At 31.2% G+C, this 72,089-nt stretch overlaps 5 protein-coding genes and 1 long non-coding RNA gene across 9 annotated transcripts in view; 4 read left to right on the top strand and 2 right to left on the bottom strand.

Annotated features, from left to right (window-relative positions):
- The first annotated feature begins 2,283 nt into the window (after positions 1 to 2,283).
- LOC114411725 (palmitoyl-acyl carrier protein thioesterase, chloroplastic-like) lies at positions 2,284 to 6,460 on the top strand. Of its 2 annotated transcripts, XM_028375394.1 has the most exons (8): positions 2,284 to 2,450; positions 2,560 to 2,633; positions 3,470 to 3,979; positions 4,149 to 4,282; positions 4,808 to 4,921; positions 5,318 to 5,489; positions 5,596 to 5,664; positions 5,746 to 6,460. In XM_028375394.1, exons 3-8 carry the CDS (start codon positions 3,488 to 3,490, stop codon positions 6,013 to 6,015), a joined length of 1,251 nt encoding a protein of 416 aa, XP_028231195.1. In that variant the 5' UTR covers positions 2,284 to 2,450; positions 2,560 to 2,633; positions 3,470 to 3,487; the 3' UTR covers positions 6,016 to 6,460. The 2 variants fall into 2 exon arrangements, with proteins under 2 accessions (XP_028231195.1, XP_028231196.1); XM_028375395.1 differs by lacking the exon at positions 2,560 to 2,633.
- Positions 6,461 to 20,569: 14,109 nt separating this feature from the next.
- LOC114411724 (serine/threonine protein phosphatase 2A 57 kDa regulatory subunit B' kappa isoform-like) lies at positions 20,570 to 24,284 on the top strand. Of its 2 annotated transcripts, XM_028375392.1 has the most exons (3): positions 20,570 to 21,108; positions 22,140 to 23,323; positions 23,504 to 24,062. In XM_028375392.1, exons 2-3 carry the CDS (start codon positions 22,163 to 22,165, stop codon positions 23,888 to 23,890), a joined length of 1,548 nt encoding a protein of 515 aa, XP_028231193.1. In that variant the 5' UTR covers positions 20,570 to 21,108; positions 22,140 to 22,162; the 3' UTR covers positions 23,891 to 24,062. The 2 variants fall into 2 exon arrangements, with proteins under 2 accessions (XP_028231193.1, XP_028231194.1); XM_028375393.1 differs by lacking the exon at positions 20,570 to 21,108 and having other exon boundaries at positions 22,163 to 23,323; positions 23,504 to 24,284.
- A 2,717-nt stretch (positions 24,285 to 27,001) lies between these two features.
- On the top strand, positions 27,002 to 27,803 carry LOC114411430. Its single transcript, XR_003666434.1, has 2 exons — positions 27,002 to 27,186; positions 27,427 to 27,803. It is a non-coding gene; the product is annotated as an uncharacterized LOC114411430 (long non-coding RNA).
- Positions 27,804 to 41,633: 13,830 nt separating this feature from the next.
- On the top strand, positions 41,634 to 52,952 carry LOC114411723 (ABC transporter G family member 32-like). 2 transcript variants are annotated; one of them, XM_028375391.1, is made up of 24 exons: positions 41,634 to 42,060; positions 42,288 to 42,408; positions 42,532 to 42,620; positions 43,946 to 44,030; positions 44,781 to 44,940; positions 45,022 to 45,098; positions 45,228 to 45,281; positions 46,252 to 46,342; positions 46,433 to 46,734; positions 46,819 to 47,100; positions 47,388 to 47,704; positions 47,796 to 47,956; positions 48,043 to 48,146; positions 48,292 to 48,451; positions 48,580 to 48,699; positions 48,795 to 48,886; positions 48,970 to 49,302; positions 49,418 to 49,708; positions 50,048 to 50,131; positions 50,231 to 50,364; positions 50,439 to 50,666; positions 51,284 to 51,455; positions 51,548 to 51,802; positions 52,375 to 52,952. In XM_028375391.1, exons 1-24 carry the CDS (start codon positions 41,786 to 41,788, stop codon positions 52,642 to 52,644), a joined length of 4,257 nt encoding a protein of 1,418 aa, XP_028231192.1. In that variant the 5' UTR covers positions 41,634 to 41,785; the 3' UTR covers positions 52,645 to 52,952. The 2 variants fall into 2 exon arrangements, 1 of the variants encoding a protein (XP_028231192.1); XR_003666517.1 differs by lacking the exon at positions 52,375 to 52,952 and having other exon boundaries at positions 51,273 to 51,455; positions 51,548 to 51,720.
- Positions 52,953 to 54,716: 1,764 nt separating this feature from the next.
- LOC114411722 (transcriptional corepressor LEUNIG-like) lies at positions 54,717 to 64,168 on the bottom strand. Its single transcript, XM_028375389.1, has 18 exons — positions 64,038 to 64,168; positions 63,169 to 63,266; positions 62,950 to 63,059; positions 62,183 to 62,485; positions 62,003 to 62,094; positions 61,802 to 61,889; positions 61,633 to 61,708; positions 60,251 to 60,300; positions 59,299 to 59,598; positions 59,012 to 59,167; positions 58,683 to 58,922; positions 58,311 to 58,410; positions 58,052 to 58,161; positions 57,680 to 57,829; positions 56,594 to 56,746; positions 56,382 to 56,498; positions 55,297 to 55,500; positions 54,717 to 55,182 (listed from the first exon to the last, which is right to left on the bottom strand). Exons 1-18 carry the CDS (start codon positions 64,067 to 64,069, stop codon positions 55,033 to 55,035), a joined length of 2,529 nt encoding a protein of 842 aa, XP_028231190.1. The 5' UTR covers positions 64,070 to 64,168; the 3' UTR covers positions 54,717 to 55,032.
- Positions 64,169 to 70,860: 6,692 nt separating this feature from the next.
- Positions 70,861 to 72,089, bottom strand: part of LOC114411721 (sodium/pyruvate cotransporter BASS2, chloroplastic-like) — a 7,043-nt gene continuing 5,814 nt past the window's right edge. The window contains exons 12-13 of the mRNA XM_028375388.1: positions 71,527 to 71,616; positions 70,861 to 71,424 (exon numbers count right to left, since the gene is read on the bottom strand). Of these exons, the coding sequence (XP_028231189.1) occupies positions 71,347 to 71,424; positions 71,527 to 71,616 (168 nt within the window). The 3' untranslated portion in view covers positions 70,861 to 71,346. The remainder of the gene's footprint in view (positions 71,425 to 71,526; positions 71,617 to 72,089) is intronic.

The raw sequence follows: 72,089 nt of genomic DNA, 5'->3' as shown, positions 1-72,089 counted from the left end.
AGCCTTTTCTGGTTGTATTAATTAACAACCTATATATTTACTATTTAACTACATTTTAAGGATACATATGCAGCAAATATACTTTTTTTATTTAAGGTTAAAAATATGAAGCACAACAGTGACAACACATTCACGAGACAAAACAGCAGTTAAAATGTATAATCACTTGTGTGAGTTGCATGAAGTTGATTAACTTGTAAATATAGTTTTATATTAGTTTAGTTGTTGCAAATTAAATAATAATGATAATAATAATGATAAATACCATTGTATATGAATAGGACATAAATCTCTGTTATGCATTAACATAAGGCGAAAAAGAAAATTCCAACTAATCAACTGTATCGCTTATAGATCATATTAATTTCTGTGTGTTTGGATGTAAAATTCATTTGAGGAGTGATAGTAATATATTTTTTATTGGTTAAAATATATTAAAAATTGCATAATTAGGTGAGAGAGTCATTAAATAAGATTTGATATCCACTTAATTTTGTAAATTTTAATAAATTTTAATCAAAGAAAGAGTAACTATAATATTTCTTAATTAATTTTGATTAAAATTCATTTTAAAGTCATATAATTCAAGTTTAGATTTTTTATTATAAAAACAAAAATTAGTAGTAGCACTTAATTAATGTAATTTTTTTTATCAAACACAAAATAGTTAAAATTATTTTAAGTCATAATTAATTACTCAACGTGAACTAAAAAATTATTAAATATATATAGCGTTAACCAACGGATAAAATCTGATAACCAAACCTAAGTCGCTACTCATGTGAGGGAAAAATTTAATAAGATGTATCAATTTGTTGACGGTGTGAAACATGCATGTATTATGGAAAAAAAAAATATAATCATAAAAAATTACCTTATTTATGATATTATTATTTTCTTTAATTGCTCGACAATAGATACATAATTTTTTTACATATTTTTTTTCTCAAAATTATTTAACAAAAAGTGAATAAAAAATGTAATGCATAAAAGATGTTGAAAGTAGTTTAAAAATATGTCCATTTAACATGCTAATGTCCGTAAGATGATATATAGAGCATAATATTAGTAGTGACAATTATAAAATACTCCGAAAATGCATAAAACTATTCGAACACATAAACCTAATGAGTGTAACAAATCCAGGATACATCGATTTGAGATGCTATTTTCGCTAGAACGTTTAATAATAATAATAATAAATATATAACACGTTTAGAAACTAATGCAGTATTAATTAACAACTAATTCTATAACAGACACGAAGAAAATGGTGCAAATTTCAAACACAATTAAATTATATGTTCAACTTAAAAATTTAAATACAAATAATATTTAAAATGGTTTAAATTTAATTTGAAATAATATATGTGAAAAATTAGATTAAACTATATTTATTGTATAAGAGATATTTAAGTCGGAAAAAAATAGAGGAATGCTAAATTAATTAGGTAAATAAATTACAAATATTTAGATAAAATACGAAATTCAGTATATTAATTACGCGAAAAGCTAAAAAAGTTAAATAAAAATATAATAAAAGGTTAAATTATATTTTTTTCTCCTATGAAAATATTCGAAATTCATTCATGTGAAATTTTTAGTATATTTTTTATTTACATAAAATTAAAATTTATTATTTTTTACCTAGATATAATCTTGAGTAAATTTAAACTTATGGTGATGATTTTATATCTATGAAAAATGTGATTTTTTTTATATTGGTGGTTACAACCAATATAAAAAATAATACAAATAAGTTCAAATATTTAAATCTTACTGGGGTTAAAAATTGACACGTTTCAATTTTATAAACATGAAAAATATTCTTGAAAATTTTAAAAAACAAATTTTGAATATTTTTATATTTATGATAATTAAAAATATATTTTAATCTAATAAAAATGCATTAAAAAAGAATAGTAGCTAATATATAAAATTAAAATTCTAAAGTAGAAAAAAAAGATTAAACCTTATTTTTATCGAGTAAACTTGATAGAGATAAATAATGATACGTGGTGGTGGGGTGATTACAAAATGTCTTAATCTTTTATTGTGAAAGAAATATTCTATTGTGAATAAAAAAAAAAACCCAATGTCTTTATCTTTTACTTGGAAAATGAAAAAAAAAAAAAAAACTCTGTAAAATCCCGTGGGTACTGGCATTACTAGGAGAGTATGGCCGAAATAAGGGGGGCAATACGGTAAAAGAGGGAAGAGACTAGCTGGGATCTTTGAAAGGGCGGCGGGAGGGCCAGCTGGACAGTATAAAAAGAAGTGGCTGGAATGCTAATGCCTTATCCCTAACTCATAACACAATTACACTGTCTCTCTCTTTTCCAAAATTAGGGAAACAACAAGGACGCAAAATGACACAATAGCCCTTCTTCCCTGTTTCCAGCTTTTCTCCTTCTCTCTCTCCATCTTCTTCTTCTTCTTCACTCAGTCAGGTACGCAAACAAATCTGCTATTCATTCATTCATTCCTCTTTCTCTCTGATCGCAAACTGCACCTCTACGCTCCACTCTTCTCATTTTCTCTTCCTTTCTCGCTTCTCAGATCCAACTCCTCAGATAACACAAGACCAAACCCGCTTTTTCTGCATTTCTAGACTAGACGTTCTACCGGAGAAGGTTCTCGATTCTTTTCTCTTTTAACTTTATTTTTAAAATAATAATAATGAGAGCTGGATGCGTCTGTTCGTTGTGAATTTCGAGGCAATGGGGTTCTCATTTTCGTTACAGTTACAGATTGCATTGTCTGCTTTCCTCTTCTCCCTTGTTTCTTTGCCTTGTCTGATTTTTCGTTTTTATTTCTTACTTTTAATTTTTGGGGATGGATGTTTTTTCTGCATTTTTTCGGTTTGCGATGTTTTCAGGATTCCGATTCCGAGTCAGATCTGCGCCGGCTTATACGACGAATTTGTTCTTATTCGCAACTTTTCGCTTGATTGGCTTGTTTTACCTCTGGAATCTCACACGTGATCAAATAAGCCTGCTATTTTAGTTGAAGTAGAATTTGTTCTTTATCGGAAAGAATTCTATGGATCTGTTCTGAAATTGGAGCTACTGTTTCGAGTTGCTATTTTTTTTAGTAGTATTAAGAACAAGTTTGCCTTTTATTTTACATTTTTTTCCTTTGCTTTTGCCAAAAGTTTTTATGATCACTCTCTTCTGTTTGTGATATAACTGATGTGCTGTGCTGTTATTATTTGTTATTTGGGGTGAAGTATAATTTTTTGGGTGAACTTGGAGCATTTTTAGTCCGATTGATTTCTCGATATCATTTAAGGCTAAGGTTGACCTCTACCACGCGTTTGCGTTTGATGTTTTTTCCATTTTTTTTTTATCTCATATCTTTTACAGTGTTTGCCTATTTGCATTTCTCTTCTTTATCCCCTTTCTGTGGAAGGTGGGAGGGAAAATGTATTTTTTTTTTCTCTTCTAACTTGCGTATATTTTGCATGCAGCGACCTTAGAAATTCATTATGGTGGCAACAGCTGCTACTTCATCATTTTTCCCTGTTACTTCACCCTCGCCGGACTCTGGTGGAGCAGGCAGCAAACTTGGTGGTGGGCCTGCAAACCTTGGAGGACTAAAATCCAAATCTGCGTCTTCTGGTGGCTTGAAGGCAAAGGCGCAAGCCCCTTCGAAAATTAATGGAACCACAGTTGTTACATCTAAAGAAAGCTTCAAGCATGATGATGATCTACCTTCGCCTCCCCCCAGAACTTTTATCAACCAGTTGCCTGATTGGAGCATGCTTCTTGCTGCTATCACAACAATTTTCTTGGCCGCTGAAAAGCAGTGGATGATGCTTGATTGGAAGCCACGGCGACCTGACATGCTTATTGACCCCTTTGGGATAGGAAAAATTGTTCAGGATGGTCTTGTGTTCCGTGAAAACTTTTCTATTAGATCATATGAGATTGGTGCTGATCGTACCGCATCTATAGAAACAGTAATGAACCATTTGCAAGTAAGTCCGTCCTCATACAAGTGAATCTTTATGATCTTCAGAGATGAGTATGCTTTGACTAAGATAGGGCTGTTTATTTAGTCACTGTAATTCAATTTCATATATAGATAATATCATTCTGTTGTTACTTTTCATACTATATTTATATCAACTATTTGCTTAACAACAGGAAACTGCACTTAATCATGTTAAAAGTGCTGGGCTTCTTGGTGATGGCTTTGGTTCCACGCCAGAAATGTGCAAAAAGAACTTGATATGGGTGGTTACTCGGATGCAGGTTGTGGTGGAACGCTATCCTACATGGTTAGTCATCTAGATTCAACCATTACATGTGATTTGCAATGTATCCATGTTAAGCTGCTATTTCTCTGTCTATTTTAGTAATCTTTATGAGGAATGATCACTCCTAAATATATTCATGGTAATTATTGAGACTTAATTATGAGAACCAAAATGCTTTGGAAATTTGTCTGGGATGAAAATTGATTAGATACACAAGCTTTATACATGATGAACTATGGGAAACCTTGTGCAACAGAGCTATTGATCTGTACAAGAGATGTAGTATAGCATTAATTACATGTTATTAGATAAGGTGACTTATCCTTGTTTAATTATTGTAAAAATAGAAGCTGATACTATGTATTCTTTGCATTTGTTTTCTTACCAGTTATATATACCCTCTGTTCTGTTTGAGTACTACTAGATGTATAAAGAATGCAATTATTCTGACTTCTTGGTGTTGGGTTGAAGTTAGATAAGCTATTAGTATTATTATGGTTATTCTAAATCTAATTATCTGAAATTGTGTGTCTATATTTGCTTCAGGGGTGACATAGTTCAAGTGGACACTTGGGTTTCTGGATCAGGGAAGAATGGTATGCGCCGTGATTGGCTTTTACGTGACTGCAAAACTGGTGAAATCTTGACAAGAGCTTCCAGGTAGAAATCATTCTCTGGAATTTTCCTTCCCCTTTCCTTCTGCTTCAAGCAAATTTTAAGATGTGTATCTTAATGTACTTGATGGTGATTGGGCACAATTTTGAATCTTCCATACATTTTAAAAGTTATGGAACCCTTTCTTTTCCTTCTTAAGATGCAAATTTGTCATGACTGAAGTTTCAGGTAATCATTTGCATTTTGCAGTGTTAAAAAAGATAATGAACTACACATTTATTATATTTTGCAGGCAAAAACCTCTAATTAAACAAACTGAACATTGTATCTTAGTTTATTTATCAGACTTTATCATGTGTACTGATGCATCACCTTGGAGCTTGTAATGAATTACATATTAGTATTTTCTGAACTGTTTGTTATGGTTTTGGTGATCTACAGTGTTTGGGTCATGATGAATAAGCTAACACGGAGGCTGTCTAAAATTCCAGAAGAAGTCAGACAGGAGATAGGATCTTATTTTGTGGATTCTGATCCAATTCTGGAAGAGGATAACAGAAAACTGACTAAACTTGACGACAACACAGCGGATTATATTCGTACCGGTTTAAGTGTATGTCAACTAGTTTTTTTTCTAATTGCTGTCATTAATTTATTTTCTCAAATTATTTCAGATGTTGTTTTCTAATTAGTTTACATAATGCATCTTCATTTTGCAGCCTAGGTGGAGTGATCTAGATATCAATCAGCATGTCAACAATGTGAAGTACATTGGCTGGATTCTGGAGGTATTTTTCTGTTCTTGTATTCTAATCAACTGCAATCCATGTTAGTTCTTTAACCAAAGGACTGTCTTTTGATTGTTGCAGAGTGCTCCACAGCCAATCTTGGAGAGTCATGAGCTTTCTTCCATGACTTTAGAGTATAGGAGAGAGTGTGGTAGGGACAGTGTGCTGGATTCCCTGACTGCTGTATCTGGGGCCGACATGGGCAATCTAGCTCACAGCGGGCATGTTGAGTGCAAGCATTTGCTTCGACTGGAAAATGGTGCTGAGATTGTGAGGGGCAGGACTGAGTGGAGGCCCAAACCTGTGAACAACTTTGGTGTTGTGAACCAGGTTCCAGCAGAAAGCACCTAAGATTTTGAAATGGTTAACGATTGGAGTTGCATCAGTCTCCTTGCTATGTTTAGACTTATTCTGGTCCCTGGGGAGAGTTTTGCTTGTGTCTATCCAATCAATCTACATGTCTTTATATATATACACCTTCTAATTTGTGATACTTTGGTGGGTAAGGGGGAAAAGCAGCAGTAAATCTCATTCTCATTGTAATTAGCTACTGCTGTATTCTCTCTTTCTGCTGCTCCATATTTCATTTCATCTCTGATTGCGCTACTGCTAGGCTGTCTTCAATATTTAATTGCTTGTTCAAAATAGCTAGGCATGTATATTATTATTCTTTTTCTCTTGGCCCAATTAAAGATGCAATTTTCCTTGTGAACACAGCATAATTCTTATTCTTATTTATTTTTGTATATCCTGTATGCAAGAATGACTTGTCCTCCAATACAACTGTGATTTTGTATGCTCCAGCTTGTATTTTATGCCAGCTTCCCACATGGGAATTATTGTGCAAAACATCCCTTCTCCTTCAAGCCTGTTATAATAATGCATATTATCTTAGGTTGATGGGTGAGAGTCTCCAATGTGTGGGGGCCTGTACATGTGCTGTCCTACGTATTGGGACCCTATAATTGGGCTCACGACTCGTGCCTTTTAGAACTACACTTTTACAAGGTTGAAATTCTCTGCATGTTGAACATTTCCAAGTTCCTGCTTAATTTGTTTATTTTGAATTGAGACGTGTAATTTAGAGAAAAAAAACACGGGGTTACAATTCTTTATTATAAGATTTGGGAGGAGATATTAATAATTTATACTTTACCATGGATATGTATAAATTCTAACGGTTACGTTTTGATTTACATGGAGCCAAATTCAGTCCGGTTGACTGTGCTTCATAATGACTTTAAATAGTAGAGACTAGAGACAGATGTCTTTTTTTATTCAGTATTTTTTAAATGTTAATTTTCCCTTCTTTTTTTTTTAATAAGAAATAGATTATTTAACTTTTAAAAAAGATCAACTATTTCTTTAGACTTTTTTGGTTACTGAATCATGCTAATTTTGGTCTATTTTTTCGCTATTACTCAGTTATTACAATGAGAAATTTTTAAGTATTTTTAGATCTGTTGAACAATTTATCAGTAAATATTTGTAGCAGAAGATCAAAAGCAAACTAAATTAATTTATGCATTTCAATATTAAGAGGAATTAGATGGGAAAATTTCTATAACAATTGAAGTGTATAAATTAATATTAACTTGTAGTTTTTTAATTTATTTATCTTTTTTGTCTTTTCTTTCTCTTACAAATATTTAATTATTTTTTTACAGGTATATTTAATTATTTATTGATATATTTATCAAGTAATCCATATATATCTCTTAAGATGATATAATATCACCTCGGGATTATCGTCCTGCACCATCAAAACTTCTTTCACATCCAACAATATAGGTGAATTGTCGAATTTGTGCTATCTTTCCTCCTTTATTTCTCGTTCATCTTCACTTGTTGGTGGTTTCTTTTCCTGCTTTCACTCTACCTCTTTTAGAAATACCATATGTATATCTTGCATTGTATACTTGCTCCATTGTTGTAGAATTGCTGGTATTGGATTCTTTCAATGTTAGAAGAATATATTTTAGTTTGACCATTGACTTTGTCATATCACTACTAATAATTTTCTCATCCTTAGTTAGTTGACTAATATATGAATGTTCAACTAATGACTTAGTCAATGCATGATTGAGTCTCACATATTAACTTCAACTTCCAACACTGGTTTCAATTGCAATTTAAAGGGACACTCAGATTTTCTATTGTGAGTAACTGTTCATTCTATATTTTCGTGTATGTCCTATATTTTTTACTCCTTTCACAACCAATTAAAACATGAGGTCATTTCTCTCTTTTCAGTATCTGTGTCTGACCTCATAATCACCATCACAAAACCAATATCATACGTAACAGAGTGAGTCCAATGCAAAACATCATCACGTGTAACAAACACCTACAAAAGAAATAATACATGTTTAGTCTTCAAGGGACATTCATTTACTTACTTTAACAAACAAGAAAATCTTATCAAATACTTGAAAAGTATTGAAGACATCATAACAATCAATATTTTTAAACACACCAAGTTTCTCTCCATTTTTTTCATTCATATTAACTTCTTCATGTATTATGTTGTCATATATCCATTGATCTTCATCCATCTTAACAAAACATTTAACAAAATTTAATGACAAACTAACGACACCATATATAATTCTAATTATTTATAAATAAATCTATTTATTTTAAAAATTTTCCATGTGAAATTTTTTTGTCTTCTACACTACATAAGTATGTCGATATATCAATAAATATATTTTTTAACATATACTATCATACAATTTTATTATTATTTTATTGCATTTAATAATATAATACATGGAAATTAATAAGCATATATATTAAAATTTAGACATGCATAAACTAATATATGATACAATTTTATTATTTTTTACTTGCATAAAGTAGTTAACTTAATAATATTTACACAAATAATATAAAGGTTTAATTACTCGTCCGGTCCTTTCTAAAAAAAATATCAAATTTTTTTTATTACCTTTTAGTCCTTGCTATAATATATATATATATATATATATATATATATATATATATATATATATATATATATATATATATATATAATTAGCAAAAATTAGTTATAAATTATCAACTCTTTTTTATCACAAATTATCATGTGATAAATCACTTATGAATTATTTGCTAATATTTTTGTAGTTAATTGTAATTCATATTATTAATCATATTTTGATTAATTGGACTAAAAAGGAACCAAAATATAAACTATAGAATTAAAAAGATTTCTTTCAAACTATAATTAAAGACTAAAAGATAATTAAAATGTAAATTATAAGGACTAAAAAAACTAATTTTAAACTAAAAAGGATTAAAAGAGAATTAAAATGTAAATTATAAGGACTACATATACCACTTTCAAATTATAAGGATTAGAAAGTATAAATTATGAAACTATAGAGAACAAATAAGTAATTAAACATATTATAAAAAATATAACTAAATTTATAAAAAAAACAATAAAAATATTTTTTAAAAATATTTTTAGGTTATACAGATTGACAATCCATGTAACAATCCGTATATTTATTAATCCAAATTGAAGTTGCTAAAAAAACGTCATCCATTGTTATTCTACAACACCAATCAGCATGATAATCATGAACTATCAACAAACTACCATAACAATGCTCTTCAACCAAATAAACACAATAACGAAGAAGGGGTTTGACCATAACTCACGACAATGAATAGTGTATGAAGAAAACAATAAATGATGTATGAAGAAGGAAAAGGAAAAAGAATAAGTTAATAGGATTAGTTTTGGAATTTTAATAAAAACGTTGGGTTGGGTGCAGAAGAAGTTCACTCGGTACAGGAAGAAATCATGATTGCTTAAAAAAAAAAAAGAGGTTCATAAAGTTGTTGCAACAAACAATATCCCACGAAGTTTTTTTTTCTTTTTTATTTATGAGGTACAAAGCTTATAGTTATATGTAACATTAGATGGTGCGGTTTTTTATTTTGTTTTAAAAAAATATACTTTTAATTTGAAACAGTCACAAATTTTTTTCTTACTAATTATTTGTTTGTAGGTATTATAAAATTGAATAATAATAACAATATACCTTTATGAAAACAATAAATAAATACCAAAAATCAAATGAAAAGTTATATGTACAAATTTACAAATCACTCCAATAGAATTCCTATGTTACAAACTGTCAACATGATTAATTTTGTTTCAACAATTTAATTAGAATATACTGAAACTGAATACTAAGTGATTTTTTTACATTGTCATTTTGATAAAAAAAAATGTTTTGTGTGATAAAGATAGTTAACTTTTATTATAATTATGAAAAATTATTTGTAAAGTAATTTTGAATTGGCTGATAATATAAAAAATTTTATAACTATAATGAGTAAAAATTAAACTTTTGTTTGAAACCCAAAATCATGATTTTAGCAAAAGTTATAAGAACAATTTTTCTTACTAAATTATGGTTTTGAGCTTCTGAAAACTTTTACTGCTATGTACTATTTTATTTACAGAATTATTCTCGCTGGTAAAGGTTCCAAAGAGATAAACTCATCTCTCCTGAATTAAAAAAAAAAAAATTGTGCCTAATAATTTTGTTTGAGAGTGAATAGAGCACTGAATTTTAGATCCTGCGCAAGGACATGCCTCAGCCTTCAGTCAAAAAAAAGAAAAAAGAAGAAGTAAATGACCCGTGTGTGGAGCTACTGCAGTTTCTATTTCTAACGTTAGTTTGATACTGTTATCGCCAGATGAGATGTGATTTGAAAAAAAGTTATCAAGCACTGGCGGCAGACACGTAGCAGGTTTAAAACTGTACGTGGCTTTTCATTCACCGCAAATATTCAGTTCAAGATAATATACTACTTGTATTTAACATTTGCAAAAAAAAAATGTTTATATATATAATATATATTTTTGTTGTCCTAAAATTATATATGTATGTTTTTTTGTCTGTAAGAATTTAGGATTTTTGTAAGATTGAAATGCATTTTTTTCGATGCAAAATTTGAATATTTGAATCTGTGTATTTTATTTTTCATCATATCAATGTAAAAAATATTATATTTATTTTGATTACATGCATAGTTCATATAAAAAAAGCATTATATTTATCTCAATTATATACATAATTATATAAAAAATCATAATCATATATTTAGATATAACCAAGCCTTGATCTCCATAAAAAATAATACATTTTAATCTTAAAAGAACCAAAAACACACTAAGAGTTTATAGAGAAAAAACATACATTTTTTAATTTTATGAAATTAAAAAAAAATAGCCAAAAATAAAATAATAAAAGTGGAGTTTGATTTTGAAGTTTGATTGACGATGCAGCTCAACGGCATTACTTTAGGATGCTTCATAGTTCATACCTTCATGTGTTTTGAAAATCAATCTCCATCCTTTCAACTTTCAAGCCTTGAATTTTGCGATTAGCCTGTTTTGGGTTTTTCTTCTGTCCGGTGTATCCTAATCCGGCTTCTAATTGTTAGTAATATTTCTACATTTTTTATATGAAGATTTTTTTTTTGTGTGTATGAGTATATATATATATATATATATATATATATAGTATGCAAATATTAATACATTGTATTAAATATTTAAAAAGTATGCATTTGTTTCAAAGTGAACCCCTTTACTTAAGAAAAAAACGGTGAAGCCAAATTGATAGTTAAAATGTTGATTAAAACCAATCACAAGACAATCTAAGTACACGACCACTTCAATGCATCAGGTGTAAGGAAACTTACCTGAATTTAAAGTAAACGAATAGCATTTTACTTCAAAATAAGTGGAAACTATTCTTTCACGGCCTTAGGTCATGTGGCAAGCAGACAATCCTATCATTATTAAATTATAGGGATTATGTGCGGAAAAAAAATTGTTCTATATACGAAGGTTGGACAATATTTACATACTTAAGAATAAAAAAGTTTTTAATATACATAATTATGTATTTATATTAAAAATTGATCTTTTTTTAACTAAGAGGGGCCATTATTGATATATTCGACTAATAAACATTTAAAATATGGTATAATTAGCTTTCAATATTGTTTTTTTAATACATACAATTCGGACTCAAAATTACATGTTGATGTACTAAATATTTTTTCCAACAAATTTTTTTTACTCCTTTTATTTTTTTTAATCAAATATCTATGAATATACATTAAAAAAGTATTATATGAAATATTTTATCAATTTAAATTTGAAATAACTAATTGTTCCATTTTATTTTATATTTTAAATTTAAGATATAAAATGAAATTATTATTTTTATCTCACCATAAAAATAATTGCATAATATAATAATTTTTTTTCATCATATTTCATTTTATTTCGCTCTGTATTAAATATTCAAATATAGCTTAAACTTCTTAATTTACTTCGCTATTGTAACTTCGTTACATGCATCTGCCCTTCACTTTGTCTTATTCATTGAACGGTAAAATTTCGCTTATTTCAATAAGCTAGTTCGTGATTAAAATCATAGCTTTAGCCTTGAAAAGAAGGAATATCGTGATCATATTGGATTAGATAGAGTCACATATTAACGATCTTTTGGGGGGAAAAAAAGAGCAAAGTCATCTTCACAATCAACATGTTCAAGGGCGAGATAATATATTAATTATTTAGATCCACGAAAACAACAGTTGGAACTGTCATTTCCATCTCATGAAAATGGATAGATATTTTCAATTGGGAAGATGGTAGGATTGAGATGAAGGGACTTCAATTTCACAAGCAATATATTCGTGTTTAAGCATTTATCATAAAAAATATTTGGATATCAAATGCAGTATCCTAATAACATCATATAGGTACCATGACATGCATATATCGTCTCATGGGTCAGTGGGTGTAACCAACATGGCAACATCCTCCTCGTAAAACTCTAGTCATCGAAATAATCATGGATGGATCTGAAATAATTAAGAAGGTACTTGCCCTTGTTTGCAATCTGAACGTCGGTGTTTATAATTGGAATCTATTTATTCACTTGATCCTCGTGGACGATACACGGTTTCATTAATTAGTATACTCAGCTATCATTAGTACTAATAATGTCTCTACGTACCCGTGCTATGCTTATGAGGAAGCTAGTCCAAGCAATATATTTTTAAATTAATTAATAGTTCACCCCACTGCTTTATTTTAATGTGTCGTATGCTATGTTTGTTGGAGAGGTTTAAATGGTTGTAACGGGTTTCGATAATCGCGATAAAATTTCAATCGGAATTATAACATATAAGATTCAAGAATGGAAAATGAAGGTGATATTATAATCACAATAAATTATTTAATTAATAAATTATATTTTAGAGTTAGCCAGTGTAGGGTTTTTTCTAATATATAAAAAGGATTGTTTATTGTATGCTCGTAAATGGATGGTGTATACGAAAGTATTAAATACACTTAATTGAATATTTAAAATTACTTAAAAATATTAAATAATCTTTTTTATCTTTAACATAATTAAGATTATCTTTTTGAGTTTTTGTTTTTATTTTTATTTTTAACACGTGTCTATAAAATGAAATAATGAAATATAAGAAAAACTCATATAAAAGATACACAATTTTGTATTAGCTTTTTAATAAAAGAAATACTGACAAGTTTGTTGACATTTTTTTAATATTACTTCATTATTAAATAAACTATATTCAAGTTTTACTACATAGAGTGAGATGAGCATGTACATGATTACATCTTACATAATTTTTGCTTTTGAAGTATAATAAGATCGAGTAGTCCTATGTTTAGCACGATTTTTGTTTCAAAGAAAAATGCTTGAAGAAGATGAGGTTTATCATATGACATAGGATCGATGTGTTGGATTTTATGGATTCAACATAACAATGTGATCTTTAATGATGACAATTCTGATATCACAAGTGTGTTGTTTAGGGTTCAACGATTATCTTGGTCTTGATTTAGTTACAAAAACTTATGTTTGCCTGATATCTCTTTTGCAAATCGGTGCTCCAATTCTATGGAGTGTTTCTGATTTTTGTTTACGATCTTATTTTTAGTTGCCTCTATGAGGACATGTACCTTTTCATTGTAATCTTTACGATATTGTGAGCACACATCGTGGTTATCTTATCATAATAATAATATTCATTTTTAGTTTAAATAAAAAAAAATCGAGTAGTCTTGCTCGATCACTGGTCACATGATTGATTTAAACCCTCTATACATTTATCATATATCATACTCATCCTTATAGACGTTGATCTTTAAAATAACAGTCACCTATTAATCAATTCCTAAAATCATGCAATTACCGCTATCAATCATGCAATCATTCTAGACACAAAAAATACGTATGAAAGACAATGTCGTAATGTATAACTGATTTTCTGTGTAGACATGATAAAGTGATGATGAAGAATTACCTAATAAGATATTGTCTACTTCTTTGTAAATATTTCATAACAATCTTTCATGTTTACATATGATTTTTGTACAAAATATTGTTATTTAGTTTAGACTTGAATGCCAGTTTTTACAAGTAGATTACCTTTAACGTGGAAAATCTTGTTAAGATAACTCTAAGAAAACTCTAGAAAAATTCATTACAGCAGTTAATTTTGAACAAATTCCATTTGATAATAATTATATTCTGATATGGGTTTAAAAAAACATTCTCTTAATAGTTTTTACTTTATAAAAGAATACTGAGCGATTTAATCATGTTAAATCTTGTGCTAAATATATTCTTAAATGTTTCAATAATTATGTCGTGGTATAGTTAATGTATGTAGAGAAATGCTATTTTCAAGACATAATTAAAGAGACAATCAATTAAAAAACCCAAATAATAATTATAAATATATAAGAATGGATGAAGGGAATACTAAGAGAACTTTTAAGATCGTTTTGAAAATATGTATGAAAAGGAAAAAAATTTGACCATAATCGTGATCTGTCGGTCGAACTAGCACTGTTAGTTCTTAAACCAAGAATAAAGCAAAAACTCTCACAACAAATGAGCTTTCAAATTCCATTCATCTTGAGATCTTAAGTGCTTAAGAAGTCTATTTATGCTCTACTAATAATCCTAATTTAGGCTCAAGGCCCAATAACTAATCTAATAAGTAAAAGATTTTCAAATAACAATAAAAGGTCATGCATGTTAGGTTTAATTATTATCTAATCAGCCCAATATTAATAGTCCACCAAAATTGATCAACTTAACCCATAAATGTTTCTTGTCTTGTAAAATGAACTTCCCAACGTGATTCATCAAATTGATCTCAAAACATCTTCATCAATTTGTAGGAGAGTGACCCAATGATGTGTTACCCTTAATTTACCTTGGTCTTCTCTCTCTTTGATCTTTAGAATCAGGCCTTGCAATACTTGCTTCATCCTCTTTTCATTCTTGGATCTTGTGGATCTCCGATCCCCTATAAGGTATCATTAGACGTGCTGGTTGCACCTTTATCATACTTTTTATTTGGTTTTTTTGGACACATTTATCAAACGTCATATGAAACTTATACATTATTCTCCTTTAGTGATGCCTAAATTTGTAACTTGCAATTTGTTGAAACGATGTTTGAAAAACTGAATAACTGCACACTCCTCATCTCTTCTCGTATATGGTAAATGCACACTTTCTCATCTTTTGTTATTTTGTAATTGCATCCTCTTATCTTTGAAATACAAGCGAAAATAGCCATGATTTCCCATCTTCATTCATAATTTCTACGCAACCCATTTCATCAATCAATCTCCACATTAGAAAAACAAAAACCCAAAAGAAAAAAAAGTAGAGTTTCTTCTCCTACCATGGTGATGTAAGCTCCATTGGAGCTTGTAGGTCTAGGATTTTCTTCATCAATGAATTCCTTTACTTCTTGGAAGATGAATGGCAGCGGAATGGAGAAGGAAGGGAGAGAGGAGATGTCACTTCAAAGAGAAGATGAGTCTAGAAGAAGCTTACCACCATAGGAGGCCATAGATAAGAGCTTGGAAGAAGAAGGAGATGAATGAAGGGAGAGGAAGAGAAGAACACGAAATTTTGTGCTCTAGAAGATCTCTGAAATCTGAAGCTTAATTTTCAAATGATCAAAGTTGAAAAAATGCACACACATGACCTCTATTTATAGCCTAAGTGTCACACAAAATTGGAGGAAAATTTTAATTTCTATTCAAATTTTACTTGAATTTGAAATTGAATTTGTGGAGCCAAAATTTCACTAATTATGATTAATGAATTTTAGCTATGGTTCAGCCCACTAATCCAAGATCAAGTCCAAGATTTTTCACTAAGTGTGCTTAGGTGTCATGAGGCATGTAAAGCATGAAGGACATGCACAAGGTGTGACTACATGATGTGGCAATGGGGTGCAGCAAGCAAATGCTCACCTCCCCCTCTAAAATTTAATTGGATTGGGCTTCTCCCAATTCAATTAAATTTATTTACCAACACACACATCAAATATTCACTCAATGCATGTGAAATTACAAAACTACCCCTAATATAAAAACTAGTCTAGGTGTCCAAAAATACAAGGGCTGAAAAATTCTACATTTCAAAGGTACCCTACCTACATTATGGAGCCCTAAATACAAGGTCTAAAAATAATGAAACCTTAATATAATATTTACAAAGATAAGTGAGCTCGTACTTAGCCCATGGGTCCGAAATCTACCCTAAGGCTAATGAGAACCCTAGGGCTTTCTCTTGCATCTCTGGCCCAATCTACTTAGAGTCTTCTATCCAATACCCTTGTAGGGTGGGATTGCATCACATGGCTTCCAAGATTCTACCTCTTGACGTTTCCATTCAAAATTAATAATTTAGGTCCCCTAATGTTGCAAGCGAACAAGGAAACTTAGATTTTTTTTTTGCTGCATTTATTAGCATTTCACAAGCAGAAAGAAACATAAATGTTGAAGACTATGATATTGTTGTTTTTGTTTTTTTAACACTTCTGAACATAGGTTGTTGTAAGTCATAACCACTTTATTTTGCTTCATCTTTATCCTCTTTATTTTTTACATGTTTTATTTTCCCACATTTCAACCTTTGAATTTTTCTAATTTTGTTTAGATAAAGAATCATGTTTTTTTTTTTGTCTGATTTACCAAGTGTTAGTTTGTTACATACTTATCTTTAGATCATCCTTATCCTCGAATTTGAGTAACAACCCTTATCTTTAAAAGTAATCACCCTTATCTCTTAAATTAAATTAAACATGTTATTTTGTCACACAATCTATTTACTAGAAATTGTAGGGTGAGATTTGGCAGAGGGGAAGGAGTGAAAATCGTGGGGAATAGAAGTAAGGATTATGGTGGAGTTTTTCTAATTTTTCTTTTTCTTTTTTTATTTTCTGAAGACTTTTGTTTTTGGACTATTCATGTGAAATTGAATACCATTTTTGTAATGCAATTTGTTAGTCATAGTCAACAATGGAAATTTCTCAGGATCAACATCTTCTATGGGATTGATGCCCAATGAAGACACAAGTGGCGAGGGTGAAGTTATTTGGAGGTGGTGAATTTGGCCATTTATTCTCTCCAATTATTTTCTATTTATAGTTTCCATTTCAAATACACATACCAAGTAAAATAACCCGTCATCTTATTATAAATTCAAATTTCTCTCCAAGTGGAGGTGATGCTTAAGCGACAAGGGTTCAACCTCTTGGTCCTAGCTTTAAGGTAACTTAATATGGGATTGCGATAGAATTTAGATTATTGACTTATTGCAATTTAATTTATTTTTGTGTGAAATGACACTATGACATAACCATGGAACTTATCCCACTTCTTTCAAACTTTTGTCCCTCTTTCTTTCTTTCTTTCTTTTTTAAAACTTTTCCTTTGTGGTTGAGTTTGATCTATATTTTTTCTTTTATCTCTCTCAAGTCATTGATAAGTTAATTTTTCAGCTTATTCAAAAAAATGGCAAATAAATAAGTCAAGAGAGTAGTGAGGTAGTTTAAAATATAAAAATTCAAAAACATCTTTAGTAGTTTGGCGTTTTAAAATTAAAGAAAATGAATGTTTTCAAATAGTAGTTTGGAATTTTAAAATAAAAAATAAAAGTTTTTAAATAATAGTGGTTTATATATATATATATATATATAAAGGAAGTTTTTACATAATACTGATTTGTTTTATTATTCATCATTAAAAATGTGAAAAAATAACTTAATTCAATCAATCAATTAAAAAATATCAAATGATTGTTTTAACCGTAAATATCAACCAATATAGCATAAAATACATATTTAAAAAATATGGATGTGCATAAATTTTCATGAAAAAAAACCAACAAACCTTTTTTATGTTTTAAATAATTAAAGAATATATGATTAGATAGTTAAAGAGATATCACCAATGTTGAAATTATCTCTATCCTCAATATTTATTATGCCTAAGTTAGTCTTAAATCTATTTATCTATGATTTATAATAATAGAAAAAGGGGATATATTTTTTTTAACCGCTTGAATCTCTGACAATCTTTATTAACTTCATCTTTTCTTGTGTTAATTATATACTCTCACACTTTAAGTAATAATATTTTTTTAGATTTACAAATCTACCAATTAGTTAATGTTAATTGCTATTCATGAGTCGTAAATGCATTAAAAATAAGAGAAAAAGTAGCAATGCACCTCTAATTTATGGTTTCTTTTGCGAGATTTGTAAATAATTTATTCTTGTGTAAATTTATACAGTGGAAACTCCATTTTTGTTGACTAATGTTGAACTTAATTGGATTTTTAGACTAAAGAAGAGAAGATTTTGAAATGCTGCAGAAGGGCTCATCCGCTTAGCAAGGCAGCCAGACTCACTAAGCGAGAACAAAATCCTAGAGAATGTTGAGCCAGAGAGCAGCACGCTTAGCGCGTAGCCAGCCCTTGTCTCTTCTCGCGCTTAGCGCGTCCAAGCCCGCTTAGTGCACTACCACTTACTCTCGCTTAGTGAGACATGCTCGCTGAGCACGCCTTCGTAAGCTGCAAATCCCAAAAGTCTTTAAAACACTAAGAAGAAAGGGGAGTGAGAAGGAAGGAAGAAGACACCAAGGCTGAAGAGAAGACATTTTCTTCATACTTTTACTATTTTCTTTCATTTCAACATCATTTCACCTTGTTAAACACTTCATTGTTGGGGAATTTTTCTACTGAATATTCTTGATGTAAAATATCTAACTATCTATTTAATGTTACTGTTAGTGTTCTCTGCTTCTATCTATGTTTATTTTACATATTTGTGGCTTGATCACCCATTTATATGCTTTGTTAGGTTTTGAGTATTGAAAAATGCTTAAAGTCCTTAGAACTTGGTAGAGCAGCTAGAAGTCTGCATTTCTAGGTATAATGTGCAGTAATCTAGTAAATGTTGCACCTTGTGCGTAGTGCAGCTCGCTTAAAATGAGTTTATTGAGGAATCAAGAATAAAACTAAGAGGGTTAGACTCTTTCATGTGAGGAATTACAGTTAGAGTAATTTGACGGTGCAAGAACATTAGAGTAATATTAAATAGAGAAAAAGTTATTTAGTTACGTCAAGAGAAAGTTCAGTAGAATATTCTTTGACGTTTTTATCTTGATATTTGTTCTGTTATACAGTTTTGCGTTTGTTTTGTTATGTGTTTTTAAGTCTATAAAAATTAATTAAGGAATTTGAAACATGAATGAGTTCCTCTGCTTTATTTTACTGCAATTCAAAATGTTTACAAACTGTGCGACATCTAAGTATACCAAATTCCCTTTAAACACAATATTCAAACTTATCATTTTAAATTATTACTTGGACAACTTGATGCACTTGTCAATCGGTTAACAATTAATTAAACTCCCAATTTTTTTTTTTTATTTTTAAACTTTTGTACCTATCTAAATTATATACTATCTCTTAATCTGACATGTCATATTTACATATCATCCTTATAAGAAAAATTATTTTTTAAAAAAACAAATTACGATTTTTTAATTTATAATGTGGCGTGTATATTAATTTTAATTTATTTTTATTAAAAATATATGATACAACCACTCACATATTTAACCATTATAATAATACTTTAACACAATAAAAACGCATATACTAAGAATTTGTCAAATGCATTTTGTATTATATAAAATTAATTTATGTAATATATCAATGTTTATTTTCTGTATATACATATTATATAAAATTTGATTCAACATACATTATATATATATATATATATATATATATATATTGAATTTATCATATTAAAAATATAATAACATAATAAAGATGTCAACACACAGGACATGATAATACCTGTATTTCCGCTGGTATTTATAACTTAAATTACTCGCATATCAAATATGAAGCATTAGTTAACCCTTTTTTATTTTTTGTATTTTATGTCTTGTCTCTCCTCTTGAATGATGATAATAATTGCCATATTTTACTTTTTACCCCCTCCTCTGTGTGTTTGCTGTGATTCTGTCCCTTACTTTTCGTGATTCTCTATTTTGTTCTCATCCACCCCACACTCATTATTCATTCATTCATCTTGATCTTCCCCTCCCCGCCGCTCTGTCACTCCCAACTCCAAAAATCTAGCCTCGAAATCGGGCATCCAAAATCTCCCATCTTCACTTTACGTAATCCCACCCTATGTATAATAGGACTATCCCCTATGCACCTTTTTGTCCGAACCAAAACAAGTAATAAAAATTACCATAAATTAACCCAAAAACTTATATTTTAATAAAATAAAGTTCACTAGAATATTTTTATTTAACAAGGTATTTAATTAAGTATCTACGTGGTCATATATGATAATACGTTTCGATAAAGTTTTTTCTTTTTCGGCCAACAGAAGTTTGGAATTAGAAAAATTAGATTTCTTTCATAAATGTACATAAAGTTTATTTATATATAATTCAGTTCACTGTGCAAGAGATGGTACTGTAAACTATAGATTAAGATGGAGTTTAAGTTGGATTGGAGCGTGTTGTGGTAGTTGTAGCTGCGGTTGTGTTGCGAGTTACAACTTACAACATTAACTTAACAAAACATGTGTCATGTGGCGTCGTTTATTCTCTTGAATCGAGGAAAGTAGGAGGGAGCAATTTCTGAGCACAGTGCCATTCATGGAGGGATCCATCTTGATGCATCAAAATGCTCCCTCTCCATCCATTTTCCAAATCTAGCATTCTTCTTTGGATCAAACGCCATTTTTCTCTCTTCACTCTTCACCTCTAAACAAAATAAAGAAACACAACACTCACTCCCACCTCTAAACAAAATAAAGAAACACAACACTCACTCCCACCTCTGTCCCTCTTCTTCTTCTTCTTCTTCTTTTTTCTTTCTCTTCCCATTTCAGTTTTCACCTATGTGACTTGCTCCATCTTTATGCAAACCGTTAAAGTTAAACTTGCTCTCTGACTAGCTTCTCTTCTCTCTCTATTTCTCTTTAGTGGGTTTGCTTCTGTCGCAGAGAAATCATCAGGTTGGTCTTTTCTGCTTCTCTCTCCCAACAGCTGTTCTTAAATATACTAATTTTGGTGGGGTTCCTGTTTTGAACTCACCTTGGCGTTTAACTGAATTGTTAAGTACTGAAGTATTAATTTTTTTTCTAGTACTGGTAATGATCTTGTCAGGTACAAGGTCTTTAATGGTTCCTCAAGTGGTTGTGATTCTCTTATCTCTTCTTCTATTTTCAGACCCAGATCTCGGTTTTACCCGCCAACTATTGCTGCTTCTGTGAAGTCTTTAATTTTGTATTGATTGTATGCTTGTCAATTTCTTGCTTTAAAAGGGTCATTTACATTTTTCTTTCTTTATTTTTTTTTTTTTTGTATTTTCTCTTCCCCTCTCTTGTTGTTGGATTCCAAAATTTGTTAAGATGAACTTGTTCTAGCTTTTTGTTCAGCTAGTGCTTCAGGGAATGGCTAGTTTTGTATTCTACAACAGCTTTGGGTGTTTAATTGTTGTTTGTAGTTGAAAAATTGCTGAGATTCATCCTATCGTGCTGAATTCTATAATATCTCTTGGCACAAATTCATAAACAGATGTTAGATCTGGCTAGAATATGCTGCTAACAGTTCATGGAAGACATGCCAAATACCATGTTTCAAAAACGTATGTCTTGACTACCCTCAATTCCTTTGCCACATCCCCTTCTCCAAAGAGTATTGTTTCTCTCTTGATCTTGTCTGTCTCTGCTTTTATCCCATTTATTTGCATTAATCTTCTGATTATCAACCTTCTCGGGCATATTGTACTGGTAGTCTTCATCCCTGGTTTAATATTCTTTCTTGCACAGGATTTGCTCATTTTCTTTAGTTCTTACCTTTTGATGTTCTAGTATAATCTCTTAATTTGGTCTTAGTCACACTGTGTAAGTCTCGTACATATATGCCTTGTTTTCCATTTTTGCTATGTTGTTGAATGATTACATTAACTTGAGCTTACATGGCAAATCAACTTCAAAGAATTCCTAGGCTTTGAGCATGTAATTGAGTGATTAGTTCATTGCAGGTGTTCTTGGCTAGGTTGCCACCATGATAAAGCAAATTCTTAGCAAATTGCCAAAGAAGGTGCCAAAATCTGACTCGTCAGATTCTGCAAGGAGTGATTCTAGTAATACAACTACTTTTGGGAATGTTTTTCAGTGTACAAATGTTGGAAGTACCATTTCAAGCAAATTAAATGTTGTGAAGCGGGTATCTTCTGTTGTTTTCCCTGCAAGCATGAGTGCTGGAGTGGAAGCAGTTGACCCAGGTCTGTCCTTCAAAGATGTTTCAAATACACAGAAGCAAAGCCTGTTCATTAGTAAGTTGAATCTTTGCTGCAAACTTTATGACATGAGTGATCCTGATAAGAACACTGCAGAGCAAGATCTCAAACGACAAACGTTGTTGGAACTTGTTGATTTTGTTTCTTCTGGATCTGTTAAGTTCACAGAACCAGCAATCGCCGCATTGTGTAAAATGTGTGCAACTAATTTGTTCAGGGTTTTCCCACCAAAGTTTCGAACAAGTACTAGTGGTGGAGAAACAGAAGATGAAGAACCTATGTTTGATCCTGCCTGGTCTCACCTACAAGTTGTTTATGATCTACTCCTTCAATTCATCAATTATAACTCTCTTGATGTGAAGCTGGCAAAAGCACATGTAGATCATGCTTTTGTTCTAAGATTACTTGATCTTTTTGATTCAGAGGACCCTAGAGAAAGAGATTGCTTGAAAACAATTCTGCATAGAATCTATGGGAAGTTCATGGTTCATAGGCCTTTCATACGGAAATCTGTTAGCAACATCATCTACCGGTTTGTTTTTGAGACTGAGCGGCATAACGGAATCGCTGAGCTGTTGGAGATTTTTGGGAGTGTCATTAGTGGGTTTGCCTTGCCATTGAAGGAAGAGCACAAGATATTTTTGTGGAGGGCTCTAATTCCTTTGCACAAACCAAAATCTGTTGGTATTTATCACCAGCAGTTAACATATTGTGTTGTACAGTTCGTTGACAAGGATCAAAGACTGGCTAGCTCTGTGATAAAGGGACTATTGAAGTTCTGGCCAGTGACAAATAGCCAAAAGGAGCTCATGTTCATTAGTGAGTTGGAAGAGATTTTGGAAATGGCTAGCATGGCTGAGTTTCAGAAGATCATGGTCCCACTGTTCCGACGAATGGCTTGCTGCCTCAATAGTTCTCATTATCAGGTAGTCACTTGATTCCATTGGCTTCCAATAAATCTTTTTTTTTTTTTTGGAATAAATAGATGAAATGGTTTAATAATGTAATTGATTGTGGCATTTTTGACTATACTATGTTGAATCATGTGTTGCAATATGGTTATGTTGTGATGGGTGAAGCTTAATATATTGATGTGGTTTATTCAGGTGGCTGAAAGAGCACATTTGCTATGGAACAATGAGCACATTCTGAACCTGATAACGCAAAACAGACAGGTGATTCTGCCTCTGGTGTTCTCAGCACTTGTACATAATGCTCGAAGTCATTGGAACCAAGCAGTGCTGAACCTGACTCAGAACATAAGGAAGATGCTGTCTCAGATGGATGAAGAGCTGGTAGTTGCATGCCAACGCAGGATTGAGGAGGAAGATTCTAGTGCAAGTGCTGCAGCTGAGAGGAGAAGAGTAACATGGGAACGCATAGAAGCTGCTGCTGCTGCTGCAAGTACTAGTTGTGTCCAATCTTCTTCTGTAGGTGGAGGTGGAGATGTTTTAGTCCCAGTAAAATCTGCTACATGCTCAGTGGCATGCTAAGCTCTAATTGCTTTGTAAGGATAAGGTTCTAATTACTATTAATATTACATAATAGTGGTGTGGTTCTTGAGTTTTTGTTTGTGGCAAAAATAGGGTGGTGGGTATGTATACAAAGAAAATGAAATTGTGGTGACTGAGGGAAAGTGTTATTTATTTATGGTTTGGAGGAACAGATGCAGATGCAGAGAGCAGGTGTGGGGGTGTGTGTGTCGGTGGCTTATTCGTGCGTGCAATTATTTGCAGTGTCAGCACCGTAACCCTGACTCCTTTATTCAGTTTTTCTTACCTGCTGGACCCCACTCTAGTCCCTTCCCCTGCAACTATGCGGTGTCTTTGCTACTTTCCCACACTCATTGCCCATATGCCAAGTGAAAAAAAGTTACATCTATGTTCATTCCTTGTCTATTTTTACCTGCTCCTCTACTCCAACTCCAAGTAAAATTCTCCTGGGTTTTATTTTGCCATCCTATATAATTTATTTGAGACAAAAAGAAACTTAATAAATAGATACAAAAAACAATAATAATTATTTGAGACAACTTTTTTACAAGATAATTATTTTGGAACGACTATTGGATTAAATAATCTTATGATATGATTGGTGCAATTAATATTTATAATCAATTATCTTGAAGTACATAAATAAATTGCATCAATCAAGTATCATGATATTGTTTAACCTTATATTGGTAAGGAGTTCTGTAGTTAATATTTATTTACATTTTGAAAAGCTTTTATACATTGAAAATGGAATTAGTTTATAAAAATGTTAATTATTTTTAAACTATACAAAACTTTATTAATATGATTTATTTTATGAGAATTATCAATTTAGTTGTGAAATTGATAAAATTTAATATTTATAAAAATTATTAAACAAAGTAAGTTATAATAAATGAGTCACCCACTTGAACACAGATAACTTAACATAGACAAAGATTGACTTCTTTGATGGGGAGTGATGTAAACCTCAGGAAGATTCTTTTAAACCGGACCCTAGGATCGTTTTCTGTACTTCATAGTTTTTTGGAATATAAATTTATATTTCTTTTTTCAAAAAAAAAAAGTTAAAAGGAAGATTGTAAGATTCAAATTCTTTTTCAGTGGTGTTTAGTTATAGTATCTTTTTTTTTTTCTTCTATTTATACGTAATTCTAAAATTGTAATCAAACGAGTCCATTATGTTTCATTTTCACGGCAAACGCCTATTCACGTCGTTAATGGGACATCTCTATATCTTACCTACTGCATCCGACCCCTAAAGTTTACTTTAGATTTAATGCGTTCACCCTTTACACCGATCTTCGTTTCTTATTTTCTCTTCTTTGGACTAATCAATGTATTCAACTCCCCTTTTTATAATTAATGTCATAACTTTTGCGTCCTAGATATAGACGTTTATGACCTTAAGGATTGACAAATTAAGATGTTCAAAAATTTAACTTTTCTGCTAAACTTAGATTGTTCGCATTTTGTATTTGGTGTACATTGTTATTATGTGGTAAACATTAACACCCTGTTTGATTCGGTGGGACACAGGTAGGAACCATTTTGAGCTGATGGAGAACACTAAGTTTACTCATGATGAATGCAAAATCTTTACATTGTTTTGTATTTCATATTAAATCATTTTACAACATCTTACTGATTCTTATCTTGCTTTATAAGGTAGGTATTAACAGTTTTTTTATATGTTTTTAATACATTAAATATATTTTCTTTTGTGAATAAACGTTAAATATTCCTCTAAAAAACATTAAATATATTTAGTTTTTTTATTTAATACTTTTTGCATAAAATATTAGTAAGATTTATAGAAAGATATCACATTACTCATTTTTTCTTCTTCAAGGCCAGGGTATTTTCACATCTGATAACCATGGAATTAATCTCTAAGGATATATAAAGTATCAGTTAGTTAAGGAACAACCTTTTTATTCACAAATGTAACTATATACGCATAGGTAAAATCAAATTCATGTCATACATCTGAAAAACATAAACTATTAGTTACTCTCGTGCCACACCATGTGAATATAACATTTATCAAATACTCATATTGTTATATCTGAACGAGTTTATACAGTTGTTAGTGTAGTTAATATTAAATGAAAGATCTAATATATTTGCAAGACAACAAATATGATTGTTATGGGATGTATGATTAAGCAAGTAGTTACGTGACACCTCAAAATTCAAGTGGTCATTAGTCAAATAGTAACATATCATGTAAAAAAAAATAAAATTATGAAGAAGCTTCAAATTTTAAATTTGAAATAAAAATCAACATGTATTTAAACTTGCAACGATGCTCTTCAAGCATGAAGCCAAATTTCCAAACTCAAAATTCAGAATCAATCATCAGAATTCTATTGCTTAAATAAAAAAATTAAAAAGTGTACATCATGAAGTTATATTTTATTTGTAAGTGTGTTATAAATAAGAGGTCTCGTATAGAGACTTGTACCAGCAAATTTTTAAGATCATATTTTTTTCTTTAAAAAAAATATTAACTAAATGAGAATTTAATACACTAGTCATTATTATATGTGGTAATTTTAGTTGAGAGTTTAAAACTTTATTAGCTACCAAACATCCAAATTACAAATTTAGTATAAATATTTTTTTTAATAGTTATATTAGATAGGGAGATATTGAATTTTATATACCTTGCGTAATTTGATACCAATCATACCATATGTTTATAACATCTAAATATACATTTTCAATTGAATTGTTTATCATATCCAATATATATAGTATGTTCGTAGGTTTTTCATTTTAGCTACACGTGGATATGTTGAATCTGGATATAGCTTGTATTCAATAATCCAAGGGACGGCCATTAAGTTTATATAGTATTTAGTCAATGTTCTGTTTTATTACTATATTTCAATGAGCAGTTGAGCACTTCAAAGTCCAAAGAATCCTCCATTCAGAAAAGGAATAGAAACTAAATAGAAATTAGTTGAATGACAGTTAGCAGAGAGGAAAGTTAGTTGATAAGGAAAAATAAAATGAACGTAGTAAAAAGATAATACTCTAATAAATGACATGGTTGGTTCCTACCCTAACCAAACAGTCTAAATCCAACCCCCATGTATATATTATACTATCTTTCTGTGCATGACTTCATCACCTTATTGATTGTGCTTGTTACATAACCAAACTTCACCTTCTAGTTTTAATTTCCCCAACACACAAGGAAAAATGTATGCACCTCCCACATAACAAGAGATAACTTATGTGGAACATGTTCGCAGACGCCACGAAGAAAAGGGTTGTCTTTATGCTTGGTTTGTATATATAGTTATCATTGTTGCTTTTGTTGTTAAATTTCTTGTTATTATTGCTGTTGCCACTCTAGCGCATACATGATTTAAATTTCATCATTCTGCTCTTTGTTCTCGACACTCAATAATTTCCTTTTTCATTCTTTCACAGTGTTCATTCGTGCAAATTAATCATCAATTTTATTTTATTTTTGCTGTCATTTGTTGACTGGTGGAGATGTTCACTGGGATTTGCAATTGCAGCTTGTTTGCCTTGTGTTGCTGCTTCTGCTGCTATGAGACCTGTGAGTGCTGTTTGGATGTGCTATGTTGCTGCTGCCCTTAGATATGAATGATCAATGCCTGCAACAGTCCTATACATAATAAAAACATGATCATATTCGTAGTCTCTTCTATGTGTATCTACCTAGAGTAATAATTACAAATGAAGATGTAACTTTTTGAGTATGTTACTTTTGATGTGCTTGTGATATGCTTTCTTGGTAAAATTACTTTATGATCAAGGAGGCATAGGCCTAACTAGTGCTACCCTTTTTTCGGTTTTTTCCTTGTTGAATATTTCAATTTAGGGCAAGTTACTCTAGTGATAATATAACGGTGAAATGAACATTTTGGGGACCCTTTTTTTTCGTTATGTCGGCAAAAGGCATGCTGATTCTAAGGCAGACTGATGAACTGGGGCCAAAATTTTAATAGGCATGGTATCCAACAGTTTCTATGAGTTGAACTTTGAATTTATATTTAATAGTGGTTGAACAATGCTTATTTGTTTTTGACCAGTGTAAAGTAAAGCCCTGTGAGAAGTGCTAGCTGTATTACCAAATGGGTTACACAAAACAGCTCAGGTCTTTTTCGAAAGTTGATCCAGAATTTATATTTAGCTGTTCTGTCCCATGCATTCTTCTGTTTGGTATGATAGTAATGTAGTTAAAGGCATCTTCAAATTTTATACCTTTCCGTACAGACTGTGGTCGTGTTTTGAATTTAAGTCAGGACATTACCATTGAAAACGAAATAGCATGCTAATTAGTTATAGTATATTGTGGGTGCTGATTTGTTATTAAGTTTTTTTAAAAAAATTTATAAAATACTTTTTAAAAATTAAATTTTAGAAAAAGAGGATTTTTTTATTCCTAGATTTTTTTATTCCAAAGAGGATGTAAAGTACAATAAAACAAAGAATAAAAAGAAATTGAAAGTAAAAAAATTAAAAACTACAGATGTTCTGATTTTTTTTAAAAGTAAAAATGAGATGTAAATTTAACATAGCTTTCAAAAATTACTCTTATCAAACGATTTTTTTTAATAATTTTTTATTTACTTTTAAAACAGAAAAGGAGTTTTCAGGAAAGCAAGAAACAACTACGTCCTACTCGACATCTTTTAGAGGGTAAGTACAACCAATGGCCAAGTTTCGAATTTGAAGTTGGGACAATCGAATAGAGAAGATAGAAGTATATATTTTTTACCCATTGAAAAATATTAGCAAAACAATCTTTATTAATTGTTATGTAAAACTCATGAAATTCTTTAAATAACGAATGAAATACATCTTTTTGTTATTAACCCTCCCTCTGCTTCATAAAAAAATACTAATTAATTTAGAGTTTATTCGATTTATCAAAGATCGAACTCAAATAATATTGAAAATAAATTAAATATATTAAATAAGGTATAAGACTCACAATATTTAGTGAGATGTATATGACTTTTCCCCGATAAAAAAAAGATGAATTAAAAATGATTTTTGGTTGTGTATAGGAAAAAGATTATCTATATTATTAATAAAGAGAATACTCCATTTTGATATTCATAAATTTTAGACAATTTTACTCTTTGTTTTTAAACTTTTACTATTCTCTTATAATAACTATCCACTACTCATGTTATTAGTTTTTTTTTAAACTTCTAAATCTTTTTTCCCTTTTCTTTTATTATTTAAAAATATGGAGAGAGGCACGGCCCTAGTATTAAGATTTAAGAAAAGGAAAGTCATTTCAGTAACCTCAAAGGTAAAAAAAAAAAAAAACTTTGACTATCGACTTAGAAGATACTACCTTGTTACGATTGTTTATAGTATTTTTTGGAAAATATAGTCGTAAAATTTACTATTTCTCTAACATGGATAAAATCATAAAATATTAAAAAATGAGGTTTCGGCCTTTTTGTCTTTTTCCTGAGTCGTCCATGGTGTTGAGCTGTTCAAACTTCAAACATGAAACGCATAAGAAGACCCGTTGGATCCCATCAACTTTGTCTCAACGATATCTTACCATACAATGACCACGATAATGATGCCCCTAACACCCTGCCTAACCTCTGTGTCAGGCCTTCTAATCTTACCTTACGGGTCTTTTTTCTCTTTTTAGTCTTATCTCGTTCAAATCAGGGATCAACCTAGGTCTGCTAATGCTATTACAAATTATTCATGTGATGTTTCCTGCAATAATCATATTTTGTTAAGTGCTAACTGGATCCATCTGCCATAGAAATAGTTCACGGAACCACCATGACCACATGTTAAAAAGGTACCATATGAAATGGTAGAATATCTTGTGAGAATATATTTTTTTGTGTGAGAATGAGAAATACAAGTATGAAATTGTAATCATATATAAATAGTCAATAATTGATGTTACATGATAATTTCTGTGACTTAAAAAAAACCCACATTTAAAAAAAATTCATAATAATAAAAAAAGTATTTTTGCTAAATAAATATATACCCAAAAGGCAGGCCATTAGTTGTGCACCACAATGACTATCTGATTCGTAAGATGAGAGCAAGTTTATAGTACTTCATAGTGCACCAACAAGAATACCAAGATTAGGTTAAACGAAGCAACGGCCACATCAGCAGCCAGTCAGAAACAGAGGAAAGCAAAGTTTGACATCAATTTTAGAAGAAGAAGAAAAAAGAAAAAGGTTACAAACTGAGGCAGGTCATATGTGGGGATAGATGAATCTTTCACTTCCAACCACATAAGCCTTTTGATTGTTTACCTTTTATCTACTACTTTTATATTCAGAATGAATTGGAAATTTGCTGACAACAAAATCAATTTGCCGCGGCAAATGTTTCTTTGGGATTGACTATTAATAACAAAACATAATAAAAATGTCATGTATCGTAATCATTCTCCTAAACAAGGATTATGCTCAAGAACCAAATACAGTTTTTATTATAATGTTGGTGAAATCCACTTTACCAATTGATGAATGAGAATACAACATTATTGATACGAAGTTCACTGCGTTGTTGTCAAGAATGTTGGCACCTGAAATCCTTCTAACTGTTGATCCTGGCTTTCCAACCATCTGCAAAATGGAGTGAGAAATTTCAGGTATCAGATATCTAAGAATTAAAATAGGAGAGTTCTGTGGTGCCTTATATGATGGTACCTCTCACACTATTAATCATTGGATTTTGCATGGAGATTTGTTCAACAAACTCCCAACGCAATATAGGAATTCAAACATTATGCCAATAGGAGAGAAAGTATCCTTTGTAGGAGGTGGTGGTGGTGTACGTAAATTTACCTTGCCGCGAATGGAACAAAATCCACTGAATTGCAATGTTGCACCCAAGAGAGAGTCAATGACACTTCCACACAGTCCTGCAAGGGTGGCCACGGGTATGACCGGTAGTTGCTTAAGAACTGTACTACCCTTACCCTCACATCTGGTAGCTGAGATTCCCAAAAGAACAAATGACAGTCCAATGACACTTCCAGCTGCTGCAGCTGCTAGAAGTCCTCTTTTTGTCACACCACCATTTGTACCTTTCTTCACAAACTGAAAATCACTAGAAACAAATTTGTAACCACAATTTCTGAAACTCAGTAGCAACGTTCTACATGAATTTTCTATTTAAAGATTCACAAATGTAATAAGCCACTTGTCATAGCATGGTATACCAAGGCAGAGTTTGGTAACACTAGCTAAGTAGCCATGCGATTTACACAGATACTAACAGAATAAGACATAAGAACAGAATGTGAGGAATATTTTAGGGAGGCTCTGAATCAATGTTAGTTTGAGGAATGCAATTTCCTTATTCATGACTTATTTTGGGTAGGGTTGTCACATTACCCGGGAATGTGAATGATACTGACATTGTAAAAAGACATGATTGCTCACACCCTTAATGATCTAGCCCCCCCAATGCCCCATCCCCACCATTGGATAGCCTTCACTACCACTGTCAATGTCACTGTCACTTCCATCACTCAATAAATTGTCATTAGGTTGAAATTTTGAAGAAAAAAAAAATCCTATTTTCCCTCATTAGCCTATTTTTGGTCTCAATTTAGTCCCTCACCTTTCAAGTTTCACATTTTAAATCCCTCACCGACCAAAATTCCCTCAATCTCATAGCAACATGAGGAAAATGGAACAACTACCTGCCATAATTAGAATCCTATGCAGCATCACAGTGTCCAGCTTGTACATGTCACCCAATTCTGCAATTTATCACTAATATAAAGCTAAATTTAGCCTTGTAAAGATTATTCAAATATCAAATAATATATTATAGGTGAGGCTAAATTTGGCTACATTCCATCTTTCTCACAAACTGGTGGTGGTTCATGGACTAATAGGGATCAGCAAGCAACTAGATTGTAAAAATGATCTACTGAAAACTGAATTGATAGCAAAAATATTAATGATCTAGGAAGCATGGATACAACATTGGGCACAGATAAGATACAACATGGACCTAGGGATATGGCAAATTTTAGAAATTGTAAGACATGACATGGCTATAGTGCAACATATACAATTAGCATAAAAGTACAAATCTTTAATGAAAAGAGAGAACCAATGTTTTAAAAGTTAGCATTAGTTAATAAAACTGCAAAATGAAGTAACAAGTATCCAAGTGTCCGTTTGTGCTTTAATAAGGGAATGCGTCTGACATGGGTATGATGAATACTTTCATGCGTCCATTCTTCCTAGTTTAATGATGGACCAAAACTGAATTTTTATTAAAAATTGAACAAGGGTGATTTAAACAAATAACTGAGATTACAGGGAAAATGAAGCTTGAAGTATTACCAAACACATTAATTGAGAAAATTCAAGAGGCTTTTGACAAACATTCATGAATGTTTCCGACAGTTTAAACACCAAACCCTCTGGCTGATACAAAGCATTAAAGTTGTGTTTAAGTTGAACTAAATTAAATAAGACAACACCAAATATGGATAGAATGGTCCAAGCATACAGAAGTTTGACCAAGCGATTATTCACCTTAAAGGTTGTGATTAGACGAGGCTTCTCATCATAATGAAATAGTTTCTAAATTAAAGAAATAAATGAAGCTTTTTTTTTCTTATGAAAAAGAAAATGAAGTTTAGAATATTACCGAATCTAACATTTTGATATAAAATTATTTCAGTTTAATTAATTGTTTTGAGTTCAAGCTTTAATTATATAGTTATATTTATTTAAAAGAAGAGTATCCACCTAAAATAGAATTGTTTTCCATAAAAAATAATACACTTGTAAGAAAATGGAGGGAGTTGTCTCTACATGTGTTTGTTGATTCTTAGTTTGATTATTATACATGAAAATGAAAATTTATTAAATTGATCATTATATATACAAACGTTACTAGTTTAGTTCCTATTGTCATATATTGACTTTTGAAGAGATAGTGTCATATATTGATAGTTGACACTTAACTCTCTTACATATTTTTAATTTGGTTCATCACATATAACATATTCTTAATTTGGTACAAATATATTTAACATGTTTTTAATTTAGTCGCTATTTGTATAAGGACGTGGATCATCAAAATAGATCTAAACCCTTCTTAGAAAACTGTCTGGAAGTCCAAAAACTGGAAATCTTTCATTTCTCCTTTCTATACACATGTGCAGCTCTTTTCCACAAATATGAGCATAAATATGAAAGATCTGCTTATTGCCTTATTGTATGTGTAGGCTTAAATTGGGCCACGTATCCATGAATATAACAACCACTATTCACCCTGAAGATTAAGTCCATATTCTATATAGCTGCTCCAAAGTCCAATAGTTGATGGCACAAATTTTTTTTGTGATGCATGTAAGTTATCGTTTTTAAATTTTTGGTTTCTCCAAATTTATTTTTCTAATCTTAATCTTCATATGTTGCCATTTTTCTAATTTAGTTGTTTTAAAATTTCAATTTTTTATTTACAGTCCCAAAAGTTTGCGCTTACCTAAAATTAAAAACATAAACACATAAGAATTAACAATGAGTAAAATATTTTACTGGGATCAAAATTAAAAAAATGTAAACTTATAGGATTAAAAATAAACAATTTTTTTTACACAGATCAAAGTTGAAAAATACAAATTTATGGGAACCAAAAACATTTAAGAAAAAAACTCATAATGCGCTTATGGTATTTTATATTTGCAGTGCAACTTTGTATGTTTTTTTTTTTTGTTTTCAATTTAGTGCAAGATAAATAGATCTCTTAATCATATTTTTTATTTCTAATTGTATGTAAAATATATATTTTGTTTTCAAAAGAATTAGTTATTAATTATGAACTGAGATATATCCTCTCCTTTTTAAAAGTTGAGATATATTCTTAATCTATGATGATATATTCCTTCCAGAAATGATGTGAATGGTGAAGAGTTGTGGGTTTGATCACTCACAACTTTATTGTAAAGTCGTTTACAGAAAAGGTATAGACAGTTAGACACCAAACAGAACATACACACGTATTAAAAAAATTAAGATAAAAAGTGTCATTAAAGCTTTTATATATTACGTGATAATTAAGGACCCATAAAAAGAATATCAAGAACCCCAATTAGCTCCTTGGTTCGGGATGCTCTAACACTTTCCCTGTTGTGTTTCTTCCTGTTAGCCACTCTAGTTTGATGTAAAAGTCTTCATTTTCTTGTTGTTCAATAACACAGCTGCAGATACAGGATGTATCATTAGAATGGCCTACTGTAACATATGTGGTTTTGATTCTCTTATTTTTTAAAAATTAATTTCCTATTTTTTAGAATAAATAATTTTGTAGCATGAGATTAAATAAAGTAAAAATTAAAAATAAAATTGATAAGATTTAAAATCATGATCTTCTATTTTATAAATAAGGTAATAAATCATTATAATACTTTTGTTTAGTTAACTTTATAAGTATCATTTTTTATATATTAGCCAACGGTTATTAATTTTTTTGAATTATAAAAATTTATAAATTAAAAAATATTTCATATAGACATCTTTTTAATTTTATTTTATATCTTTTTATTCTAAATAGTTTACATTTTTATTTTAATTTTATCAAGTTACAAATAAATTTCATAAATTAATATATAATTTTTTTTTGAAATTTATTATAATATACAGATTATTTTTACTCTAACTATATAAACCAATATAATTGCACGAATAAATATGTAAATTAAAAAAATTACGTAAATTTATTTTAATATGTAAATTATTTTTATTCTAATTATATAAATTAATAAAATTTTAATATTTTATTTTCAATAAACGTACATGTTAATATTTTTGTTGTAACTATAAAAAAATTATTTAGTAAATAATTTTTTAATACCAATTATATAAATCAAGAAAATTATATAAGTTAATATGTAAATTATTTATATAAATTATTTTATGTAATTTAGAAAAAATATGTAAATTTATTTTAATATATAAATAATACAATTTTTTATTTAATTATAAAAAGTAATAATTTTTTTAGATTTTTTAAATTTAGGTAATTTGTACAAATTATATAAAATCATTTTTAAAAAATAATCTATATATTAGTTTATGCAATTTTTTAATAATTATAATAAGAACAAATTTTATATTAATAATTTATTAACTTATATTAAAATAAAAATTTATAATAAAAATAAATACATTTAAAATTGAATATTAAATATTTTGTTTTAATTTATAATTTATAATTTTTGTAACTAAAAAATTTAATAACTCTTGACTAGTATTTAAAATAGTATTTATAAAGTTAATTAAATGAAGCAACTATCTTGCAGATTTATTTCTTTATCTTTTAATAAAAGATCATGAGTTCAATTCTGATCAAGATGCTTTTTATTTTTTAATTTATTGAATCCCTTGCCACATAAGTTATGTTCAAAAAGAAATTTTAGTTAGATTTTAGTTTTTCTTTTGAACGCTACTTAAGGTAATATTTTTTAATTTGTTAGCTTCTATCTTTTAAATTTTTATATTTTCTTTTATTTTTATCCTCAATATATTATCCTTTTAAAATAAATCAAAATTTTATTATTTTTATGTTATTTTACACTTTTCAGTTATGTCCATAATTAATTTTATCAAATACTTATAATTCAATAAGTTAATTTTTCTGTTTTCAACATCAGTTAATTTTATATAACTATAAGTGTCATATCAATGTCTATTTGATTTTGAACGATTAACTTCTAAAATGACCAAAATTCCTTATTTTAAAAATACAAAAATTAAATTTCTTAATTTAAAAATAAGTAAATTAAAATTGTAAATTTTAAATTATAGGAGATCAAAATTACAGTTTATCCATTATATAATATATATTGTGAGAGAGACGTGACAACGCATTTAATACTTGGGTAAAGTTTCTTATAATTTTGATTGACTAATATTATTATTAAAGCGTGGGACTATAGGGAAGAAGTGTGTGCAACGGGTTTCCAACACCAAAAATTTCGAGGCAAGTACATGCATTAGGGTTGCTACATTTTACGGTGGGGTACCTTCTCATTAATCAAACCATTAACACCTACAACAATAATGCACTTGGCCTTACCACTTTCTAGAGAGGGTCTCATTTTTCTTTTTTGGGGTAAACTGATCATGATCATGTAAATGTAATCTTCCTTTGATTAAACCATATGGAAAACCATGAAATGTGGAAAGCAAGCTGTTTAACTATTATTAGCAATTTTCATTCCCCGTTATCACCCAATAAACCACATAGAAAATATAGTGTAGCAAACACCCAAAACGAGTTTCAAATGGTGATAAAATATGATGACTGTGACAAGTCTCAATGTGTAGTGTGTGTTCAAATGTAAATTTGAAACGCATTAATCTCCCTCAAATACAAGTAGGCCCACTCTACCCCAAGGTCCTAACCCGGCAACTAGATAGATGAGCATTGAATAATGTTTTCCCCCCTTAATACTTATAGACAGGGGTTGGTATTAAAGAAAATAAACAGCAAGTTTCAATAGTCAAGTTTGTGCTATTTTTTTTAGTATTTTTCTTTTCTTTTGGTAGACTTTCCCTGTCGTGACAAAACAAAAACCGTAGAATTTAAAATTGCTATCTTTTGTTCTGCTAAAGGGTTGTTAAAAATATAAAAATTGTACAAGAATAACATAAGAAATGGAAAATGGTCATATAGATTTTTCTTTTTAAAATTTCCGCTAAGATTTCAGAATGACTCTAAATATAGTTTAGCTCCATCAGATCTTTCGAAGCATGTTTACATGTAGCATTTTACAAGGTAATCAGAAACATAGGTGGCAACACTATCAAGTTATATATATATAATTAGTTTCACTCTTTTCTTTTTTCACTGGTAGCCCTTCATAACCAGAAGATTTTTCTTCCATGCAAGGGAAATTAAATGGGCCGGGGATTGTAATTGTACAAGTACAAATACAATAATCATGTGTGGAGGGTTCAGTTAAAAGGGGAAGCACATCCATGTGAATCATAAATAACGATTTTATTGTGTACATATGCTTTTTTGCATGTTTGGAGAGCAGTAAGACGACTGTACAACTCATAATATGCGATAAATGTGATGTAAATCGAACATATAAAATATCAATCTCATCATAACGTGTCCCACTTGTTCATGAACAGTATAAACGTATTGTTACCAGGTTTATATATAAATATAATTTTGGCTTGAACTTATTCACTTCCTGTAAGATAGAGTGTTTTTTATCTTAGTGTTTTGAAGTTTTTTTTAGTTTTTTAAAGATTTTTTTTAAGTCTCTACTCAACATTAACTGATGTTGACAACATAGTAGAAACTAAAACAAAATAAAAATAAAAATTACAGTACCGAAATTAGAACAAAAATCTTTAAGAGACTGAAATAAAATATCTCTTGTTTTTCTAGACCAAAATATTATTTAAGCCTTTTTTAAAATTTATATTACATTAGAAAAAATAAATATAAAATGAACATAAAATTTAGCACAGAAATGAGTTTAAGAAACAAATACTAATAGGATTAATCACTTGAAACAAATCGTACTTAGAAAAGGGAAAGAGGGTTAAACCATCTCTTTCAAAGTGCACAGTTCGGTCTTTGCGACAACTACTTGTTTCTCGCATTCTTTAATTTGTTGGAAATCCACAAACTAGTCGACCTAATACATCTCTGAATAGTCCACAGCAGATCCCCAACTCAAGGAACAAGAGCCATCTCTGCATTTATCATAATTCATAACTCATAAGTAACTTACCATGGATATATGCTTTTTTCAATTTAGAAAGACACTACTTTCAAGTGGGTGACCATACTCCCTTGCAAAATAGAGGAAGATTAAATCAAATCTACCAAACTTTTGGACGTACGACAAAGATCGACCTACACTTTTTTTTTGTTTTTGGTGAGATAAAGAGGAAAAAACTAAGAGGCTAGAAGCCCCAAAGGCAGATGTATCAGCTAATTAATAACTGAAAGCTAATATATATATATATATATATATATATATATATATATATATATTAACCCCAAAAATAAATTAACTGGTTAAAAGTTTAAAGAAATGATTATTGAGTTCTTACTCCTTTGTACATTTTCTAAGATTTCACATAGGGTAATTATTGAAATTGAGACTAAACGATAAAAACTAATGGGACTTCAATGATTCGATTGGCTAAAGTCTTTTTTTTAAGACACGATTCGCTAAAGTCTTAATATTAATACATTGTTTAAAGGAATAACATTGCAATAAATATAACCAATAGTATCAATGTAAACACGAGATATAGCTAAGCCTGAACCAGTCAATTGCTTGTTATGGATTTTATGATAAAAAGAACCTGTATAATACAATTTCGTATATTTTGTTGTGTTAGCGTTTCCTAACACAAGCTTAGAGTGGAACTCATCATTTGCCTTCTTTGTCAAACGACTCAATAACCTCCGGTGGGCACAAAAGTCTAAAGTCTAAACAAACTGTAAGTCTATTAGTCTGGCCTTACCTGTCACCCAAGACTTATGTGGTAAAAATTGAAATGTTCCAACCTGAAATCAAACATAAATGTTAGTAGATTAAAAGTCGAGGCTGTGTTACATTCGAGTTAAGTGTCAACTAAATGTTAGTAGTCAACGATTATAATAGTGTGTTTGTTTTGTTGCTGAAGGATACTTTGAAAAAAATGTTGGATTAAAAATAAGTTACGTTTTTCTCAATCCAATGGTATGGGTATGTTTGGATTTTTAGTGGAAGAGTCCAAAAATATGTTTGAGTGTAAAATTAGTTTGGAATCATGTTTGATTATCCTACAAATTAAAAGTATGTTTTAAAGTAAAATTTTGTCTAAAATCTTAGTTTTGGAGGAATAAGATTGTTGTTAACTCGTTGGTAAGTGTATCAAATGTTCAAGTAACGATTTCCACAGGAATTTTGTTTTGTACTTATGTTGGATAATTTCTAATTTATAAGAAAAAAATATAAGATGGGGTATAAAAGATAAATTTAAAATAACAGAGTGTAAAATAATAACTATTAAAACAAAAGAAATAATAAGAAATTCAATGGGATGAGAATTTTAGGATCTAGCATGTCTTATTTGTCTAAGATGTATTATTTGTGATTTTTCTCTACCAATCAGTGAATTTATCATACCCACATCGGTTAGAATATTTGTCCCTGATGTCTCACGATGACAAGCGATGCATGAAGTTCTAAGTGTAGATGCTTGTTTTGATGCATGGACATAATGCAATCACTCTATGCCTAACAATGATTTTATTAAGATACCCCTTCCTTTTAGTTCTATTAAAAAGTATTCTCTGTCCAGTGACTAATTCCTAAAACAGATGCATACAAGACCTTAAGGATTATCCTTTGTCAAGCACTTAACCCCAAATATGATGCAAGGATGAATAATGCATGAAATTAAAAGTAAAAAAAGATAATATAAAAGAAAACACATGTTTGCATTGATAAATATGAAGTGTACAATACATATTTTGACTTTTTAAGCCTGTCAGGTCCTAACTAAGGGTTTTAGTCTCTCATAGCCATAAGGGGCCTTACATTAAAAAATGGGTATAGGAACTGATGGAGGAAAATGGATGGAAAAAGGAAATAGAAAATGATGAAAGAGAAAAAAGAATTTCCTAAGGAAGAGTTCTCAAATTTTAAATGTGTATTAGAGTGCTCTGAGACTCAGTGTGATGTCTTTTCTCCTTGTTTTGGCTTCCTTTTTATAGTTGTTAGAGTAGACTTGGGCCTGATGCCAAAAATCTCCCTCATTCATATTTTTGATATTTTTTGGATCTTTTTCGCTTTTAATTTCTCATTTTCATATTTGCAAGCCATAAATAAGAAAAATATTAATTTCTAACATTTAAGCCAAAAATAACTGCTAAATCAATATTTTAAAAGATATTTTCAATATATTTTTATTATCAAAAATAGCTCATATCTAGTAGTTATCAATTATACCGAATGAGATCTATGAGCTCATCCCATGATCTAATGATCCCACACGACTTACAAACAAGGAAGATATACCGTTGTTATCAACTTGATAATTGCTTGAACTATTAAGGAGAAAGAGAAATTTCAAGTAAGTAATCAAAGCGTTAAGTCCAAAACTCCTCAAATCCATTGAGTGTTGGAGTTCCTTTTACAAGTACTCCCACCACTTCCAACAAGGATATTAACACCAAGAAAGAGATAAGAGAAATTGACAAGTTATATAGTTCAACCATAAGAGATATTGTAAGAACAAAGAATAAGAATACTTTTGCAAACTAAGTGCATGTTTGGATTAAAAGTTTACAAACTTAGGTTTGGGTTAAACTTAAGTTCACAAAAGTATCTCAAATCTTACTTCTTTCGGTCTTACTTCTTTCAAACTGAAATTTTTAGACAAATTTTTACTCTGAAACATACTTTTGAGGAATAATCAAACATTATCTAAACTTATTTTGCTCTCAAACATACTTTTAAAATTCTCCCATTGAAAATCCAAACACACTTAAGTTTGCAAACTTTAATTCAAATATTCATATACTTGTTTCTTTGTTTGTCACTTTGGAACACACCTGAACAATGTTTGGAATTGGGCAAACAACAAACTAAACACACAAGAAAATGTTAAAATCTTGATTGAAGCTAATTCGCAAGACACATATTTCTTTGTTTGAGTGCATTGAAAATTGTAAAACCTACAAATTAAACACACCAATTAAAAGTTATGACTATTTAAAAGTAAATAATAGAACAAACTCAAACTTTATAAGTCTTATCAAAAGATAGACTTTTAAGCAAAAAATTTCTGTATAACTTAGAACATACATTCAAAAATAATTTACAATAAATAATAGAATAGACTCACTTTATTTTTTAGCATACAAAGCTCAAGCCTACTAAAATGTAGATTAGTATGACCTATTTTCATGTGTAGTTTTTTTTATTACAAGAGGGAAATCCATGTAGTCCTCATTCTTAAATTAGGAAAACACAAGTAATTTCAATAAATAAGATAAGATGTAAAAATAATTTGTCCAAGACTCATACACTTTATAAATGATATTAATTTGAGTGGAACCATACTTAAATACTTTAGGTAAAATCTTGAATTCAAGTATTATGAATGAAAAAATTATAATAAAAAAAATTCTATTAAAAATGACCGATTAGTCACCAATAAAATCAATGATATATTAAGAAAGATTTATCTAATTAGTAAGAAACAAACTAATTCCAAAAAAAAATATGGAATTGGATTCTCATTATTGATATAAAGATTTTATTGGTGGATAATCAATAAATATTTCTTTAAGTTTTTTTGAATTTTTAGGTTGTCTTGATTTTAATAAATTCCTAAGACCAACTCACCTAAAATTTTATTTATAAAAAAAAAAATCAATGATATTTCGAATTATACCCTAGTAAAAAAATATAAAAAAAAGCAAGAATGGAAGCTGAAGGCTAGCGCCAGGTGAAAGTAGCAAGTGCTCCATCTTGGTCTCCAAGTATCAATTATTTTCCCAAAACAAGAAAAGCAAATCAGCATATCCAGCGTTGCAAAAAAGTACTCACTGGGCATGAGGGGATCTTAAAATTACAGCGATGCCCTCAGTGAGAGCGAGTAGGAGTAGGAGCGCGTGTGGAGATTAGATGGGCCATGGGCTTGTCTTTCCCGCGGCTATTAAATGAGGGTCCGCAGACACTATGATGCACTTTAACGAAGGCACCAACTCAGTCTGTGGAGAAGGGTGCGCCCATTAATGCACAACTCTCAAGTCCCAACTACCTACTAACCAACGCTAAAAACAACAACAACTAGTAGTAGAAGCGCTGCAGCTTCATCCCCAATCACTCACCTCATTTCTTAAGCAATGTGGAACTCCGCCGAGAACGCCTTCGCCAGATCGCCGTCTTTCAGGGAGGAAGGGGAGGATGAGGAGGCGCTGCGCTGGGCGGCGCTCCAGAGGCTCCCGACGTATAAGCGAGCGCGCCGTGGAATCTTCAAGAATGTCATTGGCGACATGAAAGAGATCGACGTCAGAGATCTCCAGGCGCAGGAGCAGCGCCTTCTTCTTCAAAGGCTCGTTGACTGTGTCGACAACGATCCTGAGAGGTTCTTCCAACGCATGAGAAGCCGATTTGACGCGTAATTTCTCTCTCTCTCTCTCTCTCTCTTGTAGAGTAACTGAGTAACAGGACTTGCGATTCAAAAGCAATTGCGTCAATTATGTTTCCTCTGTTAGCTAGAAAGAGTTCTGAGCATTAATTGAAGATGGAAAGAGTCTGTTATGTATATTTCATGCCTGGAAGAGAATGTAGGTGGCTACTGGCTAATTTTATTGAATGTGTTTTACTCGATGGTGATCTCTGCAGAGTAGCTTTGGAGTTTCCGAAGATCGAAGTTCGATTTCAGAACTTGACCGTTGAGACTTACGTACATGTCGGTAGCAGAGCTCTGCCTACGATTCCCAATTTCATTTGCAATATGACTGAGGTGCTTTCTTCTTTACTTTTCTTTTCCTTTCGTTTCCTTGCTTTGATCTGGATTGTGCTATGTATATTTTGTTTCTTAGCTTGTTTTGGATGTAGTTCTAATGTGTTTCCGTTTTGTCATTAGGCTCTTTTAAGACAGTTGCGGATATACAGAAGGAAGAGAAGCAAATTGACAATTCTTGCAGACATCAGTGGGATTATTAGACCTTCAAGGTCAGGGTTTAGAAGTGATTATTTTATTAGGCAAAGAAAAATCATTCATGGACCCATTTGTGAGAACGAGTGGAGCTATATGTGATTATTTGATTTTGACTCGTTAAACTGTCAATTATTCTCGTTGCGCTTAATTAAAAAAACAAACGAGTTAATTTAATTGAGTTTAATTATTCAGATGAGTCAATTTCTCGTCTTACAAATTTATTTATTTTCGTAAGTCAAACCTAAATTTTTAGTATTGGACTCCCCTTGTCCATATGCGTAAACACATACAGCCTGGTAAGAGAGAAATTAGAGGGGGGAAAGTAAAATTAAGTTTGGTTGTTTAATAAATAAAAGAGTTAAAATAATTTTTAAAATAATAAAATCAACATTACTATTTCTCACTTATTTCACTTATCTCCCTGTGTCTTTCTTTATCCTTTTTAAATTTATCTTCAATATTTTTTAATTTTTGACTTATTTTCACTCATTTTTGTATATTATTTATATATTTGTTCATTTTATTTTTTCATCCCCTCCAATCAAGGCATATAAGGAGAGAGAGAAAAAAGATAGAAGAAAGAACCGCTAATAAAGCAAAAAATAGTATAATAAAGTAATAGATAAAATATACTATGTATTAATGATATAAAATAATTTTATATTATCATCTAATCATAATTTATCATATATGATAAATTTATTAATTTTTATAATAATTAATCTAAAAATTATATAATGATAATTTCAATAATTTAAAATTGAATAATAATATTTTGTACTATCAGTGCACCATTAACTTATAAAGTTTTAGCGTATTCATGTATTAACTACTACTACTCATTAGGTAAATGCACGGTTTAATTCCCCTGGTTTTTTTGTTTTTCCTTTTTCTGTTGACTGCTGAGGCAATAGTTCAACCTAGCGTTAACTGCACTTTGACTGTTTGACATATCAAAAGGAAAAGAAAAGGGTAACTTTTTTTCATCAAAGAAAATTTACATGGATAAAATCCTAAAATTTACGAACCGATTTCTCGTTTTTGGTACAACAAATAAATTGATTCCAAAAACATTGTTTTAATACTTATATTTTATTCAAAATTGATGAATATTTTTCAACTTTGTTTTCCTAATAATTGCGTACGTTACATGCATGGTATTACGCAGGCAGACACATCACACATGTCGTTGTCATTTTTTACTTTTTATTTTTGTTGGCAAAATTTTTGTTCTCATAGTTGTCACGTACTGTATTAAATACTATTTTTAATAGTAATTTTGTCAAAATCAAATTGTAATTTTTTTGCATGTATTATTTTGGTTTTGTTATTCTTGCAGGCTAACGTTGCTATTGGGTCCACCAAGCTCTGGAAAAACAACACTACTATTGGCTCTTGCTGGTAGGCTAGGACCTGGTTTGCAGGTACTAATTAAGTTTTCCAGTTAGCTAGATTAACAAAATTAAAATGGAGTTTCTTTATGGCTGGACACCCAACTACTATATATGCCAATAGTATTGGAAATTTTTGCCGGACATGCTGTTTAAGTTTTAACTGAGTACCCGCAACTAAGAATGCATTAATAGGCTGCTTGGAGATTGGAATTAATAAGAACAGCGTTCCGAAATCCTAATAATCGGAGATTCATTCTGAAGGATTTTCTGCAATCTGTTTGGAGTTATCTATAAAGCAGACTTTGCGTATATAGAATGTCAAGATTTAGTAATATTGCAACTACAAAACTATTTATTTGTATGGTGTAAGTTGATAACAAAAATAGTTACCTCAAAAAAAAAAGTTGATAACAAAATTCAATGTCGAAGGTAAAGTCGACAATGTTATGGTTGACTTATTATTATTTTATTATTTTTATTGAAGAAGTCGACAATGACATTGTAAAATTCCTCTTCAAAGTTAACTTGCATCATGTAACTGATGCAAGTAAATACTTCTATATTTATATTATTAACGGAATTTTTTTTAATGTTACGGAATTTTATTTTCAGTATACACAACTGGATAAAAAAGCCAATAAATGCCTTCTCTATTTTGATTCATACTTGATAATAAATAAATAGCATAATTGGCCTAATGGCCAATACTTGCTATGCTCCATTTTGGATTTAAACCTTGGTTCTTCCCCCATCTCATATATGTATTTATGCCCTTCGAAGATGTCAGGGGACATTACATACAATGGACATAGTCTGAAAGAATTCGTTCCTCAGAGAACCTCTGCTTATGTTAGCCAACAAGATTGGCATGTGGCAGAGATGACCGTAAGAGAAACTCTCCAGTTTGCTGGTCGCTGTCAAGGCGTTGGATTTAAATTTGGTAGGCTTTTACGTGATTGTGTTAACATATATTCAATTTGCACTTTTCTATGCTAATTACTTAATTTTTGACTCTTACCAGATATGTTGCTGGAACTTGCAAGAAGAGAAAAGAATGCTGGAATTAAACCAGATGAAGATCTTGATCTATTCATGAAGGTACCTTTTCATTTTCTTTTGTTTCCCTTGTAAGGGAAAGCATTTCTCTTGTTCATTTTTCTTTTCTAAAAATGATAATCAAACTTTATGTATGGATACAAATTAATCTACTCTAGTTTCTTTTTGTAGTCATTAGCTCTCGGGGGACAGGAAACAAATCTTGTGGTGGAGTACATCATGAAGGTATTCTCTAAGTACTGTTACTCTTGAATGCACAACGAGTTTTCTTGTGATTGTGACCTGAGGTCCTGAAATATTTTTGGCTTGGGATTTTTTTTTTGAAATATTTTTACTATTAATGGAATTCGTTATGCAAAATAATTATTCTGTTGGATACAACAAGTGAGTGTGTGTGTATGAGGTGAGAAAGGCCCGCATAAGTCGCCAAAATTGAACGGTGGATTAACAAAAGCTTGGATTAGGCCAAAATTCTTTAGCTAGCTTTCGATCATGTTATTGTTACGACTCACAAACTGAGTCACAACAAGTTAACTAAAATACTCACATTAAACCTAGTAATATTCACATGATAATATATATATATATATATATATATATATATATATATATATATATATATATATATATATATATATATACTCATCTTTTGGAAGGAGTATTTTAGTGAGCAACATATTAGATATATTTTAAGAAAATCAAAATTATAATTTGCTAAAATACTTATTTTAAAAAATAAGTAGATCTACTTTAGTAAATCTTAAAATAAAATGTCAAATAATGTAAAAAATATAAAAGTTTAAAATAAAAATCTGATCCCTCATTTATATTTTTTGCTTTAGTTTAATTCCTGAATTTAAGAAATTTAACTTTGATCTCTTAAAATATCTATTAGATTATGTTGTCCTTTCATTCCATCATTTACTACACTAACATTGTTGACTTGATGACATGTGACAAACTATAAAAGATGTCACATGAGGGTTTGTCAAATCAGTATAGTTAACATTTTAATGCAAAATTATCCACTAAGGCCAAATGCGAAACAGCTTAACTTTTTCAGCAAGTAATCTCAATGAAGATTCATTAGCCACTAGTATATGTGTCTTATGTCTGAATTATTATATCGTTATTTCATTTTTTAGTTGTTTTTGGATCTTCCGAACTCCCAAGTACTAAAATATTTCTCACAAAGATATTAGGTTTGGACATATGTGGTGACACATTGGTGGGAGATGAAATGCTCAAGGGCATCTCAGGGGGGCAAAAGAAGCGGCTTACAACAGGTTAAGGAAGGACATGCATTATCTTTGTCTTGTGGACTAGCACGTTAGATGTTTTAGGTATAAGCTAATCAGTTTATGTCCGATATACAGGTGAATTATTAATTGGTCCTGCTAGAGTGCTGTTCATGGATGAGATATCAACTGGTCTTGATAGTTCAACAACTTATCAAATTATCAGATATCTTAAGCATTCAACCCGTGCACTTGATGCGACCACAATAGTATCTCTTCTTCAACCAGCTCCAGAGACCTATGAATTGTTTGATGATGTTATTCTTTTGTGCGAGGGTCAGATTGTATATCAGGGCCCCCGTGAAGCTGCTGTTGATTTTTTCAAACAAATGGGATTCAGTTGTCCTGAGCGAAAAAATGTAGCAGATTTCTTACAAGAAGTGAGTAATCGGAATTAATTTATGTTTTCCACTATATTTGATTTTAGTGACAGCTCACTTCATACTTAAAATTCTTGTCAACAGGTTACGTCAAAGAAGGACCAAGAGCAGTACTGGTCCATTCTCGATCGCCCTTACCGATACGTACCTGTTGGGAAGTTCGCGGAAGCATTTTCCTTGTATCGTGAGGGAAGGATTTTGTCTGAGAAGCTAAACATACCTTTCGATAGACGCTATAATCATCCAGCCGCCTTGGCAACTCTTAGCTATGGCGCGAAAAGGCTCGAACTTCTCAAGACTAATTACCAGTGGCAGAAGCTTCTTATGAAGCGGAATTCATTTATTTATGTTTTTAAATTTGTTCAGGTAATCCTACCGGTATAAATATACGGTTAAAGCATAAAAGAGTTAATGATTTATAGATGTTTTAAAGTAATTCTCGTGATAAAAATCACCTCAAGAAAAAACAATAATTCTTGTAGTCTCTTAAACTAGATAATTCTTTCTTTAACTTGTCGTGAAAAATTGTTTTAGCCATCTCATAATCTTTTTTATATGTTTAACTGTAACGTTTGACTTTTTATTGGTTCTAAGATGGGTGTAACAATGTAAGGTTTGTGTAGCTGATTTTGACCCTTGTTTACTACTTTCAGCTGCTTTTGGTTGCGTTGATTACAATGAGTGTTTTCTTCCGAACAACGATGCACCATAATACAATTGACGATGGAGGCTTATATCTTGGAGCATTGTACTTCTCTATGGTTATTATTCTTTTCAATGGTTTTACCGAGGTGTCAATGTTAGTTGCAAAGCTTCCAGTTCTTTACAAGCACAGAGATTTGCACTTCTATCCTAGCTGGGCGTATACACTCCCATCTTGGTTCCTTAGTATCCCAACTTCCCTGATAGAGGCAGGATGCTGGGTTGCGGTCTCATACTATGCAAGTGGATATGATCCTGCATTTACTAGGTAACTCTTATGTTCACTTTGTGATTTCAAATTTCATTCATTCTTAGAGTTTCTTTTTAAGTGACTATTTTGCGTACTACTGGACCTGCAGATTTTTGCGGCAGTTCTTGCTTTTTTTCTTTCTGCACCAGATGTCTATAGGTCTGTTTCGTTTGATAGGATCCTTGGGCCGGAATATGATAGTATCCAATACCTTTGGATCCTTTGCCATGTTGGTTGTAATGGCTCTTGGTGGATATATAATTTCAAGAGGTCGAACATGAATTGCAATATTTTCGTGTTTCTAAATTCGGTTTGGTAAAGTAATTTTTCTGACTTTATATCTTATTTTTGGGCAGACCGTATACCTGTTTGGTGGGTATGGGGTTTTTGGATTTCTCCTTTGATGTATGCACAAAATTCAGCTTCTGTGAACGAGTTCCTTGGACATTCTTGGGATAAGGTATAATCCTTCTCGTTATTATAAATTTATAATCAAGTGTTTCTTTTAGAACCGTTGTAAATATTTTGCTACCTTGGAAATGCAGATGAAAATGTTAACTTCCTTACTGCATTGAAAATGTATTCACTATTTAATCTCTTTGCAGAAAGCTGGAAATCAGACCACCTATTCATTGGGTGAGGCAGTATTAAAAGAGCGAAGTTTGTATGCAGAAAGTTATTGGTATTGGATTGGTCTTGGGGCAATGGTTGGATACACAATTTTGTTCAACATTCTATTTACAATCTTCTTGGCTAACCTTAATCGTAAGACACATTCTGTATTACAAGCCCTTTGTCTAATGTTGCGGTGCCATCTGTGCTTCATAGACCAAAATTAACTTTTGTTTAGAGGAGTGTTTCCATATATCTCATTTCCCTAATATTTGAATCAGCCTTGGGAAGACAACAAGCTGTAGTTTCAAAGGATGAGCTGCAAGAAAGAGAAAAGAGACGAAAAGGGGAAAGTGTTGTTATTGAGCTGAGAGAGTACTTGCAGCGTTCGGCTTCAAGTGGTTTGTAAATTATGGATTATGTGTGTGTGTGTTGTACTTCACCGTTACTAAATAGCTGGGACGTGACATTTCATCCAATTGTCATATATTCCCAGGAAAGCATTTTAAGCAAAGAGGAATGGTTCTCCCATTTCAACCACTTGCCATGGCTTTCAGCAATATCAATTACTATGTGGATGTCCCTTTGGTATATAAACCGATCATACCTTTTAATTTATAAAATACAATTTATGGTACATGAAATGCTATTTTATTCAATTACTGCTTCAGGAATTGAAACAACAAGGGATAGTAGAGGACAAGCTACAGCTTCTTGTTAATGTTACGGGAGCCTTTAGGCCTGGTGTGTTGACAGCATTGGTTGGAGTAAGTGGTGCCGGAAAAACAACGCTGATGGATGTGTTAGCTGGAAGAAAAACTGGTGGAGTCATAGAAGGGAGTGTATATATATCTGGTTATCCCAAAAGGCAAGACTCTTTTGCAAGAATTTCTGGTTACTGTGAGCAAACTGACGTTCATTCACCTTGTTTGACTGTCTGGGAATCCTTACTGTTCTCTGCTTGGCTTCGATTATCTTCAGATGTTGACTTGGAGACACAAAAGGTGTGAGACATAGTATGGCCTTTCTGCATATTATAGGGATAGGCACATGCAATACCTTTTGGTATTCTGTTAATAAAAAATAAATAAATAACTTCTGGAGATTTTTTATAACCAGGCCTTCGTTGAGGAGGTCATGGAGCTTGTGGAGCTCACTCCGTTAAGTGGAGCACTAGTGGGTCTACCTGGAATTGATGGTCTGTCAACTGAACAACGAAAAAGATTGACTATAGCTGTTGAATTGGTTGCCAATCCTTCTATAGTTTTCATGGATGAACCCACTTCTGGATTGGATGCCCGGGCTGCAGCAATTGTGATGAGAACTGTGAGGAATATAGTGAATACTGGGCGAACAATTGTGTGCACGATCCATCAGCCTAGCATAGACATATTTGAATCCTTTGATGAGGTATTCTCTTTAGCAGAGGGCTTTTCAATCATTCATTTTAAACATAGATATTTTGGAGTTGTACTTATGATCAAAATAGGCAACATATGTCTCTCTCTCATGGAGCAACTTACTCTTCTGTTGACATTGTTATATAGTTAAACTCTAATTTCTTTCTATTTTGTTTGTGTACATGTAACATATGCCCGTAGCTGTTGTATATTCCAGTTTTCCTGATCCTGTCTATAATGAAATGATTGGTGGTTTCGAAGAGAGCATCATATATTATCTTTCTATTTGAATTGCTCTTTCAACACTTGCTTTCTCTTCACTAGTCTGATGAAATCCCAACTTTTACAGCTTCTGTTTATGAAAAGGGGAGGAGAGCTCATTTATGCTGGTCCACTTGGCCCTAAATCTTGTGAACTTATTAGTTATTTCGAGGTCAGTTGATGCAAGATTAGCTTTCACTGAACAAGTGGTATATGGTCGAATGGTGATAAAGCAATCCTCAATTATTCAAAAAATCAATTATCTATGTAGGCAATCGAAGGAGTTCCAAAGATCAGGTCTGGATATAACCCTGCTACGTGGATGCTGGAGGCTACTTCTTCAGTTGAAGAAAACAGACTGGGAGTGGACTTTGCAGAAATCTACCGAAAATCAAGTTTATATCAGTATGTATATTTTTTGGCGATAAATTTTGTACATGATTTTTTTATTTATATGAACATACCATGTTTTTCTTCAGATATAACCTAGAGTTGGTTGAAAGGTTGAGCAAGCCTAGTGGTAATTCAAAAGAATTGCATTTTCCAACAAAGTATTGCCGGTCATCTTTTGAGCAGTTCCTAACTTGTCTATGGAAGCAAAATCTTTGTTACTGGCGTAACCCTCAGTACACTGCTGTTCGCTTTTTTTACACTGTCATAATCTCATTGATGCTCGGGTCGATATGCTGGAGATTTGGTGCTAAAAGGTCCTTCTCTATTCATTTTTCTTTTCTTCTATGGATCTTTAATTTCAAGTAACATTCTGTTTCAAATGTTTCAAATTTGGGAAGCTATGCACTTTCCATTTATTTTCATTATTAGGTACATCTCTGCAATGCTCTCCTGCAATGTCTAACCAGGCCATAAATGTGTAAACATATATTAAGAAACCCCTGCTAGACATGAGCAATTGACAGACTTTATCATCTTGTTGAATAAGTTTTGGTTAGAACACCGTGAAGATTAGTTTACAAAGTTTAAGTTTTAATGTAACCGGTATTTTTTTTTTCTAAATCACCAAAAGAGAGGCCATAATAGTTGGCCAAGTGCTATTCAAGATGTCTGGATATTCATGGCATGGTTAGACTCCAGTCGGGCAACTATATACTAATTTTGGTTTATTTATACTGTCACTGGGTCTGATGTATTCTCTGTTTGGAGAAAACTTAGATGTTGTACCAAAAGATTTGGAGTTTCATCTTGATAATCTCCGCAATAAGGATTCCATTAAATGTCAATGCCTATTATCGAGGTGAAACTTCAAATCTGATTGGGGAACAGTACCAACATCACCAATGTAACAACCATGTTAGTATTTTTGCAGGGAGACGCAGCAAGATCTATTCAATGCCATGGGATCGATGTATTCTGCAATCCTCTTCATTGGTATAACAAATGGCACAGCTGTCCAGCCTGTTGTTTCCGTGGAAAGATTTGTTTCTTATAGAGAAAGAGCTGCAGGGATGTATTCAGCTTTATCATTTGCATTTGCTCAGGTATTTTTTCAGATATAACATTCATTTAGAATTAGTTCATGGAAATAGCAGGATTCCGTAAGTTGACTCACTTGTTATCCTACAATGTGCAGGTTGTGATTGAGTTCCCTTATGTGTTCGCACAGGCTATTATATACTCTTCAATATTCTATTCCATGGCTTCCTTTGTCTGGACTTTCGATAGGTTCATTTGGTACTTATTCTTCATGTATTTTACGATGTTATATTTTACCTTCTATGGAATGATGACAACGGCTGTCACACCAAATCATAACGTTGCTGCCATCATTGCTGCTCCATTTTATATGTTGTGGAACCTTTTCAGTGGTTTTATGATTCCTCACAAGGTATGGAAACTGATACTTCATTGGTACTCAATTGATAATTTTTTGTCATTGACTGCATTCATCCATTTGCTCCCAATAAACAATAACTTCTTGACTATTTTGATGTCAAAAGTTTATCATCGGGTATTATAATGGTGTAAAATCCTCCAAACTAAACTGATATTCCAAAATGTTTTAAAGGATTTTACTCAAAAATAACTATTAACTTTATGTTTTCTGTGATTCCCTAAGAATTTTATTTAATTAGTGTGTTAGTGTTTTGTTCTAATCTAACAATAGTTCCACCGTAAAACAAATCAGCTAATTTTACATGGCAATAAGACAAGATGCATAATTCTAGAGAATGTTCAAATATGAAGTGCTTTTTTTTTTTTTTAATAATTGTGTATCTTACTTGCGAAACTTAAGAGATGCAACTTTTAGGCAGATCCATTGCATACCTGAACAACGAATTCTTTGATATTCTCTGAACACTTTGATTGGCATGTTATTATATGTGGAGTGAGAAATACATCAACTTGTGCACTAAAATCTGCCATCTAATAACTTTTTCTGCTTCTTTAATTTCTCAGAGAATCCCTATTTGGTGGAGATGGTATTACTGGGCAAACCCTGTAGCCTGGAGTCTGTATGGTCTCCTAACTTCACAGTATGGTGGTGATACTCATTTAGTGAAGCTCTCTAATGGAAACTCGATGACTATAAGAGAGGTACTCAAACACGTGTTTGGGTACAGGCATGATTTCTTGTGCGTTACTGCTGTTATGGTGGCTGGCTTCTGCATATTTTTTGCAATTATATTTGCCTTTGCAATTAAATCCTTCAATTTCCAAAGGAGATGATGGGATGAGACTTGCTAGCCACTAGAGACATTGTAACCAAATTGTATGTTAGATCTTCGATACCTCATAAAAATAAGCGTGACATCTGTATAGCGATATGATTATAGCATAGCACTAGTGTGCTTTTAGGGTTTGTAAACTAATAAGAATACATTATCCAAATTATTTTTGTTTTACATAATTCAGGGACAAATTGTTGTAAAGTGACGTACTATTGGTTTATAGGGTTTCTGTTAGACATGAAATCAGATTACTGGTTGGTAATGACAGATTTTGGTGAAAGTGAATAATATTCAATAAGTTATATATTTTTTGTCTATCTCTTCATACTTTTCTTTTCTTTTTCTTTTTCTTATCTCGTCAAAAATGTATTGTATTAAAAATTTATATGAATTTTCTCTTTCATTACTATATTATTGAGGATTTCAACGGATGTTTATCCAACAATTTAAATCAAACTAATTAAATTAGTTTAATTGATTATTTTTTACTTTAAATTTGAACCATATGGTTTAATTTTTAAACTAATCTTTTTCACTCGAATTAACACCGTGATCCAGTTATCTATATTTTTATTTTTCTATTAATCAATTTTAGACTTTTGGTACTTGCATTTTTCTTTTTTTTTCTTTTATTTATTTTGATCTTATCATCTTATCAAGTGTTTTATTTTGGTCATGTTTATTGAGTAATTTTTTTACTATATTTTAGTTAAAAAATAATGATATAAGTGATAATTATAGAATGAATTAAGATTAAAATAAAAAATATTAGTTATTATAGGACAATGAATATTCTTATCTTGAATTAGTATAAATTAAAAAAAATATAGATAAACAAACAATGACTATAGATAAAAACTCAGGAAAAAAAATGTATTAAAATATGTTGATTGGATAGTTTAGATTGCCCAAAAAAGTTTTTAAGATGTGAATCAATCCTACCCAATTAAATATAGATTTAATTGACTTAAATATGTTTTTTCTTTAAATATGGATGATATTTTTTTTAGTCCTTCAAATTTAAATTTATTTTTCTTAATCCTTCAAATATAAAAAAAAAAAAAAAGCTCTTTTTAATTCTTTTTTCCTTATATCATTAGAGCACCTTCAATAAGTGTTATTATACCTAGATGTAAAAACTTTGCTCTTTGAGGGAGAGACTTAATCTCTCATAAAACAAAATTATTCTTGTAGAAGAACACTTCAAAATCATCACATAAATAATAAAATAATAATATATATTATATCATGCACCATAGAAAATTACTTTTTGTCTATATTGTATCGTGCATGATAGAGGTTAACGGAATTTAACTTTTGTTATTTAATATCGATTTGTGCATTTTTTTTTTATAATTATATTATTGTAGTGATAAAAAAAATATTTTAATTATTAAAAATTTCTATTTTTGAATTAATTTATTTTTCAATAAAAAAATATATAATTAATTTTTAAATTCATTTGTATTCACGTTAAACTTGAAGCAATTTAACTCAATTAACCTAATTCGTTACTATCACCAACAAAATAAATCAATTTCTAACTTAATTTCTTAAATAATGATAAAATAACATTCACATTAAAATCGGCCACCAAATCTAACCAATGCATGTACCAAGGACCACAATAGGTCATCAACAACCTTGAACAGTTGAACTTAAAGACTGAAATCATGACACGATACTCATACACCGTCAATCTAACCCTATGGTGTGCATTTACCTAAATGCTCTCGTGACACATAATCATCGATTTCGATTCACAATGGAGATGGACCAAAAGAAAAAACTCAATGAAAAGCCCAACACAAAGAAAGCTTTTACGAAATAAACTGCAATCCCCCTTTATCATTCCTTTCTTTCTCCTCTTTTAAATCTAAATAAATAATTTCAGGCAGAACCAAACGTAACTGGCTGAATAACATGTTACTCAATATGTATGCATTCTTTCTTTCCATAAACAACTTGATGAATATATTTTTTTTTTACTAAACTAAATAGCAATGATCCTCTCTCAAGCACACTATCAATTCGGACGGAATAAAAAAACATATATAAATAGGATCGAGAGAGTGGGGGCTAAAGAAAAAAGCATGATATTTCCCTAGTAAAATTACAAAACATGTATCAGCATATGTATTTTGAGGTTTACCACTTTCATTGTATACCCTTTTTCTATTTCTAAACCAAAGTGTAGGGAAACTTTTCAGAAGGGTCGTATGGGTATAAGCAATCAGGGATCAGGTCAAAATCCAAAACATCCCTTTCACTGTTAAACAGGACCTTTATATAAGGAAGAAGCAACAAAAAAAAAACAGATAGTGTGTTTGGTGAAGCCTTAAGGAATATCTATCTACATTGTGAATAGCACCACGAGGCAAAAGTGCTAGCCACACTTCCAGATCTTGAAATGCTTGTCATGACTAGTTGAAGCCACCAACCCAGTAACTTTAGACATCGCCAAGGAAGATACAACATCGTCATGTGCATGCAGAGTCACTGTCTTCTTCTCACCAAAGTCCCACAGCACAAGAGTCTGAAATCCCCACGATTCCACATCAAGAAAAGGATGATAATTTATATTGGTGCACAGATATAATAACATGTTTTATTCTGATATAGTAATTACAAGACAGAAGATAACTTATACCTCATGGCAGCCAATGACCAGCAAAGGATAGAAGGGATGGAAAACACAGGTGTTGAATTTGTTCCTGGATGCGTTCAACTCGTGAATGCATTCCCCTTTGCCACCAGACACAACACGCCATACTCTAACCATATCAGCACTAAGAGAAGCCAAAAAATTTCCATACAAATCCCAACACACAGATCGGACAACAGTAGTATGGCCCTAAAATGGAGAGCACCAGAACAAGATTGATAAATAATCAATAGTCAAGAGTTTCACTCCAAGGAGGGGGAGAAAAAAAGAGAGAAAGGTGGCATCAATGGATAAATTCTAGATCATGTTGAGAAAAATAACTAAATTAATGTCCGGCACACGAACAACACAAAATGGAACGAGACGTTATTGTTTTGTATTGTACTAGCTCTCCACCTGTGCCTTGCACAGGCCTTTACATATATTCAACTATTTTTTCAAACAAATAATAATAATTATTATTATTTAATATTGAACCTTTAATTTAATCATGTAGTAGATGTTATTAAAGAGGACTTAGTATAATTTGTTGTTCATAACCCTCCGATTCATTAAGGGAAAAAAATCCTGACTAATTCGGAGTTCGATCGGGAGATAAGTAAAGTATGACCAAGAGGACTTATAATTTGAGTTTCTATATGGGGTATACAATATAAAATAAATCTTTCATACAGGCAATTAAAATTGGAATGACTAAATAATATAAAACAAAAAATTTAGATTAGATATTTGAAAAAACTGAAGCTTACAACAACGCCTTATCCCACTAGGTGGGGTCGGCTACATGGATCAACTTCCGCCATAATGTTCTATCAAGTAAAAAAAAAAACTGAAGCTTAATGAAACCAAAAAAAGATGTTAATTATACAGTCATCTCATTACATTAATATTAAAGAGGACATAATATAATTTTAAGTTTTTACATAGTACACAATGTAAAATGAATCTATCTTTAGGTAAATAGCAAAATAATCTAAAACTGGAAGTTCTAGTGTTGTTTATGATTGATTAAAACTTAGCATCAGAAATACAAGTAAATAAGGGTACTATAAACAAAATTCACAGCTGACCTGTAATTTAAGTCTGCAACCCTGGGTTTCCACATCAAAAATGGATACGGAATTATCCACTGCAGCTGCAAGAAGCCTTCCCAAGCCAGGTTGAAATCTCATCTGAGTTGCACCACCCTGATAAAATATTGGAAAAATAAGTTATTTGCAATCAAATTATAACAATACATTGAGAATTAGGATGTGCTTAACAACTTTTTTAGATTTCATACCTTGAGAACCCCAGTACAACTACCATTTTTAATACTCCAGTATCTTATCTCACTATTGTCACAAGAGCAAATAAGGTCATCTTGGCTAGGGTGAAAATCTAGTGACATCACAGTTGTTGCATGTCCTGTGAATGTTCGAAGAGAATAACTTGGCTGCAAAGAATGATCAAAATTCCATCAATTATATGAGAAAAATAAAAGAAAGTATCACCTAATTAATAGCACCTAAATTGATATAAGAAAAATATCTGATGCACCCCTTAGACTAAACAAATGATAAATCATAAAATTTTGAAGCTAGACAACTTTCCACACTAATACCAGCAAAGTTAATTTTCACCACACAGTTACATTATTAAAGCTAACTGCTAAAATTTACTGGCTATCAAACAGCATGCATACATACAGGAAAAAAAGTAAGGAACCAACTCCAGGGTAATTTATTGACAAGTTCCAGCAATAGAAGACACCAAATCCCCTCCATCTTTGACTTATTTCCTCTACTTTCAATCATTTATGACCATACCCTACTTCTCCAATTGTTCTAAACAGGTTTTCATATCAAACTCATTAATAATTATAGGCTATAACAATTTATGAAGTTGTTGACATTTTAATGGCCAACAAATGAAAGAGGGGGATCATAAAAGAAATATAAGGCTAATGAAAAAATAGGGTGTAAATGTGATTAACATTAAGACATGTAAGAAGTAAGATTAGACTAATTTTTTGCTGTGCAAAAAAAAAAAAAAAAGATTAGACTAATGTAATATTTTAACATTATGTTTGGTTATGGAGAAAGAGAGGAAAGAAAAACAGGAGATAAAAACAGTGTATTTTCTTTTATTTGGTTGAAGAGAAAAAGGAAAGAAAAGTTTACCTTACAAAATAAAATATCAAAATTTCCCTCTTCCCTTTTTCTCTCTCCCCCCTCATTTTCTCTCCATTCAAACAGAGGCTAAAGGATTTAGTGATTTCACAACATAAATTGTACATCATAAGAAAATTCTCAACTTCTTTACTAACCAAATTAACTTAACTCTGAAAAAAGAGAATTGAATTTGACCAATGAAAATCTTGACTTACATTATCAACATCCCAAACCCTAACAGTTTTATCTGCTGAGGATGTAGCAACACGCAACATGCTTGGACAAAATCGAACATCACTTATCCATTCACTGTGCTCTTCAAGTGTTGATTTCAGGTTAAACAATTCTGTGCACCACAAAGAAGCCTGCACCACACAGCAGAAAAATAATTTCATCAATGTTATTACCTGGCTGGTTCACTTGTCAAACCAACCAATGGAGTCCAAGATTCATAACCACAAATTTCACCACAACAAATTCAAATTCAAATCAAGAAACCAAAGTTTCTTCCAACATCCACTAAATGCAACATTTCTACTGAAATGGAGGTCATTTCATAGCTAAAGTTGGATCAATCTAGCACATACCTTGTTATCATGGCCACCTGTAGCAAGAAGTTTTCCATCTGATGAGAAGTGACAACACTCAACTTTATGCGAACTTGCCATTATATGCTTCATATTCTTGAATGCGACTTCTAATGAACAGTGAACCATTTGAATTAGAAATCTTAGGCTTTTCCATATAGTCACATAAGATCCAAACCACAAAGTGCCTATTGGATTGGGATATTTTTGGAAGGGGGAAAAGAGAGGGCAGATAATTCATCTATCAGATTTATCATACCTTTGCCAACTTTTTCGCTAACATCTGATTCATCGAGAGATAAGAATGACTCGACATTGTCACCAAAACATCCATCACCCCCAAGGTGATCCATATCAGCCTGCGAAATAATAATTCAATTGCCTTGCTGTCATGTAGTTTTTTTAGAGTGCCTAGATATTTCCATGCTTCGAAACCTTATCTTTTTTCAGTCCATTATTGTAGTATAGATAAAAAGCATTCCATGTGACAAAGATAGAAATAGGAATTCTCAATAAAACTTGGTGCAGTATTAGGATATCACAAACATGTTTTTCAGAAAATATTCTTCTCAAATCAGGCAATGAATATAAGAAATAATCCTAAGAAAATACTTATGAAGGAGACGCTGACCAATTGATTCTGCACTGATGAAAGTGATCCAAAACCATCAGTACCAAACATAAATGACGACTTAGAGGAAGGAACATTCTGATGCAGAGTTGACACTGTCATCATGTCTGCGGGTGTTTGTGTAGATGCTGTTGAAGGTGAATTGGTAGGTGGTCCTGTAGTGTTTGCAGTTCCAGAGCTATTGGCAGGATCTGAAGATGATGCTGGTTTTCGCTTTTGCCCTGTTATACTTTTGGAAACCTTGAAATGACACGAGCAAGCAAACTGATTAAAAGACCTAGATATGCATTGCAGCCAGTAAATACTGTTCAAAAGCAGCGGATGAAAACCTGTTTGTTTCCTTGTAAGGTATTGGACACACTGCCCTCTACTGTAATGCTTCCAGGACCATCTTTTCCTTGCTTCTGGAGAGACTCAGATTGATGGCTCAAAAGAGGGTGCTGTGAATATTGTTGAAGCTGCTGACTGCTCTTTTGAATTTGTTGCTGTAAAAGACAATTTACTATAGAATAAATACTTTGGGGCAGTCCAGAGGCAATAATTTCTGATGGAATACATTCTAAGTGGTGGAGAAGTTAATCCAAATCAGCCACAAGTGAAATTGTCTAGGTGATACCTTAAGGTACATATCTGAGTCTGGATGGGGCAACACTGAGGAACAAACTTGAGCAGGTGACCTGTTATTGGGAATTAAATCACCTACAGAATTTGATTGGCCATCTTTCAAAAGAGCCATGTTTTGATCATTAACAAGCATCCTGGGTCTTCTGCTCTCAAAATCACTGGCAGAAGGAGAAATCAAATTTTGTTGTGCCTGAAGCATAAGTTGCTGCCGTAGAGAAAGTTGACTGAAAGATTGTGAAGACTGCATTAAATTATTTGGCTGGAGAAATCCCGAGCGAAGCTCATCCAGTCCCTAAAATAGTTGTGATCAATTCATAAATAGGATTGCTTGGACAGTAGAAAGAACATTGATGTACCTACATTACCTAGATGAAAGAAAAAATGAAGAGATAGATAGCCTTATATTGTTATTTTATATTTCCTCAACGATGAAATTTAAAGCACAATACTTAGTAAACTAAAATATCCATATCACAGCCAATTTAGGCAATTTCAATTTTACAATGGCCTCTCATATTATAAATTAAAACTTAACAGAGGCCAACAGTAAAGTTATGCCCAAGCCAAGCAGAGAAGCTTCCCCTACCATTGAACCAGACAGGTAATGCCCCTCTATTGTAAGGGATTTAAAAGAGAGTTTGCTTCAATAGCACAATCCTATTTTCTAAGGATAGTGTCCAATCTTCAACCTTAATGAATTCCTAGACAAAGATAGTAATCACTGTTATGTTGAAAAAGACAATGTTATCTATCAATGTAATCCAATAAATGTAGCAACATTGCACGTCTTCACCACATGCTATTCCCTAATATATTCAGATTTATTGTTTGAAATTTGAATTTGACAAATCAATGATCCAAGAAAGATGGACCCGGGAAACAACATAGAAACAGCATCATAATTTTAATTTTGTTAGGGAGAATTAGGTCAAAGCGAGTCTTACTTCTAGAGGCCATCCTTTCTGAGTCAAATTGCTACCACCTTGATTTGAACCTAAAATGAGAATAATTGTCAACTAAAAATCAAATGCAAATTCTAAAATCAAACCATCACAATTACAATATAATACAAATCCAAGAGATATTGTTATTAAGATGGCATATAAAGCAACTATGATTCATAGTAGGGAATGTTAAGTATTTCAAGATATCAAAGCTGACATATTTGTGTTGAGGTATTCGGTCCAATAGCTTAAAAAGCCTAGAAAAGCCAGTGGAAAATATTGAATTGATTTAGATGTTCCTTAAAAAGACAAGGAAGATGTGTTCATAGTAATGAGCATAAAAATCATGCATCACATTCTTATTTCATAATTATATTTATGATATGTCTTTAACTTCGAAAACAACAGCATGTCATTGAATAAGTAAGGTTCCTTAAAGTTCATTTACAGTAGCAATTTTTAAGGTACAAGAACCATGTGCAAGAAGATAATTGAATTTAGACTTTGGAAATCCATAACTTCTATTTTGCATCATAATTTCTACTTTTCCATTTGACACCAAACGGACTTATGTTCAGAAAACCATATCACCCAAAAGCTTAGCATGCCAGGGGAAGGTCACCAGTGAATGATTTCATATCTCTGGTATGATGTAACAGATTCTAAAAATATAATGTTTTTTTTACTTTAACGATGTGAACAATAACCAAAGAGAACAATTATCAAATATATATAGACTTTAAAAAGAGTTCCTAAACTATATTGTAATTATGTTAATTCGAATTGATAGTTTTTGGGAGGGAGGAATAAACTATAAATCAAATTGCATAAGTGATAAAAAAGGAGGTGCATTTGCAGACGATGTTGGTTGAGAAAACAAAGCATAAGAAAACTGGAGACAGTTGAAGTCAATTACAGAGCTGAAGACACCTGAGCAAATGATGCAATTGCCTCAGCCATTCAAAAGCTTTGAATCATGACCAAGGTTCTGACTTCCGACATATGTTTTTGAACAAATACCAGAAACATTAAGTTATTCAGTCAAATATTTTTTTAAATTGATGTATCCGTACGGACCGTACCCAATATTCAAAATATTTTGCATGTCTTGAGTGTCCAAACACTATTTATATCCTCGTGAAAGAACAGTTCCAAGTAACTCTTGATAAGCATAGATACTATGTACAATCATGTTCAGTCAACAGGAATAAAACAAATAGCTTGCACTTCCAAAAAAAGGAGTGATAACTAGCTGAAAATTAACAAAAGATTGAATATCTTCAAAGATCCCTTATTGAACTTACCAAGTCTACATTGAAACACTAACAAGTGAAAGTAAATTTAGAAACAATAAGTTTAATTTGAAACAACAAAAAGAGTACCATGACAACCGATAAAGGATCCTTCTGAAACAACTGCTTGAGACCTCATCATTGCATTCATATCACTTTTTATGTCCTGTTTCAGGAGCCAAGACCAGTAAATACAAAATATTATAAATTAGAAATTGGGTTGTATACAAATCAAAACAATAATAATTTTCACAATTACTTGTGTAGACCCTGGAAGTTTCTGGTTCAGATTTTGAACATTTTGAATATCCCCCTGTAAAATGCTAGGTGCACTGAGCAATATCTGTCTGCAAACAGAAATTTGACAACTAGCAAATTCAGCCCAGACTGAGACAAGCAATCAAGAATAAGACGACATGAATAATAAGTGTTCTCATCAAAGAAAACAATTGGCACGCACCCTCTAGCCTGTTCACCAGTTGTTACTGCTGCTTTCAACAATGAGGCATGGTTTGGGTTTAGAAGCTGACCAACATCATCAACTACTTTTTGCTGCATAATATAATAAACAGTACAGACATGTGATTCTAATCATATAAAAACAGCAGGGCCATGTTATAATCCCAGACAGACTAGATACCTGAATGTTTGCATCATCTAAAGCATCTTTCTGAAGTGGAAGCTTCAACCTGTCTTCATATGTTTTTGTTGCCATAGCATTAGAAGTTGCCAGGTTCTGTCTCATCAAAGGATCATTGCTAATAGGACATCTAGCACTACCACTAATAAGATGAAATCCACGCAGAAATTGCTGCTGCTGCTGCTGCCGCCAAGCATGTCTTTGCAATAAGAGTTGCATTTGTTCATTTTGTTGATTCTGGTTTGTATTCTGAAGCTCTTGCTCCTGTTGATTCTGCATTAGTCGAGCCTTAATTTGTTGATTCTGTCATTTTCAAATTTATACAAAGCTGACATTAATGATTTGTGGTCTGTACTGCATATTAAACACATAAATAAGGGCTAACTAGATATATTGAAACAAACATCTAGTTCTTGTTTTGACAGTGACCTAATAACTTAACTTGCCAGATGTCAATGTCTAATCATCTTAAAACCACAGAAAATAGAAATGCAATGAAAATAATGGCTAGTAAATAATAAATACCAAATCATGGACTGTTACACTAATATACACACACACATGCTTCATGAGATTTTTAAAAATTCATATAGGCATATGTACAAAAGAAAGAGCATCATCAGGAAGCGCATACTTAACCTTGGTTCCCATTTACCAATATTAGAAGCAGGAAGATAAAAATGAATATATATTAAGAAGGATAGCAAGGAATTAATCATGCAAAATAGGAAAAGATTAATTGATGTATATTAAAAAGAAAAACACACCTTACTGCAAGAAACTGCTGCTTCTGGGTGCTTCTGATTTACCATGGCAATATATATGTCCCAGAAGACAGACCACCACTCAAAAAGAAAACCACCAGGTGCATCTATAGCTGGAGCATGCGGCCAAAAGTAAAGGTCAAATTCAGTAAATTAGAAGAGCAGTTGCATTTGCATATACCTAATTTCTTTCCCCTAAAAAAGCCTATATTATTATCTTACCAATAGGATTCGTTGAAACATTTCCTTCAGCCTGAAATGTTCTTGCGGTAGCATGTAACTGTCTCTTCATGAGATAATCGTGAATATACAAATCTAACCTGCTCCCCAACCCCAAAAATTGGCAAACACAGTTAATTAGAAATGTTGAGAAAACTATAATAAAATAATCAAAGTGATAGCAATCAGCAACCAACAAGACTGACTGGGGATAGTGCAGATACAAATACAAGCTAGACAATGTCAAGTCTAACAAACACAAAACATCCACTCCACGTGACAATGACCTGAAACAAGAAGCATTTTCTTTTCGAAAGTGACATAACAGAGACAAGCACAACAACCAAATAATGTGATTGCTGGTAAAACATAAAGCCATAAATGTAAAGCACACCATGCATAAAATAGTTGATAAGATAATGCAAAAGAGAACGAAAAAATAAAGATAAAAAATAAAAGCAGGCTAAAGGTCGAGTGGTGGGTAAGTTTACACATGAACTACTCGAAACTGAAAACATCCGAAAGAAAAATCAAAGCTTGGAGTGAAATGCAGAAACAAATCAAAGAAGAGACGCAAGAGAACAATAAAACGCAGATAATGCAAAAGGCTTGCAACACAAGCAGCAATGAACAGGTAACAGAAGGGGGTGCAAGAAAACCCAAAAACTCAACACCAACACGATCACACGAAAAACCTAAACCCTAAAACAAAAACACGAGGGAAGAAGCGGGGAGCACAGAAGCCACCAATACAAGAAACTGAACAAAACCCAAAAGAGAGAAATCAAAGAGGAAGAACAAGAAACAAGAAAATGGGTAAAAAGAAAATAGAAAAGAAGGAAGCAGGTTCAAAAAATCAGTGGTTTCCTTACATTTTATCGGCTTCCCACTTGAACTGAGACATTGTTTGAGCTCTGAAACGCGTAAAAATCTGATATTGGCGATGAGCAGCGTAGAAGCTATGTCAGTGTATGGCTATGGAGACTGCGTCAGAAAAAAAATATGTTTCCCGCTACACAGTAAATAGAGAGAGACAAAAGGTTTGCTTAGATTTTTCAGGAACAAATAAAAATATTAAAATAACTCTTTTTTTTAAGTTTTCAAAAAATTTAAATGAAAAAAGTATCTACACGTTATTTGTTTTCTATAAATAAACTAATTCAAAGGTTTATAATAAGAAATTAATTAAATTCATTTAATTATAAATTGTGATATATGGTAAAATATTAACACTAATGATGTATTAAATTAAATATTAACTATTAATATAAAATGACCTTTTTGAGATGCATATAAAAATAAATGAACAAATAATTTTTTATTTCAAGTTATTATTATTATTTATCAATGAAATGAGGGATTACATGTGTATTACAGTTTCAGAGTATATTATAATTATAATATTACTTTTTAAAATTTTTAATATATCTTATTTTTATTTTAAAAGGTAAGTTTAGTTGAAAGGAGTGATTTTCTTTAATATAATATTCACTTCATCTTCTTTATGCACCTAAAAAAATATTTTCTGATTTCTAGTTAGGGATTTTGCGTTTTTTTTTTTTATATTGTCTTTATCCACAGGTCACGCCACATTCTTGTTCCCCGCGCAACAGTGCCCATGCTACGACATTCGAGTAGGTTTGTTTGGAAGTTCGTCATTTCTTCATGGATGCATGTATTTTTTTTTTCTTCTTTTAAACAAAATAATCTTAAATTTCCTTACAACATTACTCATTTTAAATAAATCTCTATTCATGTTGTATTATTTTAAATAAAATGTTTTTAATATATTAATCCTATTTTTATATAATACTTTTATAAAAACTACTGTAAGAAAGTACAACATTACTCATTTTAAATAAATCTCTATTCATGTCTATAAACTTTTTTAATGTGTTTGCATATTGTATCATGTTTGGTATAATTTGTTTTTCTAAGAAATAATTACTTTTAAAATACTTTTTTAAAAATATAAATTATTCCCTAAAATAATTTAAATTGAAAACGTAATTAACTTAAAATAAAGACACGTAAAATAAATTAAGATCTTAATTTGTCATCCCTTCTAAATTCTAATAAGAAAGTTATTATCATTTTTAAACTTAGGTCTAGAGTGGTTGTATGTTCCTTATTTTTTATTTTTAAATGTAATTTTTAAAATAAAATGTGTTTGATAAAAATGGACTTGAATTTATTTTTAATTTAATTTTAAAACAATTTTATATTTATTATCAAAATCAGGAAAAAAAATATTGTGAATTTGATTTTTAATTTTAAAAAATATATTTTAACTATTATAACCATATCACCACCACCATCACCCCTACTCCTACCCCTACCATTACCATTGTCGTCATCTTATAGTTGTTATTGTTGTTTTCATCGTCACCATTTCATCATTGTCGCCACAACCACTATCGTTTCCATCATTCCACCACCACCATTGCACTTCACCTTTGCTACCTCCACCACCATCATTGTGGCTACCACTATTTCATACCCCTACTATTGTCGTTGCTATCACTATTTCATCATTGTTATCACCACCAAACATCAACGCCATCGTCACTACCACCATTATGTCACATATGACATCCTCTATCCCGATATACATCCTTATATAATAAAATACATAAAAATGTGAAATTACATAAAATGATTTTATTCGATAAATATAAAGGATCTCATATGGGTAAAAGGTTCACATTCACAATTGATTACCAAATTAAAAACTTCTCAAATAAGGGTATGAAAACATTTTCAGCTCAAAACAAAGGTCGTTTAACTTTACAAAAGAATTCAAATTAAGTAGCAAAATAAAATAAAGTAAAATGACATGTTTGGAACATCATGCAATTAAAACAATGCTCTAATATAGCATTCTATCAAAGCATCGTGTCTCACCTAGTCATCTGCTCCCACGAACACAAGGTTCGAGATCATCATAGGATCCAAACACAAACAACATACGAGGAGTGAGTTATCACATTCTTAAACAGGTAGAAATAAACAAAGACACGCATATATAGTATAAGTATAACAAAATCAACTTAGCACAATTCGCATCATTTTACCACTCATTGCGTAACATCACTTGTCCAAAGGATTTAATAACAATTACATTTTGCACATTCACATTAATCACATGTTCAGAACAACAAATCTCAAGTACAACACAACATCTCACACTCACACAATTCATTATCCACCATCACGTAACAAGTCACAATGATCATTACACAGACGTTATGCAACAAATATACTAAGACTCAATCCTATATGCAATGTGATACCATGTCAATGAAAAATCTCGCCAGGCGCCTAGGAGTACATGACAAAAAAGACCACACACTGGCAAGTCAAGTCACTCTCACCAGGTAAAATCATAGGAAGATCAGTCATGGTCACGCTATTTTGCGAGAATGTTCCAACCACGTGGGATCAACATAGGCTTAAATGCACACTCAAACCGGGTGTATTTACCCCAAGGCCTAGACTCCAAAAAGTTCGTCAGGGCCTCTCCCTCCTGATTTAGGTTCAACCCATAAAACATTTTAACATGCAAAATCTAGCTACGAACTATACAAAAAACACAGCTTTTCAATTGTTCTCAAAATAATTTTAACTCGTCACACATTAACTAGTCGTCCTTAAAGGGTCTTACAGCTGTGTGATTGTGTGGTTCATAGCTCACAACTCAATGCACACAACATCTCAATACACGTGTAATCTCATAATTTAACACATAGTCAACTTATCACATACACTTAACCTCAATCACAATGTTATAATTACAAAGCAACATGTTATCACACCTCATAAATCATATACACATCACATAGTATTAATATATGCATGACACAACACATACTTCACCTATGAACTATGCAATATACACAAATACTCAATTGTTTTCAAAATCATGTTAACTCGTGCCAAAGTGATTCAATTCGTCGGGTTCCCACAGTGAATTCCATCATAATACTCGTCATGCAAAAACTCATCATCCTTAAAGGGTCTTACAATTGTGTAATTGTACAATTCATAACTCACAACTCAATGTCATCACTTTACACTTCACAATAACATGTATAATCACATTGAGAAACGTATTAATTCCACACTTGTTCACAATACACGTCTCTCATATATATATATATATATATATATATATATATATATATATATATATATATATATATATATATATATATATATATATATATATATAATACAATAGCAATCTTTCAACATTTAAGGCATATAATCATTCACTTATTCATTCGGTTAATAGCATAGAACATGTGATCACATCATGGAAAACAAAGCCCGTCAATCAATTTCAAGAAAACATGTAAGAATCAAGAATTTCCAAATTTCTAATTTTTTAACATTCAAAGTCAAACACTCAATTAAACCATCCAATTCGCATTAGGGCATCAATTGACCCGTCAAACATGAAAATTTTGCAGTCATCATTGTACAGGAAAAACTAAAACACATAAAAACACCCCAAAATTAATCTCAATTTGATCATCTAAGGATCCCTAAACATGTTTACTCTAACACCAATTGCGATAAGTTCATCCCTTACCTCTAAACGAGCTCACTTGTATAGTCGAACATCAATAGAGACATCTCTAGCGGTTCCCTAAGATTCCTCAAGTTTTCCCTTTGGTTACTCTACTAGAGTTTTCAAGCGTTAGAAAGAACGAGAATGGATTGAAGCCTCGATTTCACTATCTTCATGCAATGGGAGTTTCTCTCTCTATATAACTTATTCCCAAATCCCAATGGTGAGAATGTGCAAAAATGCATTCCAAAGATGGTGTCCAAATTTAAGGACGATCCAACGGTTAAAGAGTCTGGATTTGTAGTTTTACTAGGACAAGTTTGAGTGTGTGTGGAAAAAAGATAGGATTTTGGAAGAGAAAAAAAGGAAAACGAATATGGGAGGAAGAGAGAGCGTAGAAACATATAGTAAATGTAAAACTGACCTAATACATCTATATTTATAGTTAGGGTACTCTGAGCCTATTATTTACTTTATTTTTATTTTATTTTATTAGTTTATAAAAATGAAACTATATTTTACTATTTCATTAAATAAATAATCTATTAAAGCATCCTTTTATTTTCTAAAACATCATTTTACTCTATTTATTTTTTAATACTATGAAACTTTTTTTTTAATTAAAAAAAAAACTATTTTATCTCAATTATTTAATTTCTAAAAACTCTATTGATTTTAAAATAAAACTTTTTTTATTATTTATTTTACAAAAAATGAGATGTTACACACCTCCATCGTCGTCGTCACTATTCCACCCCACCACCACCCATAATTTTAAAAATTGAACTGGTGATTGACTCAATCAAAGTATTAGGTCACCAAGTTAATGGTTGAACCAATTGATCACTAATTGACTTAATCTTTATTAGAAATATTAAAATTTTATACCTAACCTTACTTGACCTGCATGACCCAGTGTGGTTTCTCCCCTGGGCATCAGTGTCACCCAACAGGGTGAATGGGTCATCGATTTAATCACCAACCTAATCGAGTCATATCGGATTGCACTAAGTTCAATATATGGGCGATCTAATAGGCAACTCGACCCACCCAGACATCTAGATCACGATCGAACCAACCCAACCGGTCGAGCCAGTTCAAGTTTTAAAACACTATCATTATCATTTCACCGTTACTACCGTCACCATCACCATCACCATTCCACCCCCACAGTCATCGTCACCGTCACCGTATATTAAAATTCACATTACTTCATTAAAAAATAAATAGTAGAATAGAGAAATTCTAACCATTCTTAGTCAAAATTGACTATGAATTAAACCCAAATTTTATAATTATCAAATATATTTTTAAAAAATTATATTGCGTCAATTTTAATTTTATGAATGGGTATTAAATTAAATTAATATAAAATTTTGTATATATAATTTGAGTGAATGAAATTTTTTTCTTTGTATACATGTGAATGAAACTTTTAATCTAATGACAATTTTTAAGAAAAAATTTATTTAATTAAAAGTTATTAAATGATTTAATAATTAGAAAAAAATATAAAATAATGATACTTTTTTATCCTATTTTGGGGATGGATGAGATAGATGAAAGAGAGATAGACATAAAAAAATAATAAATAGAAAAAGAAAAAGATATATACCACATGATGTGATATAAAAAAATAAAAATAAATGATAAAAAATGAGATGAATGAGTATATTTTTAAAAATTATATAGATGTAATTTGATCAAACCTCCGTATCCATAGAGTTAGTGGAATCATTTTTTAGTCTAATATATAAGTAGATAAATAATTTCAAACTTTTACCATTTTTTTAGAGATTCAAACTTTGACTTTTAATGAGGTTATGCTTGTCTTTTACATTTTAATAAAAAAACCAAAAAAATATTTCCAATAGGTAGAACTTGAGAATTAATGAGCTTTTAATAATTACTATTTGTGGTAATTACTATATTTTGTTTTTGAATTTGAATATTTTATTTGAGGGCTGTCCGTTCCTTCATCTTCAACCATTTTTTTGGCTATCCTGTTTCAGGCTGACGAGGATTTGGGTGAAAAAAGCTTTCTTCTTGATTTTTCATTTTCTTGTTTATGTTGGGTGAAAATACCCCATTTTAATATAAAAAAATGTTTAAACTTAATTTTTGATTCAGTTCAGTATTTTACAGCATATGCGCCTCTCTTTATTTTTTTCAAATGTAAATTATATTAAACCTAAAATGATACAATGAGAACAAAAAGACCTATATCAAAATATTAAAACAAATGCAATAGGTGCATTTGGCTCTCTTCATTTTTTTTATGGGGTTTAGTGATTCTTAAATTTAGAGTTTTTGTTTGGATTTTTTTTAATGTTTGTTGTTCTAGCATTCTACTATTCTAGCGAGCACTGCACAACCACTATTCACGTGGAAATTCTCTAACACACTCCACAGCGTTCTCCCTTTCCTATTCAACAGACGCTCAACAACACTCACACACACGCCATGAGATAGCGCCAATTTTCTCTAACACTCTCAGTGCTTACTATTATTATATTTGACTTAGAGAATAAAAATAAAAAATAATTTTTTAATTAAAATAAAGTACAAGAAATGTAACCTTAAACTTACTCAATTTCTTCTCTTTCCTTCAACCAAACATACCTAATCATTGACTAAAATCTATTAAAAATAATCAATTTTAATAAATTTCACAGGAGGAAAAATTATTAAATAAGTAACGACATCAACTAAAATTTATAATTTTTAATAAATTTCTACTAACCCTGCAGAGTGTTAGAAAGAGAGCTGTTGCTAGTATTTTTCTTACAATTATTATCAGAATTTTTTTTATAGTAACAATCCATTTGATTGATTCTTATCTTTTTTTATATATATTAATTCTGCCTTTTTGCTCCATACTTTTGCTTTTCACAGTTTCTTTGATTTTATTTTATTTTGGAAATAGTTTCTATGCTTTTAATTTACACGAAGTAAAGGATCAGGGGACATATTTTTGATTCAGAGATCAAGAAATCCACAAAGGCTAATAGAAAGGAAACCAAGGAGAAAAGGCGAAGAGAGCAGATTCTATCTAGCCAGAGAGTGTGAAGCAAATTCTTCACTTTTGAGGAGCCCGTTGAGGAGAAAATTTGAAGAGTCAATGACTGACAAACAACCATAATAACAATTCATACTGGACATAGGTGAATATTTGCTTGCCATCACCTAAAATTCAATCCTTTTTTTTTCAGATTCTAAACACAACTGGGAAAAAGAAACATTAACCCCAAGGAATATTACAAAGTACAAACTAAGGGGCATACTTGTTGTGACACTCCCTGTTTTAAATTGTTGTAAACTCATCCTAAATTCTTAATGTTCTAACATGTTGAGTGACTACGTGAATTCAGAAATCAATTTTTTTTTTCTCAAACAACTAATAAAAAACAAATGTCCTACAAAAAAAATTGTAGTAAACTCATCCTAAATTCTTAATGTTCTAAGTTCTAAGATGTTGATGACTACGTGAATTCAGAAATCATTTTTTTTCTTAAACAACTAATAAAAACAATTGTCCTACAAAAAAATGAGGGGGAAATAACATTATTAATTAAGGCTCGCAATGCAGGGAAGTTAGACAATGATTTTCATTCCTTGAAATCATCTTTGTCATCAAGGGGAATTGGTCTGTTCATCCAAAACACGGCAAGAGCACTCCCACCAAGCTGCATGAAAACAGTGAAAAATATTCATTGATGGAGATTTCCAAATCTTTCTACAAGAAACAAAAAAAAAGTCTTAAGAGCATGATAAATATCCTATCTTACCGCCATGCAGACAACGCTAACAGCAGAAGGAACAGCTACAAGAGGGTTTGTAAAGTGCTTCTGAGCAAGCAAAAATCCAAATGCAGAACTCTGCAGATAAAAAGGTAAATATAGAAAGTTAGACAAAATGATCAAGCATAAAACATTACTTGGAGGAGTTACTTGGTTTTGATAAGAGAGATCTATGAAGCATAGTACAAGTTTAAACATGCATTGAGAATACAAATGTCTATCACTGACACTGCTCAACCCTTCACCAGAAACACAATTCAATGTCATCTCACATTATTAATATATAGATGTGATCATTTTTTGTTCTCTCCTAAAGCACTATACTACTCAAGATCTGGATAGTCCACATGTGTGATTTAATGTCCATTTTCTGCAATTTGATATAGACAAACACAAAAAAACACTAGTGTTCACATCTGAGAACATACTCACTCAGGAGTCCAAAAGTTGGTTAAGAACTCAAGAAACATCAATAAGCTCTAGGCGTGACCTGACATGACCAAAGGGGTCACGTCTATTTATTGAGTGTGACCTTTAGAAACCATTATTTT

Source organism: Glycine soja, chromosome 5 (genome assembly GCF_004193775.1).
Source record: "Glycine soja cultivar W05 chromosome 5, ASM419377v2, whole genome shotgun sequence".
NCBI lineage: Eukaryota > Viridiplantae > Streptophyta > Magnoliopsida > Fabales > Fabaceae > Glycine > Glycine soja.
This window is presented reverse-complemented; position numbering and strand designations above follow the sequence as displayed.

What these genes read in the sequence shown, in the direction of transcription:
- LOC114411725 (XM_028375395.1), top strand. Translation starts at nt 3,488, where the DNA reads ATGGTGGCAACAGCTGCTACTTCATCATTTTTCCCTGTTACTTCACCC. An exon ending in CAGTAATGAACCATTTGCAA is followed by an intron (nt 3,980 to 4,148) that starts GTAAGTCCGTCC and finishes GCTTAACAACAG; the next exon opens with GAAACTGCACTTAATCATGT. An exon ending in ACATTGGCTGGATTCTGGAG is followed by an intron (nt 5,665 to 5,745) that starts GTATTTTTCTGT and finishes TGATTGTTGCAG; the next exon opens with AGTGCTCCACAGCCAATCTT.
- LOC114411724 (XM_028375393.1), top strand. Translation starts at nt 22,163, where the DNA reads ATGATAAAGCAAATTCTTAGCAAATTGCCAAAGAAGGTGCCAAAATCT. An exon ending in TCAATAGTTCTCATTATCAG is followed by an intron (nt 23,324 to 23,503) that starts GTAGTCACTTGA and finishes TGGTTTATTCAG; the next exon opens with GTGGCTGAAAGAGCACATTT.
- LOC114411723 (XM_028375391.1), top strand. Translation starts at nt 41,786, where the DNA reads ATGTGGAACTCCGCCGAGAACGCCTTCGCCAGATCGCCGTCTTTCAGG. An exon ending in AACTTATTAGTTATTTCGAG is followed by an intron (nt 50,132 to 50,230) that starts GTCAGTTGATGC and finishes TTATCTATGTAG; the next exon opens with GCAATCGAAGGAGTTCCAAA. An exon ending in CGAAAATCAAGTTTATATCA is followed by an intron (nt 50,365 to 50,438) that starts GTATGTATATTT and finishes GTTTTTCTTCAG; the next exon opens with ATATAACCTAGAGTTGGTTG.
- LOC114411722 (XM_028375389.1), bottom strand. Translation starts at nt 64,069, where the DNA reads ATGTCTCAGTTCAAGTGGGAAGCCGATAAAAT. An exon ending in TAGCGAAAAAGTTGGCAAAG is followed by an intron (nt 58,162 to 58,310) that starts GTATGATAAATC and finishes ACTGTTCATTAG; the next exon opens with AAGTCGCATTCAAGAATATG. An exon ending in GTTGTACTGGGGTTCTCAAG is followed by an intron (nt 56,499 to 56,593) that starts GTATGAAATCTA and finishes ATATTTTATCAG; the next exon opens with GGTGGTGCAACTCAGATGAG.